The sequence below is a fragment of the Tenrec ecaudatus genome, chromosome 6 (assembly GCF_050624435.1).
Source record: "Tenrec ecaudatus isolate mTenEca1 chromosome 6, mTenEca1.hap1, whole genome shotgun sequence".
Lineage (NCBI taxonomy): Eukaryota > Metazoa > Chordata > Mammalia > Afrosoricida > Tenrecidae > Tenrec > Tenrec ecaudatus.
The window spans coordinates 74762005-74834093 of record NC_134535.1 but is presented as its reverse complement, the minus strand read 5'-3'; the positions used below and the strand labels follow the sequence as shown (position 1 = coordinate 74834093).

Genomic DNA, 72089 nt, shown 5'->3' with positions numbered 1-72089 from the left:
GTTGTGGGTTACCACCATTCGGATCATAACAAACTACGAATAGCATTGAGAAGAATGAGAATTCCAGAACACTTCATTGTGCTCATGCAGAACCTGCACCAAGAACAAGAGACTGTTGAACAGAACAAGAGAATTCAGCATGGTTTAAAATCAGGAAAGATGTGCGTCAAGGTTGTATCCTCTCAGCATACTTATTCAATCTATATGCTGAGCAAATCATCGGGGAGGTTGTCAGAGGAAATCAGCCTATAACAGCCAAGGGGCCAATTGTACAGCGATAATATATAAAGATTATAGTGACGTCTTAGAGGATAGGGAAGATAGGAGAGAGAATAAAATAATGGAGTCAGACACATTTTATGGTAGCATGCTTGCCTCAGCTCCTCTTGATGGACCACATGGAACTGGGAGAAGTGAGAGCGAAACTTTACTATCTTGAAACATTTATAGGCACCCTATTCAGTAGTTACAGGAATTCATAAGGTGGGTGGTATCTACATTAATGTTCCTGAGCTCACAGGTGAGAAAGCCTAATACCTACATTGGGGGAATGTATGAGGGGGGTTGGGTGACATGTTGGGAAGAGAGAAAATGATGTCTACTTCTATAAGGAGATATAATCAACCATGTGCTCACTTTAAAGCAGCATAGCTGTTAGGGGAGAATCTGTGGGAATGATATTTATAGCAAGATAATGTACATGGACTTTATCTCTAACTTACCAAAATGGAGGCTTTCCTACCATAGAATATTAGCTTTCCAGATTCCCTCTGTCATAAGTTAGGGAATATAGTCCTCATCATATTTCCCTCAGTGTTAGTTTCCCACAAAGGCTGTACTATATGAAAAAGAATGTGACATTAGGATCAGAGGATTAACAACTTTCTATATGCAAATAACATAACCTTACTTGATGAAAGTGAGGAGGATTTAAAGCACTTGCTGATGAAAATCAAGTATTGCAACCTTCAATATGGATTAAAACTCAATGTAAAGAAAATAAAAATCCCCATAACTGGGTCAGAAGGTAACATCATGAAATGTGGAGAAAAGATGGAAGTTGTCAAGGATTCTATTTTACTTGGATCCACATTCAATGCTCACAGAAGCAACTGTCAGGAAATCAAATGATTTATTATGTGGGGTAAATCTGTTATTTAAGACTTCCTAGTTGTTGCTTTGTTTTCGTGCATGTTAGTGTCTCCACAGGTCTGTCTGAATAAGACAGGCTGGATGAACTATCTGGTGGAAAAACAATGGGACCGACAGTTCCGGGGGGACTTGGGGTGGGCGGGTAGGGGGGGTAAGGAAGTGGTGTTAACAAACACAGGGACAAGGGAAAAACATGGGACCCAAAATGGTAGAGAGGGGGGAGTGGCAGGCCTGGTGGGGAATGATCAAGGGTAAGGTTGCTTAGAGAAGAGGTATACACTAGCCCAGGTGGCGACGAAACATGGAAGTAGGGCAGGAGGAAAGTCAAGGGACATGGAGGAAAGAGCTAGGAGTCCAAGGGCATTTATGGAGGTCTAGACAAAGACATGTACATGCAAATATATATAGGAGGATGGGGAAAAAGATCTATGTGTCTATATTTATAGGTTAAGTATTAAGGTGGCGGAAGGACCTTGGGCCTCTACTCAAACACTCCCTCAATGCATAAATACTTTCTTTTATTAAATTGGAACTCTATGATGCTCACTCTCCCGACACAACTGCTGGAGCCAAAGGGGGTGAACAAGTAAATGTGGTGAAGAAAGCTGATGGTGCCCGGCTATCAAAAGAGATAGTGACTGGGGTCTTAAAGGCTTGAAGATAAACAAGTGGCCATCTAGCTCAGAAGCAACAAAGTCCACATGGAAGAACACACCAGCCTGTGTGATCGAGTGGTCCCGAAGGGATCAGTTATCAGGCATCAAAGAACAAAAAATCATATAATTGGCTGCACACCTCCATGATAGGATCACTGAAGACAAATGGGTGCATAAGCAAATGTGGTAAAGAAAGCTAATGGTGCCCGGCTTTCAAAAGAGATAGTGTCTGGGGTCTTAAAGGCTTGAAGGTGAACAAGCGGCCATCTAGCTCAGAAGCAAATAAGCCCACATGGAAGAAGCACACCGGCCAGTGCGATCACGAGGTGCCCAAGGGACCAGGTATAAGGCATCATGCAAAAAAAAAAAAGATATAAGTGTGTGTATGTATGTGTATATATGTGTATATGTATATATGTATATATATATGTATATATATATCATATTAAATGAAGGGGGAAGTGCAGAGTGGAGACCCAAGGCCCAAGTGTCGACCAATGGAGATCCCCTCATAGAGGGGTTTAGGAGAGGAGATGGGTTAATTAGGGTGTGAGGTAGTATCGATGAAGAACACAGCTTTCCCCCGGATCCTGGATGCTTCCTCCCCCCAACTACCATGATCCGAATTCTACCTTGCAGGGCTGGATAGGACAGAGGCTGTACACTGGTGCATATGAGGGTTGGAGGTACAGGGAATCCAGGGTGGATGATACCTTCAGGACCAAGGGTGTGAGGGACGATGCTGGGAGAGTGGAGGGTGAGTGGGTTGGAAAGGGGGAACTGATTACAAGGATCCACATGTGACCTCTTCCCTGGGAGAGGGACAGCAGAGAAGGGGGGAAGGGAGACTCCGGATAGGGCAAGATATGACAAAACAACGATGTATAAATTACCAAGGGCATATGAGGGAGGGGGGAAGGGGGAGGAAGAAGGGGAAAAAAAAGAGGACCTGATGCAAGGGGCTTAAGTGGAGAGCAAATGCCTTGAGAATGATTGGGGCAGGGAATGTATGGATGTGCTTTATACAATTGATGTATGTATATGTATGGATTGTGGTAAGAGTTGTATGAGTCCCTAATAAAATGTAAAAGAAGAAAAAAATAAAAAAATAAAAAAAATAAAAATTCAACAAATCAGAAAAAAAAAAAGTTCATGAAGAAAGAAAATACTTTGAAACTGATTGCAGGAGCAGTTGTACAACATTCTTGATGGGATTGAAATATGGAGTATTATTATATCTGTAAGAGCCCCTAACAAAATTATTAAAATATTAAAAAAAAAAAGAAGAGGTATACACTAGCCCAGGTGGCGACGAAACATGGAAGTAGGGCAGGAGGAAAGTCAAGGGACATGGAGGAAAGAGCTAGGAGTCCAAGGGCATTTATGGAGGTCTAGACAAAGACATGTACATGCAAATATATATAGGAGGATGGGGAAAAAGATCTATGTGTCTATATTTATAGGTTAAGTATTAAGGTGGCGGAAGGACCTTGGGCCTCTACTCAAACACTCCCTCAATGCATAAATACTTTCTTTTATTAAATTGGAACTCTATGATGCTCACTCTCCCGACACAACTGCTGGAGCCAAAGGGGGTGAACAAGTAAATGTGGTGAAGAAAGCTGATGGTGCCCGGCTATCAAAAGAGATAGTGACTGGGGTCTTAAAGGCTTGAAGATAAACAAGTGGCCATCTAGCTCAGAAGCAACAAAGTCCACATGGAAGAACACACCAGCCTGTGTGATCGAGTGGTCCCGAAGGGATCAGTTATCAGGCATCAAAGAACAAAAAAATCATATAATTGGCTGCACACCTCCATGATAGGATCACTGAAGACAAATGGGTGCATAAGCAAATGTGGTAAAGAAAGCTAATGGTGCCCGGCTTTCAAAAGAGATAGTGTCTGGGGTCTTAAAGGCTTGAAGGTGAACAAGCGGCCATCTAGCTCAGAAGCAAATAAGCCCACATGGAAGAAGCACACCGGCCAGTGTGATCACGAGGTGCCAAGGGACCAGGTATAAGACATCATGCAAAAAAAAAGATATATGTGTGTGTATGTATATGTATATGCATGTGTATATGTGTATGTATATGTATATATGTGTGTGTATATATATATATATACCATATTAAATGAAGGGGGAAGTGCAGAGTGGAGACCCAAGGCCCAAGTGTCGGCCAATGGAGATCCCCTCATAGAGGGGTTTAGGAGAGGAGATGGGTTAATTAGGGTGCGAGGTAGTACTGATGAAGAGCACAGCTTTCCCCCAGATCCTGGATGCTTCCTCCCCCCAACTACCATGATCCGAGTTCTACCTTGCAGGGCTGGATAGGGCAGAGGCTGTACACTGGTACATATGAGGGCTGGAGACACAGGGAATCCAGGGTGGATGATACCTTCAGGACCAAGGGTGTGAGGGGCGATGCTGGGAGAGTGGAGGGTGAGTGGGTTGGAAAGGGGGAACTGATTACAAGGATCCACATGTGACCTCTTCCCTGGGAGAGGGACAGCAGAGAAGAGGAGACTCTGGATAGGGCAAGATATGACAAAATAACGATGTATAAATTACAAAAGGCACATGAGGGAGGGGGAGAGGGGAGGGAGGGGAAAAAAAAAAGAGGACCTGATGCAAAGGGCTTAAGTGGGGAGCAAATGCTTTGAGAATGATTGGGGCAGGGAATGTATGGATGTGCCTTATACAATTGATGTATGTATATGTATGGATTGTGATAAGAGTTGTATGAGTCCCTAATAAAATGTAAAAAAAGAAAAGAGGAGGAAAAAATGATTAGGGCAAAGAATGTACAGATGTGCTTTATACAATTGATGTATGTATATGTATGGACTGTGATAAGAGTTGTATGAGCCCCTAATAAAGTGTAAAAAAAAAAAAAAGAAAATAAGATAAAAAAAGACTTCCTAGCAGATAAACAAGCGGCCATCTAGCTCAGAAGCAACAAAGTCTACATGGAAGAACACACCAACCTGTGTGATCGTGTGGTCCCGAAGGGATCAGTTATCAGGCCTCAAAGAACAAAAAATCATATAATTGGCTGCACATCTCCATGATACGATTGCCGAAGACAAAAGAGTGCATAAGCAAATGTGGCAAAGAAAGCTGATGGTGCCTGGCTATCGAAAGAGATAGTGTCTGGGGTCTTAAAAGCTTGAAGGTGAACAAGCGGCCATCTAGCTCAGAAGCAATAAAGCCCACATGGAAGAAGCACACCAGCCGGTGCGATCACGAGGTGCCAAAGGGACCAGCGATAAGGCATCATGCAAAAAAAAAAGAATATATATATATATATATATATATATATATATATATATATATATATATATATATATATATATGCATGTGTGTGTGTGTGTGTGTGTGTGTATACCATAATGTATGAAGGGGGAAGTGCAGAGTGGAGACCCGAGGCCCAAGTGTCGACCACTGGAGATCCCCTCATAGAGGGGTTTAGGAGAGGAGATGGGTCAGTCAGGGTGCGATGTAGTACTGATGAAGAACACAGCTTTTCCCCAGATCCTGGATGCTTCCTCCCCACAACTACCATGATCCTAATTCTACCTTGCAGGACTGGATAGGGCAGAGGTGCATATGGGAGCTGGAGGCACAGGGAATCCATGGTGGACGATACCTTCAGGATCAGGGGTGTGAGGGGCGATGCTGGGAGAGTGGAGGGTGAGTGAGTGGGTTGAAAAGTGGGAACTGATTACAAGGATCCACATGTGACCTCCTCCCTGGGAGATGGCGGCAGAGAAGGGGGGGAAGGGAGACTCCGGATAGGGCAAGATATGACAAAATACAATCTGTGGATTATCAAGGGCTCATGAGGGAGGGGGAGTAGGGAGGGAAGGGGAAAAAAAAGAGGACCTGATGCAGAGGGCTTAAGTGGAGAGCAAATGCTTTGAGAGTGATTAGGGCAAAAAATGTACGGATGTGCTTTACACAATTGATGTATGTATATGTGTAGATTGTGATAAGAGTTGTATGAGCCCCTAATGAAATGTAAAAAAAGAAAAGAAAAAAAAAAGAAAGAAAATCATTAGTGAAAAGAATGTACAGATGTGCTTTATACAATTGATGTATGTATATATATGGATTGTGATAAGAGTTGTATGAGCCCCTAATAAAATGTTTTTTTAAAAAAAGACTTCCTAGCGAAACCAGGAGGGTATGGAGAAGGTGGCGGGAAAAAGGGGGAACCGATCACAATGACCAACATATAGCCCCCTTCCAGGGGGACAGGCAGCAGAAAAGTGGGTGAAGGGTGACAGTAGTCACTGTAAGACATGAAAACAATAATAATCTATACATTAGCAAGGACTCATAAGGGAGGGAGAATTTGGGAGGGGAGAAAATGAGCTGATACCAAGGGCTCAAATAGAAAGAAAATGTTTTTAAAATGATGATGGCAACATATGTACACGTGTGTTTGACATGATGGGTATTTGGATTGTGATAAGAGCTGTAAGAGCCCCTAATAAAATGATTTTTTAAAGGCTTAATTTGGAGAGCAAGAATTTCATTTTGAGGACTAAAGTGTGTCTGACCCATGCCATAGTATTTTCAATGGCCTCACATGCATGTAAAAGTTGGGCATTGTGTTAGTCTGGGTACTTTAGAGAAACAAATCCACTGAAAATAATTTATAAGAGATTTTTATATAAAGGGTAAGTGCACAGCAAGAAAACATCCCAACCCAGTGCTGCCCAAGCCCACAAGTCCAACATTAACCCATTGACCCATATGTCCAACACCAATCCATACAGTCCTCCTCCATCTCACAAAACAGATGCAATGATGCCGACTGCAGGAGGAAAGCCAAATCTGTGATTGTGTAAGCATCTCAGCACTGGCAGGGGTCTCCACACAGCTGTTCCAGCACCCAGGGCTGCATCGGGGTAGGTCCATGTGGCTTCTCCTCAGGTAATGTCTTGCAGGAAGTGAGCCTTGCCAGCTAAAGCAGGGAACTGGCTAAGGCAGCTGCACCCTGGTCCGACCATCACAAAGCAAGAGACCTGAGAACTAGAAAGACGAGGCTCATCGAGCCATTTATCCCTCTGCTCTTCAATTAACCCCACATGTGTTTATTGGCCAGGTTGGCACAATAAAATACCTCAGGCATTGAATAAGGAAGACCAAAGAAGAATCAATGCATTTGAATTATGGTGCTAGTGAAGAATATTGAAAGTACCATGGACTAACAAAAGGCCAAACAATTTTGTGTTGGAAGAAGTATAGCCAGAATGTTCCTTGAGACTTGGTCTCACATACCCTGGATGTATTATTAGAAGAGATCAGTGCTTGATGGACATTATGTTTGGTAAAGTGGAAGGGCAGTGAAAAAGAGGAAGACTCTTAAAGAGATGGATTGACATAGCAGCTGTAACATTAGACTCAAACATACAAACAATCATAGGAATGGTGCAGGACCAGGCAGTGTTTCATTCTGTTGTACATATTAGTCAGAACTGACTCTAAGGCAGCTAACAACAACAGCAACAACAACAACAACATACTTTACCATAATCCAACTGAGATGCTAGATGACTTGCCCAAGGTCATACAAACGGAAGCTATAATTTTACCAGGGCATCCAGACTCCAGCTCACATGCATGTGCAAGGATTAAAATCAAAGACTTCGAATGTGGACAAAAAAGACCCACCCAAAAATGTTCCAATATTGGTCCAATGGGCCTTGATATTGTTATAAGATGACTGCCAAAATAAACCCCAGTTATGTGTATTTCATGGACAAGCAGATGGATTCTGGGTTCCTACATAGCTCTGGTCCCAATCCAAGAAGAGCTGTTTCTGATAACATGGCCCTGTGCAATACTTGCCTTCAAGATCTGATCACTGATGATAAGGGTGCTATCAAAAGCAGATGGTGCCTGGCTATCAACTGGAATATCAATATTGTCTTAAAGGCCTGTACTCAAACAAGCAGCCATCTAAGCGAGGGGTCAACAAAGCCTATATGGAAGATGCACACCAGCTTGTGTGATCCAAAGATGACAATAATACAATTCAAATAAGACGAAGGGAAAACTATCAGAGCTAAAAGTGTGAATACCTAGCTTGTGGAGCACAGTGAGAGCCCCAAACCTATCTGCAGAGTCTCTAGTCAAATTAAGCCATTGACAGATCCCCTCTTACCACAAGCAAAAGTCTTGAATAACCTTACTTTCAAACATAGATCATTATAATCCCAATTATGCTGGATCAAGCTTGATAAGGGGTCAGTTCACCTTCCTCTAGAGCCGGCCTGAATTTGCTCTAGGTGCAAGGATCTCTGGCTTGTTCTATGACAAAAATTTCCCCCTGTTTTTAAAAAATATTCATGGTGGTCTTTACTGTTTTACTCATTGTTTATATTTGTATCTTTATATTACCAATATTTATCCTTACCACATTTTTTGTTGTTGTTCTTTACTGTTTCTGTTGGGTTTACTAGTTTGGGAAGCACAGACACACAGAAGGAATGGATGCATAGAGATAAGAACAGATGCAAGGGTTTGTAGGGGATGTAGGGTTGGGGGGGCAGACATGGGGAGACTGGGGGCTTTTGGGAGTAGACAATGAAGGTGGGAGGGGGAGGGAGCACTAGAACTGATTGTGATTGCACAACTCATTTTAAAGTTGATTTAATCAGGGGGAAGAAAACGTTCTAAAATTGAATGTGGTTATAAATGAATGATTGAGTTATATGATATGTAGATTATGTGTCAATAAAACTGTTAAAAAACCAAACAAACAAAAATGTTAAATATTTTGGGGAAAAAGCTAAAGATCTTTAAATGGACATAGGTGATGTATATTAAAAATGTGCAATTGTTGAGGGGCCGGCCCCAATCCCAACTACTATGTGGACACCTGCCCTTCTCCCTAGAAGAATTTATTTCAAAGGACAGCACTGAAAATGCAGCTCCAGAAGAGGGAAATATCTGATTGGAGCACACAGGAGCAGATGAAGCGGGAGGAGGAGAGAGTGGAGCACATTCTGACCCACCAAACCTTGAGGACGATGTTCCCGATTAGAGAAGCCAGTCCACAGAGAGGACCACATGACCAGCCCCACTATGAGACACAACATCCCTCACTGATCCATAACCCTACAGGGGACAATACTGGAGACACAGTGTGGGAATTGCTCAAAACACTAAGAGGGTGCAACAGAACGGCAACAGAACAGCAAGGAAACGGAGTGACGAGGTCCCAGGGAATGCTGAAGGTGGACTTTGGGGCCAGGGCTCCGTGCCCCAACAGACTGGACTGGAAAACACTCCTAAAGTCCAACAAACTGTCCTTGAGCTTTTCTTTCTTGTTGTGTTCTGTGTTGTTTTTGTCATTGGTTTATTGTTGTTGTTTTGTTGTATATTGTTGCTTGGTTTTGCTCTGTCTTGTTTCGTTCATGTTATTATCTCCATAGGTCTGTCTAAATAAGATAGGTTGTATGAACAATCGAGGAGAAAACAATGGGACCGACAGTTCTGGGGGGACATGGGAGAGGGGGACGTGGGGGAAAAAGTAGTGGTCTTAACAAACCCAGGGACAAGGGAACAACAAGTGATCCAAATTGGTGGTGAGGAGGGTGTAGGAGGCCTAGTAGGGTGTGATGAAGGGCAATGTAATCAAGAGAAATTGCTGAAACCCAAATGAAGACTGAGCATGTTAGTGGGACAAGAGGAAAGTCAAAGGAAATAGAGGAAAGAGCTAGGAGGCAAAGGACATTTATAGAGGTCTAAAGAAAGGCATATACATATGTAAATATATTTATATATGAATATGGGGAAATTGATCTATGTGCATATATTTATAGGTTTAGTATTAAGGTAGCAGATGGACATTGGTCCTCCACTCAAGTGCTCCCTCAATGAAAGAATAATTTCTTCTATTAAATTGGCATTCTATGATGCTCACCTTCCTGACACAATCGCTGAAGAAAAAGCGGACGAATAAGCAAATGTGGTGAAGAAAGCTGATGGTGCCTGGCTGTCAAAAGATAGAGTGTCTGGGGTCTTAAGGGCTTGAAGGTAAACAAGTGGCCATCTAACTCAGAAACAACAAAGCCCACATGGAAGAAGCACACCAGCCTGAGTGATCATGAGGTGTTCATGGGATCAGGTATCAGGCATCAAAAACCAAGAACAAAAAATAATTTCAATGTGAATGAGGGGGAGCATGGAGTGGAGACCCAAAGCCCATCTGTAGACAATTGGACACCCTTAACAGAAGGGTCACAAGAAAGAGACAAGCCAGTCAGGGGGCAGTATTGCACCAATGATACATACAACCTTCTTCTAGCTTTTTAGTGCTTCCTCCCATTCCCCCTGCCCTGCCCGGTACCACGATCCCAATTCTACTTTATAAATCCGGCTAGACCAGAGCATTCACACTGGTACTGATAAGAGCTCATAACATAGGGAATCCAGGACAGATAAACCCCCCAGGACCAATAATGAGAATAGAGATACCAGAAGGGTAAGGGGAAGGTGGGGGTAGAAAGGGGGAAGCAATCCCAATGATCTACATATAAACCTTTCCCTGGAGGATGGACAACAGAAAACTAGGTGAAAGGAGAGACAGCGGTCGGTGTAAGGCATGAAAAAAATAATTTATAAGTTATCGGGGGTTCATGGGGGAAGGATGTGTTGGGAAGGTGGAAAATAGAAAGAAAATGCTTTGAAAATAATGATGGCAACATATGTACAAATATCCTTGACACGATGTATGTATATATGGATTGTGATAAGAGCTGTAAGGGCCTCCAATAAAAGGATTTATTAAAAAATACAATTAAATATCATTGGAGACAATACAGATAAAAATAGTTCATATTTACACTTAATTGTAAAAATTAATGATGAGCGTGATCAATACTCAGGTTGTTTCCATGACCTTCCATTAACAAAAGTTCTTTAGATTTTAATATTTTTGAAATGAAAGTTGGAGAGCAAATTAGTTTCCTATACAGCAGTTTATTCTCATTTTGTTTCATGACACTGGTTTCACACCCTCCTTGTGTTGCCCATTTCCATTTTTGTTTTCTTTCTTGTCCTCCCTATCATTTGGGCTTTGTTTTGGGGTAAATGCTTCTCTTTTGGTCTTTTAGGGTCCATTGTAGTGAGAAGTACATTCCTCCCTCATGTTCACCTTATTGACCTGACAATTATCTGGCTGAGAGTTGATCACCTGGGGGTGGGTTCAGTATCAAGCTTGAAGGGTATTTTAGGGCCACTCTGTTGGGGGGGCGGGGTTCCTTCAGTCTCTGTCAGACAAGTAAGTCTGTCCTTTTTACGATTTTGGCTTTTGTTCTACTATTTTTTTTCTCCCTCCCTGTCAAAGACCATCTACTGGGATCCTGATCAGAGCAATTAGTAGTGGTAGGAGGGGATAGCAGAGCCCATCTAGCTGTTCTGGTTTCAGGCGGGGCCTGTGGTTTGCATGTTCATTAGTCCTTTGTTTCCTATGAGTGTTTATCTTGTACCTTTTCTTTCTTCCAGACTAGGAGAGAACAATAGCTGCATTGTAGATGACCACTCGGAAGCTTTTTAAGGCTTCAGTCGCTAACTCTCCAACAGGAGATACAGAACTTTGCCTTTGTGGCATATGTTAGACCAACTGACTTAGATGTCCCCCAAGATTGTGGGTCAAAGTTTCCACCCCAAGTCCTTCTTTCAAGTGTTTGGTTATAACTAAAATGTTCTCAGAACTTTCCCCCAATGCAGATAATTTTAATGCCAGACTTGGAACAATAAACAAAGGTTCATTTTGAAATTTCTGACAGAGGAGCAGGAAGAGTAAGTATTTTAAAAAGTGATTGTGCCAATCATCATGACCCCAATTCTACCTTGCCTTGCGGACCTGGTTATACCAGAGGATGTACAGCGGTGCAGTGGGGATCTGGAGGCACAGGGAATCTAGGACAGACGAACCCCTCAACACCAGCTGTGGGAGTGGTGACACCAGGAGGGAAGGGCGTGTAGAAAGGGAGAACCGATCTCGGAGATCTATGTGTAACCTCCTCTCTGGGAGATGGGCAATGGTGAGGCGGGTGAGGGGAGACGCCGGGGAGTGTAAGATAAGATATAATAATTATTTATAAACTATCAAGAGACCAGGGGTGGGATCGGGGAGGGAGGGGGAAAAAAAGGGAAACCGAGCTGATTCCAGGAACCCAAGCGGAAGGTGAATTATGAGAGTGACGAGTGCAACGAATGTATAAGGGTGCTTTGCTCAATTGATGTATGTACAGATTGTGATAAGAGCCTTATGAGCCCCAATAAAAAGATTTTTAAAAAAAGTGATTGTGTGTGCTTAAGTTAAAAGACACAAGATCATGATCAATGAACCATTTTCTTTTTTTAAAAAAATCATTTTATTGGGGGCTCACACAACTCTTATCACAATCCATACAGACATCCGTTGTGTAAAGCACATTTGTATATTCGTTACCCTCATCATTCTCAAAACATTTGCTCTCCACTTAAGTCCCTGGCATCAGCTCCTGATTTTTCCCTTCCCTCCCCAATCCCCTCTCCCTCATGAACCCTTGATAATTTATAAACTATTATTTTATCATATCTTACACTGTCCAATGTCTCCCTTCACCCACTTTTCTGTTGACCATCCCCCAGAGAGGAGGTTATATGTAAATCTTTGTAATCAGTTCCTCCTTTCCACCCCACCCTCCCTCGACCTTCCCAGTATTGACATTCTCACCACTAGTCCAGAAGGGATCCTCTGCCCTAGATTCCCTGTGTTTCCAGTTCCTATCTGTACCAGTGTACATCCTCTGGTTTAGTTAGATTTGTAAGGTAGAATTGGGATCATGATGGTCGGGGGCAGGGTGGGTGGGGAGGAAGCATTTAGAAACTAGAGGAAAGTTGTTTCTTCATTGCTACACTGCACCCTGATTGGCTTGTCTCCTCCTGGTGACCCTTCTGTAAAGTGATGTCCAATTTCCTACAGATGGTCTTTGGGTCTCCACTCTACACTCCCCCTTATTCATAATGATATGATTTTTTGTTCTGATGATGCCTGATACCCGATACCTTCAACACCTCGTGATCACACAAATTGGTGTACTTCTTCCATGTGGAATTTGTTGCTTCTCAGCTAGATGGCCACTTGTTTACCTTCAAACCTTTAAGACCCCAGATGCTGTATCTTTTGATACTGGGGCACCACATTTGCTTATGCACCTGCTTTGTCTTCAGAGATTATGTTGGGAAGGTGAGCATCATGAAATGCCAATTTAATAGAACAAAGTATTCTTGCATTGAGGGAGTACTTGAGTGGAGGACCAATGTCCATCTGCTACCTTAATATTAACCTATAACTATATACACATAAATCTATTTCCACTTCCTCAAATATAAATATATTTACATATGTACATGTCTTTATTTAACCTCTATAAATGCCCTTTGCCTCCTAGCTCTTTCCTCTATTTCCTTTTACTTTTTCACTTTCCTCTTGTCCCACTATCATGTTCAGCCATCATTTGGGTTTCAGTAATTCCTCTTGGTTACATTACCCTTGATCACGCCCTACCAGGCCTCCTACACCCTCCTCACCACTGATTTGGATCTCTTGTTGTTCCCTTGTCCCTGGGTTTGTTGGCACCACTTCCTTCCCCCCCACCTCCCATGTCCCCCCAGAACTGTCGGTCCCTTTGTTTCTTCTACAGATTGGTCATCAAGCCTATTTTATTTAGACAGACATGCAGAGAAAATAACATGCACAAAAACAAGACAGAGCAAAACTAAGCAACAAAATTAAACAAAATACCACCAAGCCAATGACAAAAAATAAAACAAACCACAACAAGAAAGAAAAGTTTGTAGTTAGTTGAAGAACTGTTTTCAGGTCAAGTATGTTGGGGTACCAAGTCCTGGCCCCAAAGCCTATTTTTGGTATTCCCTGGGGATTTTGTTGCTCTGTTCCCCTTGCTGTTCTGTTTTGTGCCCTTAGTGCTTTGCCTCGGTGTGGTGGGATCAAATCGGGCAGAATTCCCACACTGTGTCTCCAGTGTTGTCCCCTGTAGAGCTATGGTTCAGTGAGGGATGTCGTGTCTCATAGTGGGGCTGGCCATATGGTCTTCTCTGTTGATTGGCTGCTCTGAGGGAGAATATCGTCCTCAAGGCTTGGTGGGCCAGGATGCGCTCCACTCTCTCTTCCTCCCCTTTCATTTGCTCCCGTGTGCTCTGATCAGACATTTCCTTCTCCTGGAGCTGCAGATTCAGTGCTGTCCTCTGAAACAAATTCTTCTGTGGGGAGGGGCAGGTGTCCATGCAGTTGGGGTTGGGGCTGGCCCCTCAGACCTCTGCCCTCGTAAATGAACCATTTTCAAAGGCAGAATTAAGATTTCACTTAGGATATATTTTTGAGGGGTTTCTACTTAAGAAAGAAATTCACCAATTTTTCTGTTTGCTGAGAAATAAGAGTTTTGAATTTCTTCTACTACGAAAGGTGGACCCTGCCAGGTGGCTCTACCTGTTAGACCTCATGAACCCTCTATTACCTTCTGTGTCAGGTGCTGGGAAAGCTAGGATGCAAGGCACCTTCCAGACAAGTACATCCTCTTCATAGGCTGTGGCTTGAGCTTAGGGAAGCTGCTGGCCTGGCAGCTAGACCTGTGATACTAGAGGATGGTATCTGCATGTCAGATGGAACAGGAGACTGAGCAGTGAAGAGGCTAGATATGACACACACCCCTCTCTACAAACACTTTGATGACTCATTGATGGTAAAGCATACATGAGCTAATTATGGCAGCCAGGGAGCCTCACAGCAAACACCCAGTAGTAAAGGAGTGAGTAGAAGACAGAGTTATGACATAAAGTTCTCGTTGTTCTTTATCATTTTATGGGGGCTTGTACAGCTTTTATCACAATCCATCCACCCATCCATCCATCCATCCATCCATCCATCCATCCATCCATCCATCCATCCATGTGTCAAGCATATAGGTACATTTGTTGCTATCATCAGTTCCAAAACATTTGCTTTCTACTTGAACCCTTGGTATCAGTGCCTTATTTTTCCCCTCCCTCCCGAACCCTTGATAATTTATAAATTATTATTATTTTGTCATGTCTTAACACTGACCGATGTCTTCCTTCACCCACTTTTCTGTTGTCCATCCCCAGGTAGGGGGTTATATGTAGATCCTTGTAATTGGTTCCCCCTTTCTACTCCACCTTCCCTCCACCCTCCCTGTATCTCCACTCTCACCACTGGTCCTGAGGGGTTCCTCTCTCCTGGATTCCCTGTGTTTCCTATCTGCACCAGTGTACATCCTCTGGTCTAGCCAGATTTGTAAGGTAGTATTGGGATCATGACAATGAGGAGGGGTGGGGAGAGGAAGCATTTAAGAACTAGAGGAAAGTTGTGTTTCATCATCGCTACACTATACCCTGATTGGCTTGTCTCCTCCCCATGACACTTTTGTAAGGGGATGTCCAGTTGCCTACAGATGTGCTTTTGGTCCCCACTCTGCACTCTCCCTCATTCACAATGATATAATTTTTGTTCTTTGATGCCTTATACCTGATCCCATTGACATCTTGTGATCACACAGGCTGGTGCGCTTCCCTGTGTTTCCAGTTCCTATCTGTACCAGTCTACATCCTCTGGTCTAGCCAGATTTGTAAGGTAGAATTGGGATCATGATAGTAGGGGAGAGGAAGCATTTAAGAACCAGAGGAAAGTTGTATGTTTCATCGTTGCTACAGTGCACCCTGACTGGCTCATTAACTCCCCATGATCCTTCTGTAAGGGGATGTCCAGTTGCCTACAAATGGGCTTTGAGTCTCCACTCTGCACGCTCCCTCATTCACAATGATACGATTTTTTTGTTCTGGGTCTTTGATACCTGACACCTGATCCTTGTGATCACACAGGCTGGTGTGCTTCTTCCATGTGGGCTTTGTTGCTTCTGAGCTAGATGGCTGCTTGTTTACCTTCAAGCCTTTAAGACCCCAGATGCTATATCTTTTGATAGCCGGGCACCATCAGCTTTCTTCACCACATTTACTTATGTACCGCTTTGTCTTCAGTGATCATGTCGGGAAGGTGAAGATCATGGAATGCCAGTTTAATAGAACAAATAGTGTTCTTGCATTGAGTGAGGCACATTATGTCTCATAGTGGACCAGCCCTATGGTCCTGTCTATGCTTTGGCTGCTCTCAGTGGGAATATGGTCTTCAGGACTTGGTGGTTCAGGATGTGCTCCACTCTTTTTCTACCCCTTCATTTGCTCCTGTGCGCTCTGATCAGACATTTCCCTCTCCCTGAGCTATAGCTTCAGTGCTGTCCTCTGAAGGGAATTTTTCTGCAGGGGCGGGTGGGTGGGAGGGCTGTCCGGTAGTTGGGATCAGGGCCGGCCCCTTACACTTTTCTTATTCAAGCACATCTACAACATTCCTGTGAGGCAATAGTACAATGGCCAGGCAGACACTTTATCCTGGATTGCTTTCTCTCCCCCCATGCTCCCTCCAGAACTTTCAGAAGGTGCATGCAGACAGCAGAAAGCCACATCACAGATAACTGCTGATGGGGGTGGGGTGGGGGTGAGGGAACAAAACAAAACTCTGCTGCAAACGTGTGTAAGTATGTGTGTGTACATGGGAATGCTTTCCAAGGTGAACTAAACCGCAGAATAGGGTTAGGACAGGAAGGACTTGCTCAACCAGTTGCTTCTCCAAAAAACAAAACAAACCAAAAGAATCAAACACACACACACACACACACACACAATCAAAACCATCAAATTGATTCAGATTTATAGCAACTCTAAAGTAGAACTGCCCAGTAAGGTTTCTAAGGCTGTACATCTTTACTAAACCCCATTGCCACGTCTCCCTGTGATCATCCTGCTGACCTTTCAGTCAGCTGCCAGTGGGTTAGCCTCTATGCCACCTGGGCTCCTCTCAGTTGGTTACATGGGTTGTAATTCCCTCTCTGGCCTGTAGTTTTCTGTATCTTTTATTACTAGAATAATAAGACCTACCTTTCTGAGTGATTGGGAAGGCTAAAGTGCTCAGATAAAGGCATGACCAGGCACAAATTCAAGGTCAGTGTTTGCTGGTGTAGGGCATGACCAAGTGCAGGGACTGGAGCCCTGACTATTAGTTAGTCAAAAACAAATCAAAGCAACCCACTGCCATCCAGTTGATTTTGACTCAGATGTTCCTATTTAGGGTTTCTGAGGCTTTGCCAATTTTTGTGGTAGCAGACAGCCTCATCTGTCTTAGGGATTTGAACCACTCATCTTTCAGTTAACAGCCCAATGCTTAACTCACAGTGGGACTGGGGATCCTTATCTGCAGAAATCAATTAATTTCTCTGAGTTTTGTCTTTATTTCCTCTATAAAATAAGATGAACTTCACAGCTCTCATTAGAGTGGTAAAATTAAATTAGATCATGTATTTTTCCAAACACGTGCTTGAGATTGGGTAAAACTCGAATAAATGCTCATTTATATTTCTGTTACTTTGTTGTTACATTTCTTCCACGCAGAATTTTGTTCCTCTGGCATTCCTCTAATTCATTTCATTCTAATTATCTCCCCCGTAGTAAAAAGCCTCAAAATGAATCCATATTGACAGCAAGTAGATCAAATTTAATAGAGCCAGGGAAAGGGGAGAGAGGATTACTTGCAAAGGGGCACAAGTGGTGTTTTGTGGAACATAGAAAACTTCTATAGCTCGGCTGATGGTTGTTACACGGGTGTATTCAGATGTCAAAACTCACCAAACACATTCCAGGATGCACACCTTCCCAACATGATTGATGAAGGAAAATATGTGCATAAGCAAATGTGGTGAAGAAAGCTAATGGTGCCTGGCTATCAAAAGATATAGCATCTGGGGTCTTAAGGGCTTGGAAGACAAACAAGCGGCCATCTAGCTGAGAAGTATCAAAGCTGTAGGAGGCATTGGCTGATCAAGGTGTTTATTATGGGTGACTATTTAGTCCCCAGTGCCTCTGTGACTTTGCAGACAAAAGCATTGCAAAATGACTGTTATTTGTGACTTTGCTGCTAAAAGCATTGAGAGATAACTCAGTTATTTAGGACCTCTTTTAAGATTCTTTTGAATCTTGCATATCTGTGTGATTGTAGTTGAACTTAGTGCTTTTATTATTCTAAGGTTAAGAAAGTATGACTGGTTAAGTAACGTTTGCATAGATAAGAGTTTAGGAATGTTTAAGTTCTTTGATGTTTGTTTTGTAACCAATTCCCTTGTGTAAGAAGAGTATAAAAACCAAGCTTCAAATATACTCCGTACTTCAGTCCATCAGATTGAAGTCCTCCTGATCCCATGCTTTGTATATATCTCTTTCTTTTCCTTCCATCTGCACGCCTCATTTCGAACCCAGCTTGATGCTGGATAACTGGTCTAATCCCCCGCACCAAAGCCCATAGGGAAGAAGCATATCAGCCTGTCTGACCAGGAGGTGTAGAAGGTACTAGTTAACAGACATCAAAGAACTAAAAATCATATCAGTGGGTGCCGACCTTTGTGATACGATCACTGAAGACTAAGGTGTGCATAAGCAAATGTGAAGAAAGCTGATGGTGCCCGGCTATCAAAGATAGAGAGTCTGGGGTCTGGGAGGCTCAAAGATAAACAAGTAGCCATCTAATTCAGAAGCAACAAAGCCCAGCCTGTGTGACCACGAGCTGTGGAAGGGATCAGGTATCAAGCATCAAGGAACAAAAAATCATATCATTGTAAATGTAGGTGAGTGTAGAGTGGAGACTCAAAGCCCATCGGTAGCCAACTGGACACCCCCTTAATGAAGGGTTGTGGGGAGGAGATGAGCCAGTCAGGGTGCAGGGTAGCAACGAAGAAACATATAACTTTCCTCTAGTTCTTAAATACTTCCTCCCTCCCACTATCATGGTCCCAATTCTACCTTACAAATCCGGCTAGACCAGAGGATGTACATTGGTACAGATAGCAACTGGAAACACAGGGAATCCAGGACAGATGACTTCAGGACCAGTGGCAAGAGTGGTGAGAGTGGTGGAGGGAATGTGGGGTAGAAAAGGGGAACTGATTACAAGAATCTATGAATAGCCTCCTCCCCGAGGGATGGATAGCAGAGAAGAGGGTCGGGGGAGACGTCGGACATATGACAAAATAATAATAATTTATGAATTACGAAGGGTTCATGAGGTTGGGGGGAGTGGGGAGGGAGGGGGAAATGAGAAGTTGATATTAAAGGCACAAGCAGAAGGCAAATGTTTTGAGAATGATGATGGCAACAAATGTACATATGCGCTTGACACAATGGATGTATGTATGGTGATAAGAATTGTACGAGCCCCCAATAAAATGATTTACAAAAAAACCCTAAAACTCGCCAAACAGTTCAATGAAAAGGATATGCTTTATTTTATGTAAATTTTATCTAAACAAAATGGATTATTTTAAAAGTAGCAGTCTCCCTACTTGTTTATCACAATACAAAATTTCTTCTTCTTCATGGCATTTACTAAAATCTAAAATGATCTTGCTTGTTTCTTTACTGGTCTATTGCCACCCCACCTCGGTTAGGATATAAACTCTTTCTTTTCTCTTTTTCCCAAAGAGTTGTATTGTCACTTCATCCATATGTCATACAATTTAATAGTTCAACCATATCAAGAAGAGTTGTACAATCATTACCACAAGCAATTTTGGAACGTTTCCTCTTTCATGTACTCGTCATTCATGTAATTATTTGTAAAATTGTGACAAAATATACACAGCAAGAAGTTCTCCAATTCCACAACTTCTGCACCTGTAATTCAGTGCTTTGATTATACTCTTTGTGTTGTACAGCCATTATCAATACCTTTTTCTAACCCCACCCCCATTAACATAAACTCAATGCCCCCAAGCAAAAATTCTTCCTCTTTCACTAATTGATAACTTTGGTTTCTTTCTTTTTAACATAAAAAGTTTGCTTGACCTAAAATTCACATATCATACACTTTTGTAGTTAAGTGGCTTTTAAAAAGTATGTGTATACATCATCACAATCAATTCTAGTGCTCCCTCCCCCATCTGAAATTCATTGTTTGCTTCCCAATTACCATCTGTCTCTCCCTTCCTACCCCCATATCCCTCATCAACTTTTGCATTAGTTATTGTTTCTATGCATCCACTCCTTCTGTGTTCCATAAATTGGGAAACATAACAGAAACAATAAGAGACAAACAGAAAGATGATGATAATAATAATAATAATACTATAAAGATAAAGTAAAAATTAAGAGTAAGAAAAAAAAAGACCAACAATATTTAAAAAGCCTGAGAAGAAATTTCTGTCAAGGAATATAAGAGAAATATTTTGGGGAGGATATGAGCCAATCAGAGTGCAGTGTAGCAACGATGAAACATACAACTTTCCTCTAGTTCCTAAATGCTTCCTTCCCCTCTCCCCCCACTATCACGATCCCAATTCTACCTTACAAATCTGGCTGGACCAGAGGATGTAGACTAGTACAGATAAGAACTGGAAACATAGGGAATCCAGGACAGATGATTCTATCAGGACCAGTGGTGATACCAGGAGGGTGGAGGGATGGTGGGGTAGAAAGGGGGAACTGATTATAAGGATCTACATATAACCTCCTCCCTGGGGATTAACAACAGAAAAGTGGGTGAAGGGAGACATCAGACAGTATAACTTATGACAAAATAATAATAATTTATAAATTATTAGGGTTTCCTGAGGGAAGGGGAAGCAGGGAGGGAGGGGGAAAACATGAGGCACTGATACCAAGGGCTCAAGCCTACAGGAAACAGGCTGAGCCAAGAGGGAGGTCAACTCACTAAGTTTCATATTGTACTGTGTTCAATCCACCACAATCAAGTTTACAATAATCTTTGACAGTAAAGTCCCTTGCCTGGCTAGATACTGGCAGATGGATTTCATAGTCTTCTATAAATTGGGTACTCACAATTTAAGTTCTGATACTTTTCCCTTAATCATATTTGGGCTTTGTATAATCATCTTTGGATCACACAGGCTGGTGTGCTTCTTTGATGTGGATTAATTGATGCCTCATTTAGCTGGCTGCTTGTTTGAACACAAGCCTTTATGATCCCACTATTCCAATAGCTGGGCACCATCTGCTTTCTTCACCACACTTTGCTGTAACACACTTATCTTCAGTGATCTCTTCATGAAGACAAGTAGCGTTTAAATTCTTTGAGGGCAAATATTCTGTCTTTCCCATTATTATTAGTCTAGCATTCAAAACTGGTCCTGACTTTGAGGCTGTGGCAGTTACATTATCTCCTGTCAACTTGACTGAAGGGCTGGAGTCTTTCCTGTCACTTAGGTCAGAGTCAATGAGTCATCTGTGTGGTCATGACCTTCTGAGGATTCTCAGATCTCCCATTTTCCTCCCTGGAGGCGGGACATACTCTCTGCTTCACATTCCTGTTGGCAAGTCACATGGAGACACACTAATGGAGCCAGAGCCCTGGAGCTGGAGGAGTCACATGGCGACATATGCCAATGCTGGGATGCTTCCACAGTCACTGGATCTACAAGATTTTCCATCCATGGGCTTGTGATCTTCCTGCATTTGGCATGATTGCATGGCTGCAGTGGGTCTAAAGAGGAATTTATGGACTGGTATCAGACATATGGGCTAATATCAGTCTTGATCTGGACTGGGCTGGGATGTTTCAAAATATACACTTACTCTTTTATATAAAGCCCTTTCTTAAACACATAGGAGTATCTATGAATTTGTTTCTCTAGTCAACCCCAACGAACACAGAGGCAAAAAGTATTTATATAGGTATAATATAACTATAAGCATGTGTATATGTAAATATATTAATGTATAATGATAGGGATATAGGTCAATGTACATATAGTTATATGTTAAATATTAAGTTAGCAGATGAACTTTGAGGCTCTATTCAAGGCCTCCCTAAACACAAGAACACTCTGTTCTAGTAACATGGCATTCTTTGATATCCACCTTCCCAACAAGATCACTGAAGACAAAACAGGTGCGTAAGCAAATGTGGTGAAGAAAGCGGATGGTCCTTGGCTATCAAAAGTTATAGCATCTTGGGTCTTAAAGGCTTGAAGTTAAACAAGCGGCTATGTAGCAGGAAAGCCACCAAATCCACATGGAAGAAGCACATCAGTCTGTGTGATCATGAGGTGTAGATGGGATCAGGTATCAAAAGATCCAAAATAATTACATTGATGCAAGTGAGGGGGGTTGGAGTAGAGACCCAAAGCCCACCTGTAAACAATTGGACCCCCCCCACACACAGAAGGGTTACAAGGAAGGGATGATTCAACCAGGGTGCAGTATAGCACTGATGAAACACATGTCATTCCTCTAGTCTAGATCCTGAATGCACCCTCCTCCACATTACCATGACCCAGTTCTACCTTACAAATCCAGCCAGACCAGAGTACACAGGTTGGTACAGATAAGAGCTCTCAACACATGGAACCCAGGACAGATAAACCACACAGGAACAGTAATGGGAACAGTGACATCATGAGTGTAAGGGGATGGTGGGGGTGGGGGCAGGAGGAGAAAGGGGGAACCCATCAAAAGGTTGGATATGTAGTCCCCTCCCCACCCTAGGGGGATAAATAATAGAAATGTATGTGAAGGGAGACAAAGGACGGTGTAAGATATGAAATATCAATAACAATATATGATTGATCAAGGATTTACAAGGGTGGGAAGGTGAGGGAGGGAGGGGAATAGAGAAGAGCTGCTACCAAGTAGAAAAAATGTTTTGGAAATGTGGATGGCAACATATGTACAAGTGTGTTTAATACAATTGAAAAATGGACTGTTATAAGATTTGTAAGAACCCCCAGTGAAATGATTTATAAAAAAAAAGGGGGTGGGGGAAACTTGGTCCTGGCATACAGTTAGTGTGTATTAATATTTTTATATAATTGATGTATGGATGATGATTTATAAGAGATATATTTATATATAGAAAATCTAACTGGTTAAAATCCATCTACTGACTCCATCCTTTTCCATACCCGCTCCGACTGCTTTCTTGCCTGGCTTCTTGCCTGAATTACTGCAAAGGCACCCCCACAGGCCTCTCACTCCTACCATTACCCCCTCATTTCAGTTTCCACAGAGCACCCAAGTGATATTTTTAAAATAAGAGAGAGATCCCCAGCTTAAAAAAAAAAGCGGAGATAATATGAATAGGTAAACAAGAAAACAAAAATACAAAACTGAATTCACTGCCATCGAGTTGCTTCCAATCCTTAGCGACACTGTAGGACAGGTAGAACTGCCCCTGTGAGGCCTATGTAAGGTTTTAGAGATGAGAGCTGAGAGACAGAACATGAGTATTAATTAAGAAGCTTTATTTGGGGTAATGGGACTTAGAGAGATCAAAGGAAGTGAGGTAATGGTATTAGAGTGCTGGAGGGAGGTCAGAGTCTGGCTAAAGAAGAAGAGAGGACTAGCCCAAGGAAGCTGATGCACTACGTGATGGGGCTTCTAAAAGTTTTTTGGGGGAAAGGGAACTGAATTTTTTGAAGGCCCCCCCCATTTAAATCATTTTATTGAGGGTTCTTGCAACTCTTATCACAATCCTTACATACATCCATTCTGTCATGCACATTTGTACATTTGTTATTAGAAAGGCAGAAAAGTAAAAGATCAGGGTGCGAGGTAGCACCGATGAAGAACACAGCTTTCCCCCAGATCCTGGATGCTTCCTCCCCCCAACTACCATGATCCGAATTCTACCTTGCAGGGCTGGATAGGACAGAGGTGGTACACTGGTACATATGAGGGCTGGAGGCACAGGGAATCCAGGGTGGATGATACCTTCAGGACCAAGGGTGTGAGGGACAATACTGGGAGAGTAGAGGGGGAGTGGGTTGGAAAGGGGGAACTGATTACAAGGATCTACATGTGACCTCCTCCATGGGGGACAGACAACAGAAAAGGGGGTGAAGGGAGACGTCGGATAGGGCAAGATATGACAAAATAATAATTTATAAATTATCAAGGGCTCATGAGGGAGAGGAGAGCGGGGAGGGAGGGGAAAAAGAGGACCTGATGCAAAGGGCTTAAGTGGAGAGCAAATGCTTTGAGAATGATTGGGGCAGGGAATGTATGGATGTGCTTTACACAATTGATATATATATATATATACACGCATGGATTGTGATAAGAGTTGTATGAGTCCCTAATAAAATGTAAAAAAAAAAGGAGAAAAAAAAGAAAATGATTAGGGCACAGAATGTACAGATGTGCTTTATACAATTGATGTATGTATATGTATGGACTGTGATAAGAGTTGTATGAGCCCCTAATAAATTGTTTTAAAAAAATAAAATAAAATTAAATTTAAAAACAGTAAAAGATCAAAGTAGATGTCAGAAGAGACTCTGAAACTTGCTCTTAATAGCAGAGTAGCTAAGGTAATTTGAAGAAATGATAAAATCAAAGAACTGGACAGAAAATTCCTAAGGTCAGCTCAAGGAGACAAAGTAAAGTATTATAATGAAATGGGAAAAGACCTGGGAACCCTGGTGGCAAGTTGGCCTATAATCCACAGGGTTAGCAGTTCAAAACCACTAGCTGCTCCATGGGAAGCTGGGACTTTCCACTCCTGTAAAAGTTGGAAACTCACAGCAATACTTCTAACCTGTCCTATGAGTCAGTATTGACTCCATGGCAGTGAGGGTTGTTTGGTTTTGTTTTTAGTTTGAGTGCTAAGACCAAGAGGTAGAAAATCAAAAAGGAAGAACACTGTGGGAAACAAAACTATTTCCCCCAAGTGGTGTCCCCCAAATATATACCAAACCTAGTTGCTTGCTACACATGGCAAATGACTATATACTTGGAGGTCAATGAAAGTAGGTCAGAGGTTATTCTCCCTAAGGATTATCAGCCATCTACAGCTAGCAGACACTACTGTTTATCCCATACTAAGTAGGGCCCACTCCCTTCTGATAAGGATGGTAGTAGATTGTTTCCCTGTAGGAGAACCCAGGGAGGTCAAGCCCACTCAAGGGTGACCAAGGTTAGGCCACCATCATGAATCTAGGGTCCGCCCTTCTTGTCACATTTATACCCTTCCTATATGTGTACACCCCTAGCTCATGCCCTTCCTGTTCGCCTATGCCCAATGTATATCCCCCCTCCTATTGCTTGTACAACCCCTTTTTGTAACATATGTCTTTACCTGAAATTAGGGGCCACACATACCCCCAAAGTTATAGAAGCCTTGGTTAGCAATAAATCGCTTGCTCTCCTGCTCTCAAGAGGAGCTGAGGTGAGCATGGTGCTATGAAATGTGCCTGACTCCTTTATTTTACTGTCTTCTATCGCTCTTATTCTCTATGACTTACTATAATCTTTATTACGCTGTACAATTGTGCCTACCGGGCCTGTGATAATTTGTTAGGGGTTGGCTCCCCTGACAGAACATGATCAGCCACTTAACCTAAAAGAACTAAAGGACAAACAAGCAAGCTTTGAGTTGCAATGAAAGATTCTATGAGCAAAATATCGAATGATGTGGGAAGCATGAAAAGAACATGGAAACCTCTTGTCCGTGGCGTCGTGGAGGCGGTCAGGTCGGCGGTCAGGTCGGCGGTCAGGTCGGCGGTCAGGTCGGCTGCTTCACTATGAAGCTGGACATCTTCCCAGACACTGGCTGCCAGAAACTCATTGAAGTGGACGATGAACATAAACTTTGCACCTTTTATGCGAATTGAATGGCCACGGAGGTCGCCAACGAGGCGCTGGGCGATAAGTGGAAGGGCTATGCTGTCCGCATCAGCGGTGGGAATGACAAGCAAAGTTTTCCCATGAAGCAAGGTGTCTTGACCACGGCCGTGTCCGCCTGCTGCTGAGTAAGGGGCGCTCCTGCTACAGACCATGGAGAACCGGGGAGAGGTCGCGCAAATCTGTCTGCGGCTGCACTGTGGATGCCAATCGGGGCGTTCTCAACTTGGTTACTGTAAAGAAAGGGGAGAAAGATATACCAGGACTGACACAACAGTGCCTCGTTGCCTGGGGCCCAAAAGAGCCAGCAGAATCCGCAAACTCTTCCATCTCTCTAAAGAAGATGGGCACCAAGAAAAACAAGGAGGAGGCCGCCGGATGTGCCAAGCTGTTGGCCAAGAGAATGAAGGAGGCCAAAGAGAAACGGTCGGAACAGACTGCCAAGAGAGGGTGGCTGTCCTCGCTGAGGGCTTGCACCCCTAGGTCTGAGTCCAGGCAAAAATAAAACAGCCGTGAATAAAAAAAAAAAGAAGAAGAAGAAGAAGATGTAAAGAATGGCCAGTCACTGTACCAAAAAGAATGAGCCCACACTCCGCCGTTTCAAGAGGCCGCATATGAGTAAGAGCCAATGGTACTGGAGGAAGAAGTGAAGGCGCTATCCAAAAAGAAGACTCCAGGACTTGGTGGAGTACCAAGTGAAATGTTTCAACAAGATGATTAATCACTGGAAGTACTCATTCCTCCTGCCAGGAAATTTGGAAGACCATTATTTGGCCAATTGACTGGAGGAGATCCATATTTGTACCCATTCAAAAGAAAGGTGACTTGACAGACTGCTCAAATTAGAGGACAATATTATTGCTATCTCATGCAAGTAAAATTTTTTCTGAAGATCATACAACAACAGTTGCAGTAGTATATTGACAGGGAGCTGCCAGACACTCAGGTTGATTTGGGAAGAAGCAGTGGAATCAGATATCATTGCTGATGTCAGATGGATCTTGGCTGAAAGCAAGAATACCAGTAGATATTTACTTGGGTTTTATTAACTATCCCAAGGCATTCAACTATGTGAATCATAACAAACTGTAGATAACCATGAGCAAAATGAGAATTGCAGGACATTTCATTGTGATTGTGAAAAACTTGCCCATGGATCAGGAGACAGTCTGGTGAAGAGAACAAGGGCATAGTGCATGGTGTAAAATCAGGAAGGGCAGGCATCACGGTTGTATTCTCTCACCACGTATGATCAATATTTATGCTCAGCAAATAACCAGAGAAGCTAGAATATATGAAAAAGAATGTGCCATAGGATTGGTGGAAGGCTTACTAACATTTAATTTGCAGAGCCTTGCTTTCTAACCTTGCACTTCCACTTGCTGATGAAGATCAAGGACTGCAGCCTTCATATGGATTACAATTCAACATGCACACTGCTAGAGATAAGCGCCCACAACACAGAGAATCCAGGATGGATAAACCTCCCCAGGGCCAACAAGGAGAGTAGAGATACCAGGAGGATTAGGGGAGGGTGGGGGGAGAAAGTGGGAATAGATCACAAGGATCAACCTCTAAGGGGGGGGGGCGAACAATGCAAGAGTGGGTGAGGGGTGATGGAGGATGATGTAAGATAGGAAAATAATAATCTATAACTTATCAAGAGTTTGTGAGGGAAGGTAGGTTGGGGAGGGAGGGGGAAGAAATGGGGAACTGATGTCAGGGGCTCAAGTGGGAAGAGAATGCTTTGAAAATGATGATGGCAGAATATGTCCAAATGTGTTTGACACACTGGATGAATGTATGGATTGTGATAAGATGTAAGAGCCCCAATAAAAATATTTAATAAAAAAAAAGAAAACCAAGATTCTCACAACTGGACTACTAGGCAACATCATCATAAACGAAGAAAGGATCGAAGTTGTCAAGGGTTTCATCTTGGTGCATCCATAGTCGATGCTCATAGAAGCAGCATTGAAGAGATCGAAAGACAAATGGCGAGTCTGCTGCACAAGACCTCTTTAAAGTGTTGAGAAGCAAGGATGTTACTTTAAGGACTAAGGCGTGCCCGACCCCAGCCTGTGCCATTTTCAGTCACCTCATATTCATGTGAAAGTTGGACATTGAATAAGGAAGAGTCGATGCATTTGAATTGTGGTGGAGAAAAATATTGAAAGTACCATGGACTGCTAAAAGGACAAACCAATCTGTCTTGGAAGAAGTAAGGCCAGAGTGCTCCTTAAAGGTAAGGATGGTGGGACTTCATCTTACTAGGAGTTATCCCTCCAAAAGCCAGAAAAAGCTCTTCTTCTTGGTAGAGCTTTCACAGTACACATTTTTTTTCCTGCAAGGCGAGCATCTAGCAACTTGCTCTGGGTTTGTGCACGCAGTGGCATTTCCTGGGAAAGTTTTCTCTGGTCACTGAATTTTTTCGTAAAAGCAGTTTTACTCGAATGATGCTTTTTGTGATGGCAGATTTAAGAGAACAGCATGAGGCTGTGAAATTGTGTTTCCCGCTAGGGAAAAGTGCTGTAGAAACTGTAGTGATGCTGAACACAGTTTATAAGGACAGTACTATGGGAAAAACTTCAAGTGTACAAGTGTTTTTTCTTGTTTCAAAAAATGTGAAATGTTGATTGTTGAGAAACCTTGTTTTGGACATCGTCAACTTCCTGAATGGATGAAAATGTTGAGTGCATTTGGAGTTCATTCCACCAGGTCAGATTGTTAATTAAGTTTTCTATTTAGAGGTTCTGAAAAGATAGTGTAACAGTGTGGAACAAAAAAAGGCCTGATTTGTGGCAGACTGGTTTTGCCAACATGACAATGCACCTGCTCATGCAGCCATCTTAGTGTTCAGGTTTTGGCAAAAAAATGGCATGTCTCTCTTGCCTCACACCTCTGACTCACCTGACCTCACTCTATGTGGCTTCTTTTTGTTTCCCTCAATGAAGAGGGACATGAAAGGACTGGGATTTGAAGATGTAGAAGAGGTGAAGAAAAATAAGAGGTGCTGTCAACCATCCAAAGAGATGAGTGTGAAAAATGTTTCCAAGAATGCAATTGCAGATTTGACGGCAGTCTGCCATACTACCTGCCAATCCTGGGAGGTGTCCACAGCCTGCTATTTTACCTACAGACTTTTGATTCCTTAAGCTTCTGCAGCCATAAGCCTGCTTCATCTGACTGGCATATTTAGGCTCATCAGCTACATGGGCCAAGAGAAATCTCCAACCTAACATATAACCCACAGACTGGGAACTTGCCCACCTCTATGAGGCATTTCCTCAATATAAACCTTTTTTGTCTCGAAATAACAGACATTTGTTTTCTCAAAGCTCAGGAGATTAGAAGTCTAAATTCAAGGTGTGAGTCTACTGGGGAGTCTTTCTTTGTCTACTTTGACTCCAAGAAATCCCCATTTACATCTTTCTGTGTGTTAGAGTTTGTAGGCTGTTGTCCCCATGCAAGCGGCTCTGTGTCCATTCTGGTCTCTTTATAACTCAGAAGTGATTAGGTCTTGGACCCACCCCACTCAGGAACTACTTAATTCATATAACAAAGAACCCCATTTTTCCAACCAGGATCACATCCACAGGTAAATGAACTGGGATTTCAATACATATACTTGGGCTCTGTTCAATCCATAACAATCCCATTGTTCAGGCTTTCCTTTCTTATGGTGGATGGAAGTTTACAGAGAACACTACTTTCCCATTCAACTAAATATACACATTGTTAGCGAGCGAGACCCTCACCCAGACCACTCACTGAAACAGAGATGGAAACAGTAAAGCTTTATTCAGACAGATTCGAATCTGGGCTCTCACCAGCAACTGAGGCAGGCTCAGTCTGTAAGGCGAGAGCCCTGAACAGCATTAAAGCAGAGGTATTATACATTTTTTGTGGGGCGTCTTGCCAAGCAAGGGGTGGGGGAAGGCAAGTTCTTGTGTGAAACTGGCAAAGCATTCTCAGGAAGGTGAAACAAAACAGTTTTTAAGTCTAACAAAGTAAGTTCTACATTTAAGGACAGTTTGTCCCCAGTGGTCTGCCAACCGATACTGTAGGAAGGCTAGGCTGCTTCTTGGAGCGTAAACATCCTGGGCTACACCTGTTTCAGGCTGCAATTTAAAAATTTTCCATCTCTGACGGGGGGGGGGGGGGGGGGGGGGGGGCTGGGAGGGTGGTGACCTGCCTGTTAGTGTTACTGGGCACCCATTCCTGACTGGGCGGTGGGGGGTGGGTGGTGACCTGCCTATTATTGTTACAGGGCACAGTGTCACACACATGTGCGACATTAGTTGTAATGTCTTCAACATAACACTTTTCCTACTTCTCCCTGGATTCCCCACTTCCATTCATCCTTCTTTCCTGCCTTTTCTGCCTTCTGGGCTTTGCTTTGGGGCAAATGCTATTCTTCATTTCATGTGGTTGATGGTTCTGAGGAGTGTGCTCACAGATGCTTTTGTTCATTTTATAAACATGTTATTGTTTGGTTTAATGCTGATCCCTGGCTGGAGGTGAGTTTAGTTCCAGGGTTGGAGCTTGTCTAAAGACCAGCCTCTATCAGGAAAGTAAATCTGAAGTTTTATGATTTCTAATTGTGTTGTACATTTTTCTCTTACTCTGTTACTCAGGACCTTCTGTTGTGATTGCAGCCAGAGAGAAAAGGAGTGGTGGCCAGGCAAGACCTGGTTTTTCTGATTTAGCTAGTGGGTTGCTGTGGTTTGCATGGTTTGTTAGTCCCTTGGACCAATTGTTTCTTTGACTCTTGATTTTCTTCACTGTTCTTTGCTGCAGACACAGAAAGACCAGTAGTTTCATCTTAGATGGTTACTCACAGCTTAAAAAATTTTAATAAACCATTATACCGGGGGCTCGTACAACAACCCATACATCAATTGTATCAAATACATTTGTACATGTGTTGCCATCATCATTTTCAAAACACTTTCTTTCTCCTTCCATACATCAATTGTATCAAACACATTTGTACATATGTTGCCATCATCATTTTCAAAACATTTTCTTTCTACTTGAGCCCTTGGTATTGGCTCCTCTTTTTTCTCTCCCTCTCCCACCCTCCCACTCTTGTGGACCCCTGATAAATGATAAATTATTGTTTTCATATCTTACACCATCTGCTGTCACCTTTTCACCCACGTTTCTGTTGGGGGTCGGGGGGGGGGGGATGTTATACATCGATCATTGTTCCATTGTAGTCAGTCCCCACTCAGAAGCTTTTAAGAGCCTGGTCACCACTCACCAAAGTGAGAATATGGTCTTTGTGGGCTATGTTATGCCAATTGACCTAGTTAAGGTGACTAGATGTCCCGTTTTTTTGGCGGGACAGTCCAGATTTTTTTAACAATTTGTCCTGCGTTCCGCGGCATTTTAAAAAAGTCCCGATTTTTGGAAAGAATGCACGACAAGCTAGGGTATATGGTTTTCGGCTGCCATGTGGCTACTTCGCCAGGATATGAGTTTTTTTTTTTTTTTTTTTTTTAACTTTCTATAATATTTTTATTATTTTAAATATCATTCTTAGGACCTGAAAATAGGAACAATACAAATGTGGTGTCCAGAAGCCACTGCAACTCGGGCTTGCTGGTCCCTCCTGTGATGGTGGGGGCGAGCAGTGGCTGTCTCTTGGCGTGGCCCACAGACGGCCCAGAAGCATGGGCTGGTGGGCTTGTTCTCCAGCACTCGCCCGAGGGGCTCTTGTGAACGCTGGCGCTGCAGAGGGGAAGAACCCAGGTGAGGGCCGACTGAGCACGCACAGACTTCGTGTTCTGTGTGAGGTGCTGGCTTGACTTGGGACTCTTCCCTGGAGCACACGTTTAGGAATGCCTGTCTACACTCCCACCACCCAAGACTCCAAAGTTAGTTCCATAAAACATTTTATTGTAAAAATATAAACAGGGGTTTTTTAACAGAAAAGACATGGTATAGTCTTTTACAGTTTAAAAAAAAGGCATATTTGGACAAAGCATTCTCTTGACACATTAAAATGTAACATGCGACTCAAACTTCATGTGTAGCTCAGGCTCCATCGAGTTGGGGTTACAAGACTGAACTTCAAAATATACAAACAAAAATTCATATACAACTGCCGCTTAGGGAGGATTCCAGATTGATCAGCAACTTTAGACACTGAGCAGGCGCTTTGCCTCTGCAGCATCAGAGCCGTAGCTGGCCCGCTGCTTTGGGGTCACTTCCTGTCGCCTCTGTGGGAGGGGCTGCCTCCCTCAGGTGCGCTGGCTTGGCCTGGGAGACCCCAGCTCCTCGAAGGCTCTGGAAATGTAGGAGACCCAAGTCCAAGAGCTATGTCTTTGAAGCAGTGTGGCAGACCAGGCAGGTCTCGCCAGGCTGAGCTGCGAGGGACTTAGGAGTCGGCTTCGTCGTCCTCCTCACCGTCCTCCTCTTCCTCCTCGTCTTCCCTCATCTGCTCCTTAAGCATTTTCAGGTACTTACTGGCTAAGATCTTCTTAGGCAATATGTCTGCAAGAAACTGGAAGGCGTCGGCCTCCTGGGTGGCATGGGCCAGGTCACTGTAGGACAGCGCTCTTCGGTCCCGCCCACCGCCATGCCGGTAGGAATAGTTGGCCAGGTACTGAACAAAGAGCTCCGTGGCCTTGGCCGTGAGCACCAGCGCCTCCTGGTTAATGCTGGACACCTCGGGGGAGCTCTTCATGATGACTCGGATTCGGGACAGGGGCAGCGACACGAGTCGCTGCTCCCCGCCCTTGTCTTTGCTGACGACCACGTCTGCCATCTCTCCACCCCCTGCCCCGGGGGTGGCGACCGCAGCAGACCCACGCGCGAGCTCGCCGCCGCCGACTCCGCAAACAAAGTTGGAGCTGGGCGCCGGAGCCCCGCTGCCCCATGGGAATTCGAGTGCTCGGAGGCGCGGCCGCGAGCGCCAGGATATGAGTTTTATCAATCGTGTCCCGCTGGTGTCTCGCTTTACCAATGTTAAAATCTGGTCACCTTAAAGATGTTTCCATAAAACCTGCTCTCCACAAGCCAGATCGACACTTTTCAAGGTCAATGTTTCCCATGAACATTGTCCTTCCCTCTCAAGAAGGAGTTTTATGTTTTAGGTATCTTAAAGCCAAAATAAAGGACATACCGTTAATCACTCACTCCTTTCCTTTCTCAGTATTCTCTGGGAACGGCACACACATCGTTAGGTAGCCAAGAGGAAACAGACAGCGGGTTGTCCCTCCCCTGTTTGCACACACCCCGATAAAGGAGGTTGGGGAGGGATCAGGCAAGCACTAGGCACCTATGAAGACCTTAACTGGGTATGCTCCAAATCAGGCCCCCTGAGCCAGGTGGACTTTACACCTGGGTGGCCCAAACTACACCCAGGTGGGCTTTATTTAGCCAATGGGGTCAACAGATACCTTTGCCCATGCCTTGCAGTCCTACAAGGTTGCCTGGGTTCAGTTGTGAGCCCCAACCCAGCTTCTGTGTGGTTTGGCACGCTTCCCTGAAATAGTCTGTCGAGACTGTAAAACCTGAAACTTCTGTCCTTCATAAAAACGCACTGGGATTACAAACCAGGCTTTGGCGTGAATGCTTTCTTGTGCAAACCGGACCATTACCCACTTGAGAAACTCACTAAAGGACTCTTATTAGCAAGCACTGACAATGCTTGCTTTTTCTCTCTTCTTTCCGTTGACCACCTGCTTCTGCTGTGCATGTAAAAGCATTGTGGAAATGCTGGTCCTGGGGTGGGCGTGCGAGTCAGCATTTCTCACAGGCTCTCAGGGGATGCCAACCCCACAGGTGGAACGATAAGAATACCGGGTCCCTGGGTGGTGCGAGCTGTTGATGAGCTTGGCCGCTAACCTTGAAGTTGTTGGATTGAGCCCACCCAGAGGCCCCTCAGAAGCAAGGTCACAGCCTGTGACCCCGTGGCACACAGTCCCACTCTGACACATGCAGGGTCACTGGGGCTCAGAAATGACTCTGGCAGCTTGTTTGCTTTGCTCTTTGATGTTCTCTGGGAAACCTTGCATAGTCCTCTTCCTTGGGTTTGCCATCAATCACCATGAGCTGAAGGAGCCCCGTGGCAGAGTGGGCTCCTTGAGCCGCTAACTGCAAGATCATTAGTTTGAACCCACCAAGCCCTCCGAGGGAGAAGGATGAGGCTGTCTGTTCCTGTAAATAGCACACGGGCAGTTCTCTCTGCTAGATGGTCTCTGTGAGTCCAAATGGACCAGCTGGCAGGGAGGTGATGTTGCTAACAAACTGTGGTAAAGAAGAGGGTAGGTGGAGCCCAGGAAGCCCTTCAGTGGGATGCATTGACACAGCAACGACTGTTAGGATGGGACAGGACCAAGTAGCACTGCTGTTCACGGGGTCACTGAATTGGAACTGGCTCCACGGCTCTGAACAACAACCTCGAATGAGCTGTGAGCTTGAGTGATATGGGGGCAGTTGGATTTTCCCAACATTTCCAATGTTATATTTGTGAGATCAAAAAAACAACAACAGGATGTGACATGCCTCCCTATTGCATTATGACTAAAAAAGAACAATTTTTAATTTTAATCCTCCTCTGGTTTATCAGAAAGACAGATTTAAGAAGGATATATTACTCTTTTTTTTTAAACTTTTTAATTTTTTTAAATTTTAACAATTTATTAGGGGCTCATACAATTCTTATCACAGTTCATACATATACACACATCAATTGTATAAAGCACATCTGTACAGTCCCTGCCCTAATCATTTTTTTCTCCTCTTTTCTTTTTTTACATTTTATTAGGGACCCATACAACTCTTATCACCATCCATACATATACATACATCAATTGTATAAAGCACATCCACACATTCCCTGCCCCAATCACTCCCAAAGCATCTGCTCTCCACCCAAGCCCCTTGCATCAGGTCCTCTTTTTTTTTTCCCCTCCCTCCCCTTTCCCCCCTCCCTCATGTGCCCTTGGTAATTTATACCTCGTTATTTTGTCATATCTTGCCCTATCCGGAGTCTCCCCTCCCCCCTTCTCTGCTGTCCCTCCCCCAGGGAAGAGGTCACATGTGGGTCCCTGCAATCAGTTCCCCCCTTCCAACCCACCCACCCTCCACCCTCCCAGCATCGTCCCCCACACCCTTGGCCCTGAAGGTATCATCCACCCTGGATTCCCTGTACCTCCAGCCCTCACATGCACCAGTGTACAGCCTCCGTCCCATCCAGGCCTGCAAGGCAGAATTCGGATCATGGTAGTTGGGGGGAGGAAGCATCCAGGATCTGGGGGAAAGCTGTGCTCCCCATCGGCACCACCCCGCACCCTAATTAACCCATCTCCTCTCCCAAACGCTTCCACGAGGGGCTCTCCATTGGCCGACACCTGGGCCCTGGGTCTCCACTCTGCACCTCCCCCTTCACTCAATATGGTATATATATACATATACATATACACATACATACACACACTTATATCGTTGTTGTTTTTTTTGCATGATGCCTTATACCTGGTCCCTTGGCACCTCGCGATCGCACTGGCCGGTGTGCCCCTTCCATGTGGGCTCTTCCGCCTCCGAGCCAGATGGCCGCTTGTTCACCCTCAAGCCCCCAAGACCCCAGACACTATCTCCTTTGATAGCCGGGCACCATCAGCTCCCCTCACCACACTTGCCCATGCACCCATTTGTCTTCAGCGATCCTATCATGGAGGTGTGCAGTCAATGATATGATTTTTTGTTCTTTGATGCCTGGGACCACTCAATCACTTCCATGTGGACTTTGTTGCTTCTGAGCTAGATGGCCGCTTGTTTATCTTCAAGCCTTTAAGACCCCAGTCATTATCTCTTTTGATAGCCGGGCACCATCAGCTTTCTTCACCACATTTACTTGTTCACCCACTTTGGCTCCAGCCGTTGTGTCGGGAGAGTGAGCATCACAGAGTTCCAATTTAATAAAAGAAGGTATTCATGCATTGAGGGAGTGTTTGAGTAGAGGCCCAAGGTCCTTCAGCCACCTTAATACTTGACCTATAAATATAGACACAGAGATCTATTTCCCCATCCTCCTATATATATTTGCATGTACATGTCTTTGTCTAGACCTCCATGAATGCCCTTTGACTCCTAGCTCTTTCCTCCATCTCCCTTGACTTTCCTCCTGCCCTACTACCATGCTTCATTGCCAGATATATTACTCTTTTACCAAGGTGAGTAGCTCCAGTAGAAAATCTGCCAGATCCACGAGGGGTTCAGTGCCGCCACCTACCCCTGGCCAGAGCCCGAAGGAGAGCCAGTGCAAAAGCATGCTGGTGGATGGTGACATGAGGCTGGAAGATGCAACCACAGGGTGGACCATGCAGTGCTGAAGATGAAGGGCACCGAGCTGAGAAGCTCAACTCCACCACCACCCCAACTTTGACCAGAACCGGCAAGTCCACTGCTGGCTTCCAGAACACCATCTGCGGGGGAACAGCCTCCACAATCAAAAGAGTCAAAGGGGCGGTTGTGCAATTGAGGGGTCAACTAGAGACATCAGACAAAATAAAGCATGCAGGTGCTCACCTTCAGGACCATCATGACTTAAGGAGGCAGATCCACCCAGAGAGAGCCAATATATTTCCAACCAAGGCTTATAAACACTCTAGGGGCATGCCAGTCCCCCTAATGACAGGTAACCACATGCATAACAGGAAGGGGTTGTACAATAGGCATACACGTGACAAGAAGGCAAACAATAAGATAGGCATACTCTAGAATCAAGATGGCAGCCTAACCTTGGTGTCCCTGAGTTGGCTTGACCTCTTCTTCAGGGGAATAATCCATTTTCCTTATCAGAAGGGAGTGGGCCCTCTTTATAGTGGAACAGACAGTAGGGGCTGATTGCCTTAGATGACTGATAACCTTGAGGCAGATAACCTTTAAGCAATTGACCTCCAAGTGTGTAGTCAGTGACCACGTGCTTGCAAATAGCACCTTAGGTTTGGCATGTATTTTGGGGGGACGTCCTCAGGAATAGTTTTCCACAATTGTTAAAGCTTACATGGGCAGTTGCCAGGAGAAAAACCCAGTGCCTTACACCATCATCACCTTCCCCTTGCTGTTCCTGGACTGTGAGCATGGTGCCGGAGGGCTCCTGACTGCCCTGTGGATGGTCCTGAATGAGAGGAGGTTGCTGGTCTAGAAGCTCAACAACAAGATCTGGAATACCTTCCAAAGATGCTACCTGATCCTGCCCATGGACATCTTCTCCATCTACAGCAGTCTCTTCTACAGCGACCGCTTCTCCAGTTTCTCCACATCCCTGGCTCCTAGTAGAGTGTCTGATCCCTGTTCAGAAATGGCACCTGGAATGACCACACAGTGGAGACAAACGCTGTCTTACTGCTGGATCCAACCATGCCAGGTGTGTACTCTGGAAATCCATACCTGTTTGGGATTGCTCAGATCTGGACCATTGCCCCGCAACAAGCTCACCTGCTTGCATGCCTGTCAGATGAAGATGTCGGTCATCCTGGGAATGGGCCAGATGGTGTTTGGCAGGATGCTCACCCTCTTCAATCATGTTTGCTTCAGAAAAGCTGTCAACACCGCCCTGCAGTGTATACCCAGATGATTTTCATCCTGTGTCTCTTTGGGTACCTGGTCTTCATGATCATTTTCAAATGGTGCCACTACAATGTGCACATGTCCCAGTGCGCCCCGCCTATCTCATCCACGTCATCAACATGTTTCTGTTAAACCAAGGATGACTGGTCCAGCTCGCCGCTGTCTGAGCACCATTGAGAAGTCCAGAGTTCCTCTGTGGTCCCGGCTTTGATATGCATGGCTTGGATGTGCCTGATTAAGCCATTCATCCTTTGAGGCGCCACCACACAGCCCAGATGCAGACGTCCCTGGACCAAAGAAACTGCACCAAGAACGTTGACAGTAACAACACCAAGTGCCCCGTCAGGGCTGATCAGAAGGCTTCTGCAGGGGTCTACGGAGCCCAGGACGACCAGGAGGAAGAGTGTAACTTTGGAGGTATCTTTGTCCACCAGGTGTGCCATCCACACCATCAGTACTGCCTGGGCTGCATCTCTAACACAGCCACCTATCTGCATATGGGGGCCTGAGCCTGGCCCATGCCCAGCTCTCTGAGGTGCTCTGGACCATCGTGGTGAACACCGGGCTTTGCCAGAGAGGCTGAGGAGGGTTTAGCAAGCAACGAGTCTTCCTCCAATCCTGACGCCAAATAATTCTTTGTGTAGTCCAGCTTCTTGAAGTGTTTGATTGAATAAGTATACAGATTGAATAAGAAAGTGATAGAAACTTTATGCACACTTTTGAATTTAAACCGTGTTCCGTTTGAATGACTACTTCTTGGTCTATGTACAGATTCTGCACATACAAGTTCAATAATCCTTTGAATGAAAAAAAGTTTATTCTTAAGGTGGGTCAGCTAATTAGGATGCGACAACCTCTTTCTTGCATAAGCCACACTCCCAAATGCAGTCCCTGCACAGTCAGCTTTGTTTCTTCAAAGTAGAACGAGAACTGAAGACTTCCGTGAGTGTGGAAGACATTGAATGCAGAATTCTAGTTGTTAAAACAAAACCCCAAACTTCTCAGTTGCCTCTGCTATGATGAACTTAACCTTATTAGTAGCAATTTTTTTACAGTCACATTTTATTAATTGTGTGGCATTTAATTAACTTCCATGGTTCAACAAAAACCATTATAATTCACATAAGCAGATATGGGAGCATTTCAGAGGTGTGTAGAGCATATGAGGGGAACAGAAGTGCTTAGATGTGTTAGGCACAGCTACTAGTTACAAGTGGTCACCATATTATAAACTTCACTGGGCATGCTTTATGGTGGTGTCAAGTTGTGGGCCAATTAAGAGGTGGTGAACACAATAATAAAAAAGACAAGTCACCCCATTTAAAAATGGGCAAAGGATCTGAATAGACACTTCACCAAAGAAAATATACTAATGGCCAATCAGTGGCCAACATACACATTGCTCATCCTCATGGGCCCAAAGGGAAATATAAATCAAAACCACAAATGAGATAACACTTCACATCATCTTCTAGATTGGCTGTGATTGAAAGGGCAGTTAAGAATAAATGCTGGCAAGAATGGGGAGAAATGGGAAGCCACATACACAGCTGGTGGGAATGTGAAATGGTGCAGCTGTTTGGAACACAGACTGGCAGGTGCTCAAATGATTTAAACATATATAATATATGACCCAAGAATTCCACTCGTAGGTACATACCCAAGAGAAGTAAAAACATGTTCCCCCCAAATGTGTACATAACTATTGCTGTCAGTGCTATGCATAATCGTCCCAAGTGAAAATGACCGATATGGCCATACACGATGAATGGATAAATCAAATGAACTGCTCACATTCAGCCATAAGAAGGCACTTTGATACCTACAGACTCACAAACTGAGCAGGTGTGGGAAGGGGAATGTTACTACACCCAAGAACATACATAGGTGTGATAGGATACTCTTACATATGTGTATATAGCTATAACTATATCCACGAGTATAGTAAAGCATGCAGGAGAAAAGCTATGAAAAAAATCTTAGCCCTAACCAAACACATTGAGGGGATGAGTCAATGGATCCAGAGTTTAGAACCATAGTCTGAAGGTGGGATCTACACAAAACTCACTGCCATTGAGTTGATTCTGACTCACAGCCGCCCTATAGGACAGAGTAGAAAGGTCCTGTGGGTTTCCCAGACTGTAAATGTCCATGGGAGCAGAAAGCCTCATCTTTCTCCCTCAGAGTGGCAGGTGGCTTGAACTGCTGACTTTGCAATTGGCAGTCCGACACGTAACCTACGCGTGATTTTTCAGCCCAGGAGGTAAGCTTCTTTATGGTTGAATAATAATAGCTCATTGTATAGGTCACATCACATTTGATTTACCCATTCATCATCATTTGATTAGCAGCCAACCATATAGTGGCATCAGAGCTCCTCAGAAGTAGGGTGGGAACATTGATAATATTGTGCTGCACAGCAAAAGAAGCCAATTCACACTATATTTTTATTTCCTTTCATTTACATCAAGTATCCAGAAAAGACAACTCTGTAGAGACAAAAAGTAGAGGAATGGTTGAAGGTAAACAAACGGCCATCTAGCTCAGAAGCAACAAAGCCCACATGGAAGAAGCACACCAGCCTTTGTGATCACGAGGTGTCAAAGGGATCAGGTATCACGCATCAAAGAACAAAAAATCTTATAGTGAATGAGGGGGAGAGTGCAGAATGGGGACCCGAAGCCCATTTGTAGGCCACTGGACATTCCTTTACAGAAGGGTCTCAGGGAGGAGATGAGCCAGTCAGGGTGCAATGTAGCAACGATGAAACATACTATTTCCTCTTGTTCCTAAATGCTTCTCTCCCCCTCCCCCCACTGCACTATCATGATCTCAATTTCACCTTGCAAGTCTGGCTAGACCAGAGAATGTACACTGGTACAGATAGGAGCTGGAAACACAGGGAATCCAGGGCAGATAATCCCTTCAGGACCAGTGGTGAGAGTGGCAATACCGGCACTACCGGGTAGTAGGAGGGTGGATTGGAAAGGGGGAACCCATTACAAGGATCTGCATGTGACCTCCTCCCTGGAGGACGGACAACAGAAAAGTGGGCGAAGGCAGATGTCGGACAGGGCAAGATATGACAAAATAATAATTTATAAATTATCCAGGGTTCATGAGGGAGTGGGGAGTGGGGAGTGGGAAGGGAGGGGAAAAATGAGGACCTGATGCCAGGGGCTTAAGTAGAAAGCAAATGTTTCGAGAATGATGAAGGCAATGAATGTACAAATGTTCTTTACACAATTGAGGTATGTATGGACTGTGATAAGAGTTGTATAAGCCCCTAATTAAAAAAAGAAAGTAGAGGAATGGTTTCCTAGTGCTAAGGAGGATGGGAAAATTGAGAGATTGCAGCTAAGGTTTTCAGAGTTTCTTTTTTTGGGGGGTGGGGGAAATAAATAAGAGTTTCAGGGTTTCTTTTTGTGGGTTTCTAAAGTTGATAATGATTTTTGCACAACTGTGAATATTCTAAAAGCTATAGAATTTGATGCATGTTGGTTGGTAAATTGTGTAATATGTGAGTGAGATCTCAACAGAGCTACTGAAAGAGAGTACTTCTAGTCATTTCAGACCATTACCAGCTACATGGATTTAAGCTACTTCAAAAATGTAAGAAAATCACTTTGAATTGATTATTAGAGTATCCCAAGGGATATTGTGTTTGCGCTCCCAGATTTGGGAGTAATGACAGCATTTAATGTGGTCAATAGAGAATGATGTTGATATAGTTTCATTGCCCTTTATAAGTTTTCATTATTATTAGAACCAACCATCAACACCAATATTCCTCTTAGGCTGAAGTCAAGATAATGACTAAAGTTGATGAAAAACAAATAGAAGCATAAGTTATTGTTTGAAGTTATAAATGGTAGGGAAAAATACGATCACATTTAGACAGATGAGAGGGAGGGAATGTGAGGGGTAGGGGTGTGTTACCTAAATCCTTCGCTTCCAGGGCAGAGGGTTAATAGATGTTGCTTAAAATAGATAAATCATGGAATATGAGACTATTATTTAGACTTCTAGAGGCAATTATGAAAGAGCCCTGGTGGCCAAGTAGTTACAAGTTGAGCTGCGCTTTGAAACTGCACTTTCTCCGAGGGAGAAAGATGAGGCTCTCTATTTCCCTAAAAAGTTACAGTCTCAGAAACCCACAGGGGGTTTTACCTTGTCCTACAGTGTCCCTGTGAGTTGGAATCAACTCGATGGCCCTGCGTTTGGTTTTTTGGATAGAAGCAATCAAGAGGGAAATGGAAACCTTTAACAGAGGTGACATGGATGATGGAGGTAGATGGAGGTAGGCTTAAAGGTGGGAGGTCGGAGAAGGAACTGTTGCTTTTCATTACGAACCCTGCTTGCTATTAGGGTTAGTTTGTTTGCCTCAAACATACCTCACTTGACTTAAAAAAATTAATTTAAAGTTAGCAGAGCTTTTATTTTGTTAAATTTGTATTTTCTCATCCTGCGTTTATCCTGTTACATCATGATTACTATTTTGGTGCCTTCATGGATTCATTTGTTCATTCATTCATTCACCATTTATTTACTTATTTATTTTTAGGTGTATTGACATATAATTTTCATACCATACATTTCAATGGGTTAATCATTAAAACAAGATGTACAAAAAAACAACTCCAATCAAATAAGATGTAGAGGCATCACAACAATCAATTTTAGAATCATTTCTTCATTCTTTTACTCATTATTTTTAGCTACCTAGTTCTCCCCTAAAGAGTTTTTATTATTATTTATTTTTATTGTATTATTATTTTTAATTGTAATAAATCATTTTATTGGGGCTCTTACAGGTCTTATAGCAATCCATATACCAGTTGAATCAAGCACATTTGTACATATGTTGCCATTATCATTTCCAAAACATTTTCTTTCTACTTGCGTCCTTGCTATCTGCTCCTCTTCCCCCCCCTCCATAATAATTATTATTTTGTAAATAATTATATTGGGGCCTTATACAACTCTTATCACAATCCATCCATCCATCCATCCATCCATCCATTGTGTCAAGCACATTTGTACATTTGTTGTCCTCATCATTCTGGAAATATTTTCTTTCTACCTGAGCCCTTGGTATCAGCTCCATATTTTCCCCCTCCCTCCCCACCCCTCCTCATGAACCCTTGATAATTTATAAATTATTATTTGGTCATGTCTTCCACTGTCCAACATCTTCCTTCACCCACCCACTTTTTGGTTGTCTGTTCACCAGGGAGGGAGTTATATGGAGATCCTTGTGATTGGTTCCCCCTTTCTACCACACCTTTCCCTCACCCTCCTGGTATTACTACTCTCATTATTGATCCTGAGGGGTGTATCTGTTCTGGATTTCCTGTGTTTCCAGCTTTTATCTGTACCAGTGCATATCTTCTGGTCTAGCCACATTTGTAAGGTAGAATTGGAATCCTGATAGTGGGGGGAAGGAAGCATTAGAGAACTAGAGGAAAGTTGCATGTTTCATCATTGCTATACTACACCCTGACTGGCTCGTCATCTCCCTGCGACCCTTCTGTAAGGGGATTACCAGTTGCCTACAGATGGGCTTTGGGTCTCCAGTCCACACTCCCACTCATTCAAATTGATAGGAGTTTATTTTGTTCTTTGATGACTGATACCTGATCCCATCGACACCCCATGATCACATAGGCTGGTGTGCTTCTTCCACATGGGCTTTGTTGCTTGTTTACCTTCAAGCCTTTAGGAACCCAGACACTATATCTTTTGATAGCCAGTCACTATGAGCTTTCTTCACCACATTTGCTTATAGACTCTCTTTGTCTTCAGTGGATTATGTCGGGAAGGTGAGTATCATGGAATGCCAGTTTAATAGAACAAAGTGTTCTTGCATTGAGGAGGTACTTTAGTAGAAGCCCAATGTCCATTTGCTACCTTAACACTAAACCTATAAATATATGCCTGAGGAAGTTAGTTGATTGTGTGAGGCTGCCTTGCTTGTTCTGTGCCTCAATTTGCTAGCTACACTGCCTGTGGGACACCTAACCTATGGACTGTGTTGCTGTAATTTGAGGCCCCTTTAAGACATGCTTCGCCACACAATTGGACTTTACATCTCTTGAGCTGGGGACTGACTGTTGGTGACCTGGTTGACTGTTGGTGACTTGCCTTGCTGTTTGCTGCCTATACCGGGATAACCTGAATTCTCTCTACAGAGGGACTACCTGGCAGCCCTCAAGACTCGAAGGACTGCCAGTGGCTCACAACTCTCTCACGGGAGTAAGTTGCACTGAGCCATTTGTACTGCTTTATAATTTAACTTCATTTCTTGTATTACATATCTATCTGTATATATTTTAACAGTTCATTTCTTGTGTTATCTATCTATCTGTATAAATATATGTATAAAATTACTTGCAATCGGGTTTTGTCTCTCTAGAGAACCCTGTCCAACACATTTTGGTACCAGGAGTGCTTCTAGAGAAATAAAATTATTAATTTGGGTTTCTTAAATTGTCTCTCCAGCCTGATTAGTCTTAACACTAGTAATCCTACTTCAACACCCCAAAGCATGGATAAGTCTGCTACACTAATGCATGGTGTGAAATAGCGAGGTAATACCTACAGTAGCACCACTGATAGATGAAGTGCTGGTTAAAGGAGAAGCTCTGAGTGATCATATGTTTGATATTTTCCAGGATTTTTGTAAGGATGACAAGTATAGGGAAGCTGGTTGGCGGGTCCTTCTTACAATAGAAAGTGTGATTAAGGAGAGTGAAGGTCTCAGAGCCACAGAAGTGCACCTCAGGTGCAAACTAACGGATTTGAAAACTTCCATCTGTGCTACAAAGGAGAGCCTTCTCTCCTCTAGGGAAAGATGACATTGCTGCGAACCAGGTCCAGAGTCTCATTATGCGAGTGGCTGAATTACAACGGCAGCTGAATTGCAGATCTAGAGCAGTGTCTGATACCAAAGTAAGGGTATTGATTGGGAAAAGTTGGGACCCTGAAACATGGGATGGGAACATATGGGCTGATGATCCAGAAGAGGAGGATATTGAGCCCTTAGAAACAATAGATTCACCCCAGTCAATAGATCCACCCCTCCCAGCTGAAAGTATTAATTCACAATCTACACCTGAGCAGCTTAGCCAAAGTAGTCAAGTTGATATGCCAGGTGGGGCTGCATCAGCAGCATTGCCTGAGGGAGATGCCTTACAAGATATTGCTGAGAGCACCCAGGAAACACCCTCACCACCCATTATTTCTGCTAGACCTGTCACTAAAATTAAGTCTCAGAAAGCTCCTAAAGGTGAGGTTGAGATGATTACCCAAGAAGAAGCGCACTATACTCATAAAGATCTGCTCAAGTTTTCAAGTACGTACAAGCAGAAGCCTGGGCAATGTCCCTGGGAATGGTTACTAAGGGTGTGGGATACTGGGGCACGAAATGTAATATTAGACCAGTCTGAGTTTCTGGATATGGGACCCCTAAGCACAGAATCTTCTTTCAATGTCTCTGTGAGAGAAGGTGAGAGGATCTAATTCTTTATTTGGTTGTTTCGCTGAAGCATGGACTGTCAGATGGCCTAGATTAGACCAACTTGAAGCACCTGACCTACCTTGGTACACTGTAGAGGAAGGCATCCAAAGCTTAGAGAAATTGGTATGTTGGAATGGATCTATCAGGATATTCCCATAGACCCAAAAAGGGGGTGTCCTAAAGACATACCCTTTACCACAACCATAAGGAACAAGTTTGTGAAGTGGGCCCCAGCATCTCTTAAGTCTCCTGTAATTGCTCTTTTATGTGCACCGGGTTTAACAGTGGGCACTTTCCTAAGCGACCTCTGACATTTGCCCACAATGGGGCTGATTGGTCCCGTGATTGTAGAGGGCAGGTGTCAGCACTGAATTATCAGAGATAGGGTGGGCGTGGTTATAATAGAAAACAAGGTTTCTGCAGTAATCAAAGCAACCTGTCTTGTGTGGAATTATGGCATTGGCTACTTAGCCACGGTGTCCCTAGGAATGAAATAGATGGGAAGCCTACTAAATATTTACGTGATCTATACCGGTGGAAGAATGGTAGATCAGGTGAACAACAGAATTGATAGTTATGATCGCTCAATCAATTCCCAGACCTGAGCCAGTTTACAGACCCACAACCCCTTAAGTGAGGGGAAGACCAGGTCCCTTTGAAGGAGGACCCTGCTACATCACCAAAGGTCTAGTCTGTTAGTCTTTCTTCTAGCCTTCCCCACAGGGACCTGCGGCCTTTCCCAAGAGTGACTGTTCATTGGGGGAAAGGAAATAATCAAACTTTTGGGGGATTACTGGACACTGGTTCAGAACTGACACTAGTTTCAGGAGACCTAAAGTGTTTCGAAGGCCCGCCAGTCAGAGTGGGGGCTTATGGAGGTCAAGTTATCAATGGATTTTTAGCTCAGTTACGGATCACTGTGGGTCCAGTGGGCCCCTAGACCCATCCTGTCGTTATTTCCCCAGTTCCAGAATGCATCTTTGGAATAGACACACTTAGTAACTGGCAGAACCCCCATATTGGATTCCTGAAACGTGGAATAAGGGCTATCATGGTACAAAAGGCCAAGTGGACACTATTAGAACTGCCATTGCCTAGGAAAATAGTCAACCAAAAGCAGTACTGCATTCCTGAAGGGACTGCAGAGATCATCAAAGACTTGAAAGATGCAGGGATGGTGATTCCTACTACATCCCCATTTAACTCACCTATTTGGCCTGTCAAGAAGACAGATAGATCCTGGAGAATGACAGTGGATTATCGTAAGCTTAACCAGGTGGTGACTCCAATTGCAGCTGCCATTCCAGATGTGATTTCATTGCTTGAGCAAATTAATACTTCTCCTGGTACATGGTATGCAGCTATTGATCTGGCTAATGCCTTCTTCTCAATACCAGTCTCGAAGGACCACCAGAAGCCGTTTGCCTTCACCTGGCAGGGGCAACAATAGACTTTCACAATTCTCCCCCAGTGGTACATCTACACCTTATCAGTGGTACATCTGGACCTTATCAAGGTCCCTTTGGCCTGATGCCATAATTTAGTCCAAAGGGACCTTGATCACCTGTTTATTCCACAAAATGTCACATTGGTCCTTTATATTGATGACAATTTGCTGATTGGACTCACCATGGAGGATGTATGAAAGGCTCTAGATTCATTGGTACAATATCTGCATACAAGGGATTGGGAAATTAACCCAATGAAGATTCAAGCACCCTCCACATCAGTAAAATTTCTAGAGGTCCAGTGGTGTGGGGCATGTCAAGATATTCCTACTAAAGTGAAAGATAAGCTATTGCATTTGGTGCCCCCAACGAGTAAAAAAGAGACACAATGCCTAGTTGGCCTCTTTGGATTTGGAGGTAACATATCCCTCATTTGGTGTTCCACTTCGACCTATTTATCAAGTGACATAAAAAGCCTCCATTTTTGTGTGGGGCCCAGAACAAGAAAAGGCTCTTCAACAAGTTCAGGCTGCCGTGCAAGCTGCTTTGCCACTGGGACCATATGATCCAGCTGACACAATGGTGCTAGAGGTGTCAGTTGTAGATAAAGATACAGGGTGGAGTCTTTGGCAGACCCGTATTGGTGAATTGCAGCATAGACTGTTGAGATTTTGGAGTAAAGTCCTGCCATCCTTTGCAGACAACTATTCTCCCTTTGAAAACAGCTGTTGGCCTGTTACTGGGCCTTCGTGGAGACGGAATGTCTCACCATGGGCCACCAAGTCACCATGAGGCCTGAACTACCTATCATGAACTGGGTATTGTCTGACCCACAGAATCATAAAGTTGGACGTGCACAGCAACACTCCATTGTTAAATAGAAGTGGTATATACGAGATTGGGCCAAAGCAGGGCCTGAAGGGACAAGTAAGCTACATGAAGTAGTGGCCCAAATGCCCACAGTCTCCACTCCTGTCACATTACCTTCTTTCTCCCATCTGCACCAATGGCCTCCTGGGAATTCCTTACCATACTTTAAGTGAAGACCATAAAAGTCATGCTTGGCTTATGGATGGCTTTGCACGATATGCAGGTGCCACTCTTAAGTGGCAGATCAAGGAACTCACTTGATCAAGTACAGTGCGGCAATGGGCCAATTCCCATGGAATCCACTGTTTGTATCATGTTCCTCTTCATACTGAAGCTGCCGGCTTGATAGAGCGATGGAATGGGCTCCTTAAGACACAATTACGGCGCCCACTAGGTGGCAACAACTTGCGGGGCTGGGGCAATGTTCTCCAGGAAGCTGTATACACTGTAAATCAGTGGCCAATATATGGTGCTGTGTCTCCAATAGCCAGAATTCATGGGTCCAGGAAGCAAGGGGTGGAAGCTGGAGTGGCACCACTCACTATTACTCCTAGTGATCCACTTGCAGCATTTTTGCTTCCTGTCCCAGCAACCCTGTGTTCCTCAGGCCTGGAGGTCCTGGTCCCGAAGGAAGGAACTCTCCCACCTGGAAACACAGCACGGATTCCACTGAACTGGCAGCTGGGAATGCCCCCTGGGCACTTTGGGCTCCTCATGCCTTTGGATCAACAGGTCAGGAAGGATGTCACTGTACTAAGTGGTGTGATTGATCCTGAGTACCAAGGAGAAATTCGACTGGTGCTACATAATGGAGGTAAAGAAGAATATGTCTGGAATCCAGGAGATCCCATAGGCTGACTCTTAGTGCTACCATGCCCTGTTACTAAAGTAAATGGTAAGTTAGAGCAACCTAATCCTGACAGGACTTATAATGACCCAGACCCCTCAGGAATGATGGTCTGTGTCACCCCACCAGACAAAAAAACACAGGCAGCTGAGGTGCTTGCTCAGGACAAAGGTAATGTAGAATGCGTAGTAAAAGAAGGTAGTTCTACGTATTAGTTATGACCAGGTGATCAATTGCAAAAGTGAGGTTTGTAAGTGGCAGTGTATCAGATACAATTGGACTCAGTGTGTTTTCATTTATATATATGATAGATGATACATGATAAGTATAAGTGTGATTTCATCAATGTCCAGAAGTTATATAATTACATATATTATATAATTGTGTACGGGTGCCAGGTTGACAAGGGGTGGCTTGAGGAAGTTAGCTTATTGTGCTAGCCTGGCTGACAAACATATATGGGATTAATTGAAGGGTGGAGAGATGAATGGCTCAGCGAGCCTCGCCTTTCTTGTCTCTTGCTCTTTGATCAATGGACCAGTGTGAGGCTGCCTTGCTTGCTTTGTGCCTCAATTTGCAAGCTACACTACCTGTGGGACACCTAACTTGTGGACTGTGTCAATGTAATTTGAGGTTCCTTCAAGACCTGCTTTGCCACACAATTGAACTTTACATCTCTTGAGCTGGTGACTGACTGTTGGTGACCTGCCTTGCTATTTGTTCCCTGTGCCAGGATAGCTGGAATTCTCTCTACAGAGGACTACCTGGTCGGCCTCAAGACTTGAAGGACTGCCAGTGTCTCACAATTCTCTCATGGGAGTGAGTTGCACTGAGCCATTTGTACTGCTTTATAACTTAACTGTTCATTTCTTGTATTATAGATCTATCTATCTGTATATAATTTAACTGTTCATTTCTTGTGATAAATATATATATAATTATTATTATCAATCTGGTTTTGTGTCTCTAGAGAACCCTGTCTAACACAATGCTTGTATTTAGGCCTCTATAAATGTCCTTTGTCTCCTATTTCTTTCTTCTATTTCCTTTTACTTTCCTCTTGTCCCACTAACAAGTTCAGGCTTCATTTGGGTTTCAGTAATTCCTCTTTGTTACATTGCCCTTGATCAAGCCCTATCAGGCCTCCTATACCCTCCTCGCCATCAATTTTGGATCCTTGTTGTTCCCTTGTCCCTGGGTTTGTTAACACCCACTTCCTTTCCCCTGCCTCCCCCTCTCCCATGTCTCCCTTGAACGTCAGTCCCTTTGTTTTCTCCTCCAGTTTGTTTATCCTGCTTATCTTATCTAGCTAGACCTGCAGAGATAATAAAATGCACAAAAAAACAAGACAGAGCATAACAAAGCAACAATAGAAAAGAAAACAACAACAAAAAGTGACCAAAAAAAAGCTTGTAAATAGTTCAAAGTTATAAATAGTTGAAGTTCTGTTTGTTGACTTTTAGAAGCACTTTCTGGTGGAGTCTGATGGGGTGGCACGCCTTGGCCCCAAAGTCTATTTTTGGTATGCCCTTGGGACTTCCTTGCTCTGTTCCCCTTGTTGTTCTCTTGCACACTCTTAGTGTTTTGCTTTGGTGTGGTGGGGTCAGATTGAGTACAATTTCTGCACTGTGTCTCCAGTGTTATTCCCCATAGTGCTTTGGGTCAGTGAGGGACGTCGTGTATCGTAGTTGGGCTGGCCATGTGTTCCTGTCTGTGCATTGGCTGCTCTGAGCGGGAATATCGTCCTCAGGGCTTCGTGGGCCAGGATGTGTCCCACTCTCTCTTCCTCCTCCTTCATTTGCTCCCGTGTGTTCTGATCAGATACACCCCTCTCCCTGAACTGTAGCTTCAGTGCTGTCCTCTGAATAAATTCTTCTGGGGGGGAAGGGGTGCTGTCCATGTAGTTGGATTAGGACCAGCCCCTCAGACCTCTCTACTGATTCCCCCCATTATTATTATTACTAGTAGTAGTGTTTTAATACTTTTATTGGGAGCTCCTACAGAAACCATAATATTCCATAGTTCAATTGCACCAAGCAGTATTGTACAATTGTTAACACAATCAGTTTCAAAATATTTTCTTTCTTCTTGAACTCCTTGATACCAGCTCCCACTTTTCCCCTCCCTACCAAACCTTCCCCTAGGAACCCTTATTTGTTTATTGCCATATTCTAAACCTTCCAATATATCCTTCCACACACAATTCTATTGTTCACTCCTTTGAGTGGGGTTATACCATCATCAATGCTATTGGTTCCCTATTTCCCCCCTTTCCCAGGCTCTTCCCATGCTCTCAGGGAGCAATTACTCCTGTTATTATTTCTGACAGGTTATCTATCTTGGCGTGTTAGTCTGGGTATTTTAGAGAAACAAAACCACAGAAACTCAGGTATAAGAGAGAGTTTTATATAAAGGTTAAGTGTACATCAAGAAAAACATCTCAACCCAGTGCTGCCCAAGCCCACAAGTCCAACATTAACCATTAACCCATATGTCCAACACCAATCCACAAAGTCCTCCTCCATTTCACAAAACAGATGCAATGATGCCGACTGCAGGAGGAAAGCCAAGTCAGTGAATGTGTAAGCATCTCAGTGCTGGCTGGGGTCTGCACATGGGTGCTCCAGCACCCAAGGCTGCATCCAGCACTCAGGGCTTCACACCAGTGCTCCAGCACCCAGGGCTGAACCCAGGGTCCATGCGGCTTCTCCTTAGGGATGTCTTGCAGGAAGTCAGCCTTGCAAGCTGAAGCAGGGAACTGGCTAAGGCAGCTGCACCCTGGTCCAACCATCACAAAGCAAGAGACCCAAGAACTAGAAAGGTGAGGCTCACTGAACCATTTATCTCTCCACCCTTCAATTAATCCCACGTGTGTTTATCAGCCAGGTTGGCACAATAAACTAACTACCCCACTTGGCTTTCATGTATCAAAAGATCTTAAATATACAAATAAACATACACAAGTCTAACGTGATTAATGAGGTAAAACAAATGAAAACCATAATAGTAAGGGGAAGAAATAGTAAAGAACTAGAGGAAAGTTATGTTTCATCAGTGCTATATCACACCGTGGATTTATCATCCCTTCTCTGCGGCCTTTCTGAGAGGGACTGTCCAATTAACTTACAGGTAGGTTTTGAGTCTCCACTATATCCATGCTCCTTCACACTGATTTGGTAGCTTGCTTTTGAACTTCTGATACCTTTCCCTGTTGACACCCCATGAACACACAGGCTGGTGTGCTTCTTCCATGTGGGCTTTGTTGCTTCCGGGTTGGATGGTCGCTTGCTTACCTACAAGCCTTTAAGACCACAGATCCTATATCTAAAAGAGTTTTTCAATGAAAACAGAAGAGACTCTCAGTCTTGTGGATGCCACCATCTATGAAATGATCCATATGCCTGGGGTGGTGAGGGGAGGGGTGGGGGTGGGGAGGAAACTGAGTCCATGTCAGAGAGCCTCACAGACACCTCCTTGCTACCTTCCCCTCAGGCTTGCAGGACTCTGCTCTCCCCTGGGACGGAGTTGCTGCTGGATTTAAATTCATCCATGATCAGAGAGTCAGAATGGCATCAGCTGCTAATGGCTGTGGCCCAATGTTGTCTTTCCCAGTTGACTTCCTTTCATCTTCTCACTCAGACAGTGTGCACATGGGCAGGTGACATCAATGATCGATGTGAACATTTGTCTTTATATCATTTTTCTAAAGGATATAATGATGATTGATGCGAACACTTGTCTTTAGATAATTTTTCTAAAGGATATAATAGGGCGGTGGACACTGACATAGTCAACTCTCACTAAGTCCACAATAGTGCTTCTAGATGTCAGGGGTGCAGAAAATTCCACCGCCTTATTCCTCACACTTCTGTAAAACCAGTTGTTGTCATGGGATCGTTCAGACTCATGAGGACCCCAGAGAAGAGCTGTACTTTGTAGGTTTTTAATGGATGATTCTTTGGAAGAAGGTCACCAGACCTTTCTTCTGAGGTATGTCTGGGTGGACCTGAACCTCCAGCAGTTGAGTGCATTAACTTTTGCATTAACAACTTCCCCATAAAGGAGAAGATTATTTCCCCCTTCACTCCCCAAGAAATAGAAGAAGTGATGATCTGTTCGCTGATACAGGGAGAAAGAACTAGGTGTGTGTGGCTCAGTCTCATCCTCTCCTGGATCTGTCCTCTCGTGGACATTCTTCTCTGCTCCTCCAAGTGGCAAGTGTACCCAGGCAGGCCTTTCTCCTCCCGTCTCCACTCTCAGGGCCTAGTGGGTGTGAGGTGGTGATCTGCGTGTGTCTAACTGCTCTGCAGACAAACACTCTGTTGGGTTGGCCATCCCAAGGTCTAGTCTTGGGATTCAAACCAATCCAATGATCCCAGAACTAAACTGATGCTCTTTTCTCTGTCTCTTATTTGTTTTCTCAGGACTCAGAAAGGGAAGACATTCGTCTAAGAAAGTGGTGGTGAGTGCTAGCCTGTACCTGGAATCCCGGTTCAGGTAATTCGCATAACTGGATCAAATTTCAGTGCAAAGAAGTAGGATTCCAAGCAGCAGACCAGGGTTTGATTCCTGGTCAGTGCACCTCATGCACAGTCACCACTCTCGTGGAGGCTCGTGTCCTGCTATGATGCTGAACAGGTCTCACCAGACTTTCTAAACCAAAAGGGACCAGGAAGAAAGGCCTGGGCAACTACTTCTGAAAAAACAGCCAGAGCAAACAAAGAGGGAAGGAGACAGAGAGGAACACATCCTGGCCCAATGAGTCCTGAAGACAATATTCCTGCTCAGAGTAGCCAATGCGCAGAACGGACCTTAGGGCTGGCCCCATCACGAGACATGAAGTCCCTCACTGACCCATAGACCTACAGGGGACAACACTGGAGAAACAGTGTGGGAATTGTGCCCGATCTGACCCCACCACACTGGGGCGAAACATTAAGGGCATGCAACAGGGTAGTAAGGGGAGTAAAGCAATGAAATCCTTGGGGAATGCCAAAAATAGACTTTGGGGGCAGGGCATGGCACCCCATAAGACTCACCAGAAAACACTTCTAAAGGTCAACAAACAGACCTGGAATTATTGGTTGACCTTTCTTTTGCGTTGTTTTGTTTGTTCTGTCTTGTTTTTGTGCTTATTATTGTCTCTGTTTGTCTATCTTGATAAAATAGGCAGAATAAACAATCTGGAGGAGAAATCAGCAGGACTGATGGTTCTTGGGGGACACACGAGAAGGGGAAGTGGGGGAAAGGACGTGGTGTTAACAAACCCAGGGACAAGGGAACAAAAAGTGATCTAAAATCAATGGTGAGGAGGGCATAGGATGTCTGGTAGGGCTTGATTAAGGGCAATGTAGCTGAGAGGAATTACTGAAACCTGAATGAAGGTTAAACATGATAGTGGGACAAGAGGAAAGAACTAGGAGGCAAAGGACATTTATAGAGGTCTAAATATAGGCAAGTACATATGTAAATATATTTATGTATAATGATAAGGAAAATGTCTATGCAAATTTATTCATATGTTAAATATTAAGGTAGCAGACAGACATTGGGCCTCTACTCAAGTTCTCCCTCAATGCAAGAACACTTTGTTGTAATAACCTGGCATTCTGTGATGCTCAGCTTCCAAACACAATTGCTGAAGACAAATGGGTGCATAAGCAAATGTGGTGAAGAAATCTAGTGGTATCTGGCTATAAAAGATATAGTATCTGGGGTCTTAAAAGCTTGAAGATAAGCAAGCAGCCATATAGCTGAGAAGCAACAAAGTCCACATGGAAGAAGCACACCAGCCTGTGTGATCATGAGGTGTCCATGGGATCATGTATCAAAGACCCAGAACAAACAAAAAAAATCATATCAATATGAATGAGGGGGAGGGCAGAGTGGAGACCCAAACCCCATCTGTAGACAATTGGACAACCCCTTACAAAAGGGTCACAAGGAAGAGACAAGCCACCCAAGGTGCAGTGTAGCACTGATGAAACATACTTCCTCTAATTCTTTAATGTTTCCTTCCCCTCTCTTTCATGACCCCAAGTCTACGGTACAAATCTAGCTACACCACAGCATGTACACAGGTACAGATAAAAGCTGGAAACACAGGGAATCCAGGACAGATAAACCCCTCAGGACCAATAATGAGAGTAGAGATACCAGCATGATAAGGGGAAGGTGGGAGGAGAAAGGGGAACCAATTACAATGATCTACATATAACCCCCTCCCAGGGGGATAGACAGCAGAAAAGTGAGTGAAGGGACACATTGGACAGTGTAAGACATGAAAAAAAACAAAAATAATTTATAAATTATCAAGGGTTCATGAGGGAGGAAAAAAATGAGGAGTCAATACCAAGGGCTCAAGTAGAAAGAAAATGTTTTGAGAACGAGGATGGCAACACATGTACAAATGTGATTGACACAATGGATGGATGGATGGGTTGTGATGAGAGCTGCATGATTTTTTTAAAAAAAGAAAGAAAAACCAGCCAATAAAAACCCTATGGATCACAACAATCTAATTCCAACCCACTCATGGAGGTAGTGAGGGACAGGCAGCGACTGACAAGAACAACAGCAACACAAATCAGATTTATTTCTATTCTTTCTATGTTTGTTCTGCTATTAGATATTATACTCAAAAAAGCAAACAAACAAGTAAACAAGCAATTAAAAAACAACAACGACCAAGACCACAGTTTAATCCTCTTTATATCTTCCAGCACCTACACAGGGCTTGCTTATGTAGTAGGCATTCAATAAATATTTGGTGAATTAACCAATGATGATGAAATAAATAAACATTATTTAATGTAAATCCCAATCACCTATGAATAGAGAAATCTAAAGAGAGAGAAAATAATTTAAACCTGTGCTTAATGTAACCTTGCCATCCTGATCTGTGTTACTATAAACTCCAAATGAATGGGCTCTAAGCATGTCTGTGAATGCATCTTTCGAGAACCGACAGGAAGGTGGCTGAGATTCTCCCGTGGAGAAGGTAATCCCCCAGTATTTCTCTGGGACTTGCGATTCAGCAGCAGTTGGTAATTTTTGTTCCTTGATGCTCTCAGTACACAGCAAATGCCACATCCTTCCTGGGTGACATCCTTGGGGACATAGTCCAGGCCTCTACACCTGCCAAGGCCACCCTAGGTTTCTGTGAGGGCCCTGGCAGGTGAGGAAGAGCGCTTGGCCTACTGTTACATATGACCCTGTAAATTCCCTGCAGTGGGTGCAGCCAACCGAAGCATGTTTTGAAGCCAGGGCCTCAATGACATCTGACACCACCTCCTGTGAGTTCACAGCCCCCTTTCCCACCCCCTCCTCTGCACTCCACTGACCACCCTGGAAGCTCCCGGGCTCAGACGCAGTCCGCAGGTCTCGGAAGGTGCCGGCTCAGGATGAAATCAGTCACCGGCGTTGGCAACTTAGCCAGGGGGAGGTAGAGGAGCTTGGCGTCCAGGCCAGGGTTGTAGCGGATACGAGGGCTCCGGGACACAATGGCGTGCTCCATGCTGTTGGTGACTTCGGTGATCTTTGGATCGGCCAACAGCATGAGGTTCTTTAACTTTTCAGTATCTGTTTGGAGGGCACAGGGGGAAAATGTTTTAAATGGAATTACTCTTCATAAAAGAGACTTTTGTGTGAATTCCCTCAGATCCCTGATCAGAGCTGCCCCACCCTCTAGGTTGTCCCCTATGCACAGATTCCCTAAGCAGTTGTCTCGCTCTCTCTCCATCTCACAAGCGTGCCGTGAATCTTGCTATTGCATTAGATGAGCACCCAGTTCGACAATTGTTAATTGTGTGACCTTGAACTTAAATTTGTAGTGTTGGTAAAATGGTAAAACTAATACCTGCCTTTGGATATAATGAAGATGATTGATAGCATGATAGATGATGGGGGGAGGGCAGGATAGAAATCATGAGCTTAACAACATAAACAAACAACAACATAAACATGGAAGCAAATAAAACATATAAAAATTTAAAAAAACAACACATGGTTGGTGGGTTTCCCAGAGAGCCCAGTGTTCAGGAACTCAAGTGTCCAAGGGATGGATGAAGATGATCGAGACATGTGCACTCCCTCAGCACCAGAGAACCTGAGGGCTGATCAGGTCCAGGGAAGCTGGACCTGGCTTGGTCAAGGGGGGAGGACCTGGTTAGGCAGCTGGGTGGAAGAGGGGACCCGGACAGGGGAAGGTATGGGAGGCACATTCCTTCATGGTTTACTCAGCTCTTAATCCAGCTCCTCTTTTGTACTGGGCGGGGAGACGGAGCCTGGGCAGCATTCCGGAGACCTGCTGTATAGCGTTGTCTGCTGCAGGAGACAGCACTGAGTCAGGACAGGGATTGGATTCCAGAAATACCTGGCACCATGTTAATGGCTCTTGGAGGTTCTTTTCTTCACTCAGAATTCCTATCTGAGTGGGTTGTTAGATAATCCAACAAGGGCATCCAGGACTGCCACTTTGCTAGACAATGAGGAAGATGAGCTTTGGGTCCAGTTACATTGGAAAAAGTCTTTTTGTTATTGTGGGATTTAAGCCAGATAAAGTCTATGAAGTATGAGGGACCAGGCTTTGTCATGGTTCCCAGGAATGTGTCCTGGACTTCTGACCTAGCCCCTCCCCAAGAAGAATTGAACCCAAACCAAACCATCTGTGACCTCATGTGGGTCATGGTAACACTGTGCCCAAAGGAATTTCAGTGGCTGGGCTTTCGGAATTTGACGGGCAAGACTTTCTTCCAAGGCACGTCTGTGTGGACTCCAAGTTCCCACCTTTCCCTTAGCAGCCAAGCATGTCAATCTTTGCACCACCCAGTCAAAGATTGAGTCAATTCCCAGGGACTTCCCCAGGAGAAAAGAGGGAGAAGAAAAGGAGGATTTGGGGTGGCCTTTCTGGCAGGGTTGAAATGAGGAGAGACCTTTCGCCAGGGGCTGATGCTGCTGCTCAAACCGAAACCTAAACTCACTGCCATCGAGTCAATGCCAACTTGTAGTGACCCAATAGGTGGAACCGCTCCTGTGAGTATCTAAGACTGTGATTTTTTTAGCCTGTTAGGTTGTTTTATTGCATGCTTTCAGAACAAAAATTGGAAATGTGAGTGCCCACCGAACCACCTGCTATCGTTTTTCTGTAACCCACAGCATCGATTCTATTCTGGGTCCGATGATTTCCTTTTCAAACATCCAGTGTCATTTCAAATCGACTTGTTGCCTTTTGAAAGGGCGAGTGGTGGTGGTGTCACTCTCTGTGGGAGCAGAGAGCCTCATCTTTCTCCCTTGGAGTGGCTGGTGGTCTCAAATGGCTGACCTTGTAGTGAGCAGCCTCATGCATAACCACGGTGCCACCAGGGCTCCTAAGCGGTGCTAATTGAGCCAATTTCCAACCTGATTCTATTCTGAGCACAGGATAGTTAAGATCCGCTCCAAGAACGCTGCGGCTTGGTCCCTGGGTGCAGAAGCCAGGAGTCTGTTTGGCCTCTCCAATCTGCTGGAGTTTGTAAACGCTTCATCAGTCTGTTCCCCCAATTCATTTCCCTTCCCACCGTCACCACATTTTCCCAAGTTCATTTCCTTGTCAGATATTCCTCCTCTGGGCTTCAGTCATAGCCTCAGCTGGCCTCACTCTCCCCACCCATCCTGCCCACAGCAGCACAAATCTGCTCACACCATTTTAAGAGCCATTTAAAAGGTGCCCCGATGCCTTCGGGATAAGATCCCTACTCTCCGCTGATACTAAGGGCTCCGTGGAGAGTAAATTCTTAGAAAACGATGATGGCAACAGATGTACAAATATGCTTGATACAGTTGATGTATGGATTGTGATGAGAGCTGTAAGAGTCCCCAATAAAATGATCTATTACTAAAAAAATTTTTTTTAAAGATCCACGCTCTTTAGGGATGCCAGCAACATCTCTGATAATCCGACCCCTTTGATCCTCATCCTCACCATCAGCCCTCCCACCTCTCATTGGTCACAGTCATGATGGCAAAGGCGGATTGGTGCCTCGGTGATAGGATTTTTGCCTTCCATGAGGGAGAGCCTGGCTTGGTTCCCAGCCAATGCCCTTCATATGCAGCCATCACTTGTCTGGCAGTGCAGGTGTGCTTGTTATCATGACGCTGGCCAGGTTTCAGTGAACTTTCCAGACTAAGATGGACTAAGAAGAAGGGCCTGGTGATCTACTTCTGAAAACCAGTCAATAAAAGCCCTGTAGCTCACAACAGTTGGATCAAAGACAATCGATCATAGGATGGTTCAAGATGAGGAAGCATACAAACAGCTTTGTTCATTTGTGAATGGAGTCTCCTGAATTAGGAGCTGACTTGACCCAACAAAACAAAAACAACAGCAAAACAAGCTTACTGCCATCCAGTCAGTTCTGACTCATAGCAACCCTACAGGACAGAGTAGAACTGCCCCCCTGTGGATTTCTGAGACTAAAAATCTTTATGGGAGTACAAAGCCTCATCTTGCACCCAGGAGGCACCTGGTAGTTTTGAACCTCGAGGTTAGCAACCCAATGCATCATCCATCCCACCATCAGTCAACTTGACAACAGCTGGCAATCACAAGTTTTGTTGAGCTGAGTACTGGCTGTTCTTTTGGATTCTCTAACAATGCATGCAACCGGAATTCTAAGTGAAGAAATAGAATCACTGAGAGTCATGAACATGGTACCAGGTATTGCTGGAACACAGCCCCTGGCCTGCCTCAGCGTTGTCTCCAGCAGCAGACAATGGGGTAGCGGGTCTCCAGAGTGCTACTCATGTTCTCCTCTCTGTGGGAAAGACTCATTTTCTTGTGAACTCCCATTCTGCTTTCAGGACTCTCTAAGCCATCCATTTCTGCGAGAGCTTTGTGCCAGCAAAATTGAGTCTATTGGTTGTTTCTGTAGGAGGAAGCTAGGGCACTATGGTTCCATAAGGATGACACTCTTGGAAACCTTGGCCTTTCGGGTCGCCCTGATGGCACAGTGGATTGTGTGTTAGGCTGCAAATCATAAGGTCGGCCGTTAGAAGCTGCTCCGTGGGAGAAAGATCAAGCTTTCTTCTCCCGTGAAGAGTGAGTCTCATAACTCAGAAGGGGCAGCTTTCCGCTGCTCTCCAGGTCCCTAGGAGTCCGATCGACTTGTTGGCTGTGAGAAGTTGTGCGTGAACGGTCACCATGGCTGTTCTGTTCATTCGGACTCTTTACCCCTGGCACATGGCAGGCTCTCAGTAAATATGCCTTCAGTTGACAGAATGGCTTTTCTGGTTTGGGTGTCTTGGCTTTTTACTCCAGTTCACTAAAACAAAACATGTCCTGGTGGTTCAGTAGTTCCTGCTTGGGGCAAATGGTTAAAGACTTGACCACTAACAGAAAAGTTATTCTCTCGAACCCACTCAGAAAAGCACCTCTGAAGAGAGGCCTGGCAACTCCTTTCCAAAAGGCCATGGCCTTGGGAGCCCCGGGGCCCCAGCTGGGCCCTGACACACATGGTGCTGCCAGGCATCAAAGTCCCCTCCATGGCAACTAGCAGACTGTTAAATACAGGCATGTGTCTCATACGCCCGAGTCACGCTGTGGGCTTTGTTTGTGAAAATGGCATAGTGGTTCTGTGCTGGGCTGTGAGCCACAAGGGCAGCTGCTGGAAACCACCAGCCATTCTGCAGAAGAAAGACAGGTTTTCACTCCCGTATGGAGGAGAGGACAATGCTGGGGACACATGGCAGGGAGTGAGTCTGGTCTGAATCCCCCCCACAGCGGGGTGAGCCAAGAGGGAACATAGCAGATCAGCAACAGGAGCAAAGCAAAACCACAAAGCCCCTGAGGAGCGCCCCCGCCCCATAGAGACTCAGGCTAGGAGGGGCAGTTTCCTGAAGCCCCTAGGACTGGTGAGGAGATAGTCATAAAGGTCAGTAGACAGACTGGAATGATGTATACTTTTTCATTTTTTAGATTTTTTTCTTTTTCCTCGATCTTTTGTTTTCTTTCTGCTATTGTCGTTTTGCTTACCTATATAAGATCAGTATGAAAAGCAAGCTCAAGGAGAATGCAATGAGACTAGGTGGGAGGATGGGAGCGGTGAGCAAACAACACTATAGACAGGGGAACAACTAGGGAATTAAAATCAACAATGAGGAGAATGTACACATCCTGGAGGTGTTGGAGCAACCGCAATCTAGCTGAGAGGAATTACTAAGAGGCAGAAGTAGGGTGAGAGTGATGGTGGGGCAGGAGGAATGACCTAGGAAGCAAAGTTATGGATAGAGGTATAAATATAGGTGTGCACATATGTAAAATACATTAATTCATAAAACAGAGGTATTGGCCTACGTATGTTTATTTATATGGCAATACATTGAGGAAGTGGACAGACTTTGGACCTCTGACCAAACCCTCCCTCAACGCAATAACACTTTGTTCTAACAACCTGGCATTCTGTGATGCTCACCCTCCTGACACAATCCCAGAAGACAAAATGGGTGTACAAGCAAGTGTGGTGAAGAAAACTGGTGGTGCCCGGCTATTAGAAGATATAGCATCTCGGGTCTTAAAGGCTTGAATTTTAAACAAGTGGACATCTAGCAGAGAAGCAACAAGCCCACATGGAAGAAGCACACCAGCCTGTGCGATCATGAGGTGTCAAGGGGATCAGGTATCATGCATTAGAAAACCCCGAACAAATAACTATATAGATGCTAATGAGAGAGGTCAGAGTGGAGACCCAAAGCCCATCTGTAGACAATTGGACATTCCCTCACAGAAGGGTCACAAGGAAAGGATGAGTCAATCAGGGTGCAGGATAGCACTGATGAAACACACAATATCCCCCTGGTTCTTTGAGGCTTCCTCCCTCCATCATGACCCCAGTTCTATCTTTCAGTTCTGGCTAGGCCAGAGCATGTACACTGGTACAGAGAGAGGTCATAACACACGGAGTCCATATCAGATAACCCCCTCAGGAACAGAAATGGGAGTAGAGATACCAGGAGTGCACAGGGAAGGTGAGAGGAGAAGGGGAGGAAGAGGGAACCGATGATAATAATCAATGCATAACATTCCCCCCTCACCCCCAGGAGGGATGAACAACAGAAACATGGATGAAGAGAGACAGCGGATGGTGCAAGATATGAAAATAATAATAATTGATATTTTATCAAGGGTTCCTGAGGTTGGGAGGGGGGAGAAGAAGAAAAAAAAGAGAAGCTGATACGAACAGCTCAAATAGAAAGCAAATGTTTAGACAATGGCGATGGCAGCATATGTACAAATATGCTCGATATAATTGATGTATGGATTGTTATAAGAGCTATAAGAGTCCCCAATAAAATGATCTTTAAAAAAAAAAAGAATTACAGTCTCAGATTCTCATAGGGGCAGTTCTACCCCGTCCTATAGGGTCTCTATGAGTCAGAATTCACTCAATGGCAGTGAGGGATTTGGGGTTTGTTTGTTTGTTTTTTTCCTTTTTCTGTCATTCTGTAAAATAGGATGTTATGCTGCTTGGATGTGGTGTAAACACCAATTCATATACAGTAGGGCCCCATACAATCCATTTTGAAATCGATTCTATTATCACCTTTAGGAACCCGGCCCCAACCTGAGAGCTGCAGCCACTGGAGGCTGGTTGGGCCCAGGGTCCGTCTGGTTGGACAGGGTCAGGACTTTGCACACATCCTGGCAGGGGTGGAGGTGTGGTGACAGCAGACAGGCATGGGCTGTGGTGGTCGTGGGGACATGGGACAGGATGTAGGGTGGCCGTGTTGGCTCTGCTGCTGTGGCCTTGTCGGTGTGGCTCTTGCTGATTGCGAGCAGGCTGCTGCCAGTGCCCAGAATCAGGACCTCGGGAGCTCTGCCAGTGGCCGGTGCTACCAGCCCCTGCAGCAAGGAGGAGGTGCGGGGACGGTGCCACAGGGATTGGGGGCAAGGAAAGGGGCGGCGTTTGTTAAAACCTTTCTCACTGCCATGGAGCGGGTTCCAGTCTGCACGGACCCCTCCCACAGCGACCCTATAGGTCAAAGAAGAACGGTTCCCCATGGATTTCCAGACTGAACCTCTTTATGGGAGTAGAAAGCCTCGTCTTTCTCCTTTGGACCGGCTGGTGGTTTCCACCTGGAGGTTAGCTGCTGAAAACATAACACACTTTGCCCCCAGGGCTTCTTTTAAACCCTCTTTCAGGGGAAGTGAGAAAAGAACTGCTTTCTCTTTAAAAAAAAAAAAAGGCTTATGGGCGAGCTGACCTATATGCTGTTGGGCGTGGCTTGAAAGATGTTAAGTGATACATAACTTGTACTGGCCACCCATTTGATCTCATCACTTTGAATTTTGCACAATTCCCATCACAGGATCTCTTGGTCACAGCAGAATTCATAGCATGTATTCATACCACGATAAAGGAGGACACGAGACCATGCTGGTAGCCTAAAGCCACAGTGCCCTCGGCCCTAGAGTGGATTCCCACTCGCAGTGGCCACCTTTGCGGACAGGATAGCCTTCAGCTTGTAAGATCTTTGCAGACAGAAGCATTCTGCCTCAGTTTCCAACCACCGTGCTGCGCAGCTGATGGGTTTGAGACCCCACCCAACATTCGGGTTCACAGCGCTGCGCTTAACCCACTGTCCTTTAGACTGATAAGCCACCAGACTTTGACCTCGAGCCATTCTGTCTGTGGGTCAGGCGCGCTTCTGAGTGCACTGATAAATGAATCCATTTAATTCTCACAGAGGAGACAGCAGAGGTTAAGACATTTGCCCGGGCCTCCTGGACGGCACCGAGTGTCAGGCTTTGACGGGGATCCGAGAGGCCGAGGATCAGAATTGTTAGGAGGCACCTCAGAAGGACAGGCTTGGTGATCTCCTTCTTAAAAGGGAGCAGACAATGGCAGATTGCTCCACAAGCAAGGTAAGCACAGGCTGCTTTGTATTTGCTAATCTATAGTGAACAATTTCACACATTTTCCCTCCCCATCACATCACATCTGCTTTTAGGTCTGCCTGGCATCTCTCTCTCTCAACCTGGCAGCATCTTCCTAGAGAATCCAAGTCTCTTTTCCAAAGTCAAATCCCAACAAGGGCAGAGCACCCAGTAAGCAAGGTAATCCCGGGTAACATGCCTATCAAGTGGTTCTGCAGTACCCCAGTGGGGCCACCGTGAGGCAGAATGGCCCCCAAGGCAACTCACAAGTAACCTGATCAAGGCCAGCAGGCAAGTTGAAATACTCAGGCAACCTAGTTTCGGAGTCTAACCAGGGTGATAAATGGCCTCTTAGAGATGTCCACGGCATCCAAAGAAAAGAGAACCACAGATCAGAGAATGCTGTTCCGGGGCCAGGTCGACGCAGAGGAGTAAGGGAAGGTCAATGCAACACTCCTAAGACAGCAGCCTGCCAGCCCCACCTTCTTGGCTGCCGGTTGCATGAAGCAACTGGAGAGGTGAGATGCCTCTCAGGTGGTGCTAACGAATTGTCCCAGAGCCAGTTTCTGTGGACAGCCCACAGGCCGCCTGCAGTCAGCTTCAGGAGAGCTGCTGAGGATTCTCCCTGGAAGCCTGGGCAGTTTAGGCTCTGCTGCCAGATCAGATGCTCCCAAGTGAGTGTGGAGCCTTCTCTCCCCTACACGGAGCTGCTCCAAGAAACAGTTGGGTCAAGTTCTCCTCCACTGCACTTTCAGGCCACCCCTCCTCAGTTTCCCAAGGGCCAGGAAGAGCAGCACATAGTTTGGGGAGGAAAAAATTAAATAGCTACGATGTCCCTCCTCGACCCTCCCAAACACCTGAGACGCGCAGGGCTACCCATGGGACCCTGCCAGGAGGACCCTCCCTTTACAATGTCTAGAAGTTTTTTTCCTCTTTATTTCATAAGCACTTGGTGTGTGTTGGAGGCACCTTGGAAGAAAGGTCTAGTGATCTCCTTCCTTGTGGAGCACAGGTCACGGATCAGAATCCACCTGAGGACCAGGGGGTTTAGTGGGTGCTAGACGCTTCACAGATATTCATCCTCAGCAGTCCCATGAGGAGGCGCTCCTAGCTCCATTTTACAGAATAGGAAACTGAGGCCCAGGGAGTCCAGGGAGCATGTGCACAGTCTCCTGGCTCGTAAATATCAGTGCCTGGATTCAAACCCAGGCAGTCAGGTCCTACATTTATGTTCTTCATTGCTCCTCCACATTCATGTCAGCGCATTCTCAGCTGCTCCGTCTACAACATGAAGTTTGCCGGGCACAGGTGCCAGCATCTCTCCAACACCCTCTCCCCGCCCCCAGCAGCTGTGGTTCTGCGACTCCTAGCAGTTGCCCACTTGGTCTCTATTCTCAAACCCCAGCTCTGCCACTAGCTGGGCAACCCCTCCGCCTCTGACTCATCATCTGTGAGGCGAGCCCAGGATCCTTCCTCTCAGAGACGCTCCCCTGCCTGAGGAACTCACAGATGCGGAAGTACTCTTCTCCGTAGCTGTCCCGGGTCTCCTGAGGTAGCCGGTCCCACAGCTTCTGCATGCGTAACTCTAGTTTCTCCTTGCCCAGAATGGACGTCCGGTAGTTTCCTGGCTCTATGATGCTGACTTTTACCCCAAAATAGTAGAGCTCGCGCCTAGGAAAGAAGAGTTAGACTCAGTGCAGGGCCCCAAGACAGCAGACGTCGATCAAGGAGGGTCATCTGCCAGAGGAGCCTCTCTCGCTTCTGGAGGAGCCCGTCTCCCCAGGAACCTGGGAAGTCTACGCCTCACGCCCTGTGGCAGGTTAGCCATTGCCTGCATGAAAATAAGACCTCCCTTAGGGTCTCAGCATTTTCCAAAGCCAGATCCACAGTGGCTGGACAATTTGCACGAGGGGCAGAAGTCAACAAGAGGAGGAGGAAGGCAACTAGAGAATCTGGGCCAAGGGCTTGCCTCCCATCAGGTTCTTTCCACTCTCAGTCCCACATCCAACATCCATAGACAGAGTGAGACTCTGTGCAAGGTGTATGTTCTCCAATGAAGGTTTCCCTACAGGCACCTCCCGTTTGCCCCAGGCCTTCTCTGGTGTGTGTGTGTGTGTGGGGGGGGGGGTGTCTCCTTCCTACTCTCACAAGTCCAGAGCATTTTTCATTCATCCCGGGACAGGCAGACTATCCACTTCTGTCACTACCCACCCCTTCTTTTCATCCTTTCTTCATTGGTCCTTGGGGAAGGCTGCTCCCGCTCCATCCTGCTATTGTTTCACCTTCATCCCTCCAGAAGTCCCCTACCCATATGTGATCACCTCAGCCCTCTCTTCCTGAGATGACCCCACCCAGGACTCCTATCTGGAGGGCCCGGTACCAGGACCCAGTTACCTGATGCTGTCAGAGAAAGCCTCAACACCAAACTTGGAAACACAGTAGCCACCACCGATGACAGCCACTCGACCACCAGAGCTGGACATGTTGACAACCCTGCCCCGGGCTTTCTTGATCATGGGCAGCATGTGGAGGGTCACTTCAATCAGTCCCACCAGGTTCACATCGATCACTTTCACGAAGTCCTCCCTGGTCAGCCATTCATTGGGACCACTGGGTAGTCCCACTCCAGCATTGTTCACCAGAGCCCAGAGACCTGGGGGTGAGAGGGAGGGGGAGAGACCCAGAGCAGAGATCAGCAGTGACTATGGGAAAGGACCCTGGCCTGTACTCACCAGCTCAGGGCCACTGAGGTTCGATAATAGTCACGGGGATAATAGTCAGGGCTGGGCACAGACGCTATGGCAGTTTCAGTATGTTTTGCTAGTTAGTTTGGCTGGAAAGGACAACTTGTTCTGACACACACACACACACACACACACACACACACACACACACCTAGATGGGACCTTGTTAGCTATAATCCAGGATTTAGTTAATAATGCATAAGCTGTTATCTCCAAGTTAAGAGATATTTTCATAGCTACAAATTAATGTTTGACATTTTCCCCTCATCCAAAACTATCTACTCTCTATTCTTGTTAATTATAAGAAACCAATTCCATTTCAAGGTTTATCAATATAATTTCACCCATCCATCCATCGGTCCATCCACCCACCCACCTGCATACATTGACACAGTCATACATTCATGCATCTACTCGGTGCCAATTATAGGGGAATGTGCTAGAGACATAAATAAACAAGACAGGGTCTATCCCTTAAGGAGCTCACAATCCAGAGAGGAGACAAAGGCTATTTATAAATAAATATCTAAGACAATCGTATAAAATAGTTATGAGGAAATGTGTCAAATGTGCTCATTCAAATATTCAATCATTCATTCTGGGACAGGCAGACTCCACACCTCTATCACCACCCACCTCCGCTCTTCATCCCTTCTTCCCTTGTCCTAGAGGCCTAGTTTTCATCCTGCTATTGATTTAGGGTGCCCCTACCCCCTGCCATCTCCCAGCCCTCTCTCCTGGGCTTTCTTAGCAGTACCACTTGCTGCTCAGTGATCCCAACTCAGGACTGCTAAAAGGACAAAACAGGTCTGCTGTTGAGGAAGTATGGTCATGGCCACGGTGCTCCTTGTAGGCAATGATGGGGAGACTTCGTCTTACATACTTTAGACATATTAGGAGAGACCTGGAGAAGGACGTCCTGCTTGGTACAGCAGAGGGGCAGCGGAAAAGAGGAAGGTCCTCAACGACATGGACTGACACCGTGGCTGTCACCCTGGGCTCCGGCACAGGGACAGTTGTGAGGACGGGGCCAGGCAGCATTTCGTTCTGTGGTGCACTGGGTCGCTTTGGGTCAGAATCGACTCGATGGCCCCTAACAACAATTAGAGCTGGCGTTCAGTCCTGCAGGGGCTCAGGGCTGGGAACTCAAGTCCTGGTCCCGATTCTACCTCCAGCCATGGGAATGCTCCTTCCTCTGTGTGGCTGCAGCAGTCGTTTCTGCTCTGTATTTTCTAAGTGTGAGAGCTGTCTAGTCTTGAGTCCTAGGAGAGGGAGATTTTGAGAAGCTCGGCCTGCGCTTGCTTTATCTATTGAGCTTCCAAGTAAAATTCCACTTGGAGGAGAGGAAGCACTTTATTGCTGAAACAAACAAGCACACAGAGCTCCTGCCAGTTCTTCCATTCACGTAGCCAGTTAGTTTAGCTCCGTCCCTTTCCCCACAGGGGCCTCTGACAAGAGCACTTTCTCCGCTCACCTGAGGCCCTGTGGATAGAGACGTCGGTTACAGTTTCCTCTTTCCTTTAGGCCTGTGGTCTCCAACTTTCTGCCTTTCTACGCGACTGCTGGAGCCTGGCTGGCAAGACCCAATAATTATTAGCTAGGGGAGAAAATGAAGCCCGCGGAAATCCAAAGATTAACCACTCAAGTGCCCTCCGTCTGTGGAGAGGGCATGCGAATCCAAAGAGAGGACGTACCCACAAGGTGACCTGAGTTCCTCTGACTATCCCTGCTTCAAGAGAGGACGTACCCACAAGGTGACCTGAGTTCCTCTGACCATCCCTGCTTCAAGAGAGGACGTACCCACAAGGTGACCTAAAAATTATTCAGAGCAGTCTCTGGCTGTGCTGACTCATCGTGCCCAGAGACTCAGAGGCAATAAGGAAGCATGCAAGACCCACACCCCTAAATCCAGTCCCTTGTGTGGTAGGCAGGAAAAATGGCCTAAGGATATCAATGTCCTAGTCCAGAGCTTGTAAATGTATAAGGTTTTATGGCAAAGGCGACGGACCATCAATAAGTAAAATATCTTGTGCATTGTTAGTGATAAGGACCAAGGAGAAAAATAAAGCAGGAACTAGCTAGAGAAATAAGCCAGGCTCTTCCTGAAACTCAGGGCTCCACCTTCCCTGTTTGGAAGGACACTACAGACCAGTTCTTTAGGACATCCCCTAGGCTGCTGCTTCGGCAGCAGAGTCATCCGGTTCCTCCAGTTCCTCCACCCCCTGCACTGCGTAAGGAAGTGCCCAGCCCAGCCTTGGTCCAGCCCCAGCCCCAGCCCCAGCCCCAGCCTTCTTCCCAATGGGAGCCGTCACTCTGATTTAACATTTGCCCTGAGCTCAAACTAACACCCACCACAGAAGCAAGAGACCTTTCGTCCACTGCCTTCTATCTATCTTTCATGCCCCGTTAAGGAATCCAACCTAATGTCCCCTTCTCCCCCCACAGCCTGATCCCATCAGGAAATATGCCCATATTCCCCAGGGACGGGAGGAGTTCCAACAGGCATGTCCTCCTTCTAGGGGGTTGGGAGGACAGAATGCATCTCCCTCTCCCCAGCTCCTGCTGAAGCCCCTCCTCCATCCCTCTGAATCTGGGAGAGAGAGAACTTCCTGGGGAAGTCACTCTTTCAAAGAAGCACCAAGCCATGCGGTAGTTTCCAGTCAGACTCTTCTGGCCGCTCAGCCAGTGACCCACGCTCCTTCCCCTACGTAACCTCCCCCACTCCACCTGAACAACGGAGTCCTGGATGCTCTCAGATGCCTGGGGGGAGGGGGGAGGATAAATGGGGAAGGCCAAAGAATGCAAGTCGCCCCACCTTGCTCGCCCACTTGGTCCCTCACCCACTGGGCTGCCGCCCGGATGCTCTCAGTTTTGGTGACATCCAGGAGGGTGGTCTGCAGACGATAGGAGGTATCCTGGAGAAGCTTCTGGGCCCCCGCCTCACTGAAGCAAGCAGCCAGCACCCTCATGCCCCGATCAACCAGTTGCCGAGCCAGCAGGTTCCCAAAGCCCGAGTCACATCCAGTGATGAAGACGTACTTCTCTGAGAGGTTTCGTACCAGGTTGCAGTTCTTGAACCAGCGGTACATAAAGGAGAGGTCCGTGAGAGCCGCCATGGGGCAGGAGTGGGGTGAGGGCCAAGATGGATCCGGGCCCGGAGACAGTGGTGAGACTTCCTCTCAGTCCCCAGCTGATAGTCTACTGCAACCTGCTGGGAAGAAGAGCTCTCCTCCCTTCTACCGCTTGCCTCAGATGCAGGGCCCTGGGCGAGACCCTGATTTTTATAGGTGGCTGCATCAGCACATCAATTAGCCTTGATGCAAGAAATTCAAGTCCAACCTGAAGCCTTGTCACCTCTGAAAACTCTGGTGGCTGCCTGTCTCTCCCCCAGGAAGATGACACTAAGTGTGATGGAGGAAGGTTGTGAGAGGCACCTCATCTGGTCGGTGGGCTCATGGGGATGGGGCGGAAAGAGGAAAAAAAGATTGAGCCAAAAGAGTACCCTACCCCCTAGGCCAGGGACCAAAATAATTTGTCATAAGTGCAGGCATGTAAATAAATGCAAATGTTATCCTCAGGGAAAAGTAAGGCAGATGTATGTAAGCGCAACCAAAACAAACAGAATGCTGTGTCTTCCAAACCCACAGAGAAGTGAGCTCTAGGTTCCTGGCCCAGGTGGATCCCCATGAAAAGCACAGGTGCCCTCAGAGTGGATGGGCTGCTGGCGTCCTGTAGGTAGGAGGGGCGCTGGGAAAAAAAGGAAATGAGACTGAGTGTGAGGCGCTGAGGGGCCACACCCAGGATTGCCTAGGCTGCGGGCAAGGGCCAGTGCTAGGGTCAAGGGTGGTTCCGGGAATCAACCTCCAGAAGTTACAACACCCCACATCTTCTCGGTCTGGAGGAGCTGACCAGAAGTGGGGGTCACATGTTTCCCTGAAAGAGAGACCCCGGAGCCATCACTCGACTCCACTGTCTATAAAAGTGGAGATATTCTATAACAGGGGTGACAGGAAGTGGGGGTTCAGGTCAAGGATCCAGCCCTGAAAGCGGGCTTAAAGCCCATGGGGATGGGAACAAAGAGTGGGGGAAGGCAAACCTCCCCTACTTTCTACCTGCTCCGGGTCCAGCACGCCCAGAGCTGGATTAGGAGACATCTCCCAGCTTTTCTGCTCCGGGGTGAATTCATGGGGTGAGCTCGGGGGTGAGAACGCAGAGGATGTCATTTGGAGGTTGGACACATATTCCCAGAGTCAGTGGCTCTTCCAGTTCTGGTGAAACCCTGTGAAGCATCAGGGGCTGGTTGAACATGGAGAAGGCTGACTCAGGGCTGCCCCTCCCCAGGCCTGGGGCGGACCAGCACCTCTATCATGGCTCTGCTGAGGGCTCGTCAGCCAGTGCTCCCTGGAGCCCCAACACCCAACCCCAGCTCGTGCTGTGTACATACATGTGAGTAGCTTCAGGAATCCACATAGTGTCCTTCCCTCCAAACTGGGGGAACCTTCCACTCTCAGGGGACAAGCCTCCCTGCCAAGTTGGGATCTGAGGCCCGATGTCGGCAAACAAGCAGTCCCCTTCTGCGCTCCCATCCCGTGCCCACAGAGGAAGGGTGCCTTCCCACCTCCTGGGCTGTTTCTGCCCCATGGAACCGGTGTTGGCAGACCACCAGCCACTGCAGGTGCCCAGGACATGGGCAGGAGGCAGAGGAGACGGGACTGGGCCTCCTTCCCTCTCTGCATACTCTCCCCAGCAGGGTCCAATCCTCAGGTCATCAGGAGGGCCCACGAGGCTAGAGATATCCGTGGCCACCAGAAGCACAGGACAGGAATGAGTGCTGTGGGTCTCTGTCCCAAAGGTACAGCCTTCTGTCCTTCCTCCGAATACTGGCAGAGTGCCCAGTAAGCTTCCAGAAAATGAAACAAAACAAGACGTGAATGGCATCCCTGGTGACTTCAAAGGTCCCTACTGCCACCCACTTCCCTCCCCTGAGGCTCCCCATTACACATCACCCCACTCCCCTCCTCCATGCATCGCAGACCTGCCTGCACAGGCCATCAGCAGGGCTTGGGGAGTTCATGTAAACTGTGGAGCAGAGCATCCCAGTTAGCTGAGTACCAGGTGTAGAGCGGCGCCAGCACGTGCTCCATGCAGTCTGTCGCCAAGCACAGGGTACCAAGGACTTCTTGGGAAAACTTTCAGTTCTTCCGAGATCCGTTCAGAGTGACACAGGATCCACGTGTATGTGCACACCTCATGCCTCCCACTCAAGTCTCTAATTAGAATATCGGGGACTTCACTGACTGTCTTAAATCTACTGCATCCTCCTTGGGAAGATCCCTGACCTTGGTGGAATGGTTCCCCCATGGGCTGTGATCCGCATGGTTGGCAGTTTGAAACCCCCGGCAGCTCCTCGGGAGAAAGACTGGACTCTCTACTCCCGTGAACAGTCACAGCCTCAGAAACCCACAGGGGGCCGCTAAGAGCCAGCACGGACTCCATGGCAGTGAGTTTGGAGCCGGCAGCAGTTGTTCCCCACTGGTCAGCTCTGAGAATACCTGGTTGGCATGAGTGAAGGTTCTGCTAACACTAGCAATTCAGGTGAAACCCAGCCGAAAAATATGAGGTTCCTCTGATTCCATGATGTCTTCCCTCTCATGACTCACTTTCTTCCTCAAAATAATGAAGGGGGTGCCCATAAGTGGACCCTTTTCTGTGAGTAGCCAACCGACCAAATGGGACCAAGAGAATGGAGCTGAACACTCCCTCTGTCTATGAGGCGGCCTCTGGCGGACAGGCCAGGTGAGACAGATGGGCCCATGCCTTCCAGATAAGGGTTCTCTGTCTGTCTCTTGCCCACTCACGGGAAATAAGAAATCCCTGGCCATTGGCCATTGGGTTCCTTGACATTTGGCTTTGTCCCGTTCCATACCTCAAGGATAGGCTTCAAGACAGTCTACCGTTGTTGACAATTTCAGTCTTGAAGCAACCAAGATCGACCCCAAGGAGCGCTCTCTCCTTCAAAGCAGACACAGGGGAAAGGACTTCAGAGACCTAGGGAGGCAAAGGCAGACAAACCACCCAGGGCTGCGCTGGGAGCCAGGGGTAAGTTCCACGCTGTTGGGAAATGCAGTGGCCAGGGGGACCGTATGAGCAATTCCCGAATAACAAATTGTTCCCAAGTGTCTCAAAAATCAAACTCGCATTTAAATCAGCATATGTTCTGGCAAAAGTCAGAGCAGCTAGGTACAACTTGTATCTAACATAAGTTAGTCAATTGTTTGTCTTCCTTTCTTTGTATAAAAAAATGTAAAGAAACACTTTCAGATACAGCACATCTTTATAACAATAGCAATGATGATGTATTGATGAATGCCACAAAGTAGTGTCCACTTGTTATTGCAAACCAGTGCATGTGTCTCAAAGGTGTCATGGAATCTACTGTCTGCGGTTGATCCGTTGCGATGGGTTGCTCCCAGGTGGAGCGTTCATAACCCGAGGGGACTGTTTAGGTGTTGCTCTGGTCCTGGAAGCCAGCACTTCAGATACCAGTAGAGTCACCCGGGATGGACAGGAGTCAGC

At 45.5% G+C, this 72089-nt stretch overlaps 2 protein-coding genes and 1 pseudogene across 2 annotated transcripts; 1 reads left to right on the top strand and 2 right to left on the bottom strand.

The window, feature by feature from the left end:
* Window positions 1-31471: 31471 nt before the first annotated feature.
* LOC142450874 (chromatin accessibility complex protein 1-like) lies at window positions 31472-32490 on the bottom strand. Its single transcript, XM_075552809.1, has one exon. The coding sequence runs from the start codon at window positions 32361-32363 to the stop codon at window positions 31974-31976; it is 390 nt and encodes a 129-aa protein (XP_075408924.1). The 5' UTR covers window positions 32364-32490; the 3' UTR covers window positions 31472-31973.
* A 3412-nt stretch (window positions 32491-35902) lies between these two features.
* Window positions 35903-37757, top strand: LOC142451446 (V-type proton ATPase 116 kDa subunit a 4 pseudogene; annotated as a pseudogene).
* Window positions 37758-55221: 17464 nt separating this feature from the next.
* On the bottom strand, window positions 55222-68629 carry SDR9C7 (short chain dehydrogenase/reductase family 9C member 7). Its single transcript, XM_075552808.1, has 4 exons — window positions 68329-68629; window positions 65164-65422; window positions 64277-64440; window positions 55222-55439 (listed from the first exon to the last, which is right to left on the bottom strand). The coding sequence occupies exons 1-4, from the start codon at window positions 68627-68629 to the stop codon at window positions 55222-55224; spliced, it is 942 nt and encodes a 313-aa protein (XP_075408923.1).
* Between the last annotated feature and the right edge of the window lie 3460 nt (window positions 68630-72089).

Bases quoted from the DNA above. Each gene is read 5' to 3' on its own strand.
- LOC142450874 (XM_075552809.1), bottom strand. From the start codon at position 32,363: ATGGCAGACGTGGTCGTCAGCAAAGACAAGGGCGGGGAGCAGCGACTC.
- SDR9C7 (XM_075552808.1), bottom strand. From the start codon at position 68,629: ATGGCGGCTCTCACGGACCTCTCCTTTATGTACCGCTGGTTCAAGAAC. The intron at 65,423-68,328 runs GTGGGGCGACTT...TCTCACCCCCAG, and splicing joins GGACCAAGTGGGCGAGCAAG to GTCTCTGGGCTCTGGTGAAC. The intron at 55,440-64,276 runs GTGAGTTCCTCA...CCCTCCAAACAG, and splicing joins AGAAGAGTACTTCCGCATCT to ATACTGAAAAGTTAAAGAAC.